Source organism: Phragmites australis, chromosome 3 (genome assembly GCF_958298935.1).
Source record: "Phragmites australis chromosome 3, lpPhrAust1.1, whole genome shotgun sequence".
Lineage (NCBI taxonomy): Eukaryota > Viridiplantae > Streptophyta > Magnoliopsida > Poales > Poaceae > Phragmites > Phragmites australis.
The window spans coordinates 12,360,261-12,429,551 of NC_084923.1; the positions used below are offsets into that span (position 1 = coordinate 12,360,261).

Genomic DNA, 69,291 nt, shown 5'->3' on the forward strand with positions numbered 1-69,291 from the left:
GGATTTTATATTTTTGGGAGATGCGTGTGGAGAACGCGGGTTGAGGCGGTGGGGCCGCACGAAGCGTGGCGTTGACTGCGACTTAGGATATTTCAGCAGATTATGGTTACAATTGGATTATAGAAGTTAAATTTAAAAACTTTTACAATATAACTTTCATAATCTAGCTTTTTTTCAATTTAAAATCTACGAATTCTTTTTCAAAATTTGTAACTGAAATAAATAAACTCTTAGTAATTTTTATTTCTACTTATAGAGTGGTATATGTATGAAATGTTGTTGGACATGTTCTTATATTTATGTTTGGTTAGATAAATGATATCAACTCGTCTAGCACTAGTTGATACAGATTCTACAATTATTCTATCAAAATGTGAACAACCACATACGAAAAATTTGGCCGTATGATTTCGTACTAGTTCTGTCAACTTCTGTAATTACATGTGCTTAGTGATGATTAGTTGTAGCAAATATGACTCTCTTAAGGAATATATGTGATTTTAATGATTAATAACAACATAGCTGTCGGAGGGTGAACTCCTCAAGTGGGGATCCGGAGGCACCCCTTTGAGATTCCGTCGAGGGATGATTCTAAATCCGCTTCGTAGGTGAAATAAATGGGAGTAAATGAGATGCAGGTGGAGGTGGAATGATCGGATGCAGGAAGTAGTAAATGCTCAGGGGATTTTTAGACAGGTTCGGGTCATACTGAGCGTAACACCCTACTCTTGTGTGTATGCTATAAATGCTCTAAGAATGTCTATCTGAGGATCTGCTGGATTACAAGAATATTTGTCTAGTCTAAAGCTTCGTGCTCCTTGTTCTTCGGCTGATCTATGCTTCGGTGTTTGTCCTCTGTTGTCTTGATCTACGATCGGTCGAACTGAACTCAACTTGAATTGAACTTTAACTTCTCCGGGAAGCCCGCTCGGCTTATATACCCACCGGGGCGGTAGCGTGTCCAGAAAGGATGGCACGAGTTCCAAGGCGCCATAAATGGAAAGCAGCTATCATGGGCTGCTGCGTGAGGTGACGGGGAGGGTTGAAAACGCGCCCCTGTCCAGTCTTGTTCGTCATCATGTTGCTTTTTAACGGGCGCCGCAGGGAGGGCCCACCGGGCAGCCTCCGAGCAACCTGGCGTGCCCACCCAATCAGAGCAAGCCTGACACAGCAGGGCGGCAGGCGGGGCACCTCGAGCTCTGCGAAGTTATCCCGAGGCACGCCGGATGATGCGCGATGGGACCTGTGCATTAAATGTCCCCACGTCTCCCTGTCAGGCTGTGGCAGGGACTGACAGTAAGCGTGGGGGGAGCAGTTGGAAGTGACAGACCACGCGCCCTCTTAAATGCAGCATCGGGCCTCTCACCAGTTGACACCTCACCGCTGGGCCTCTGTGGGGATCACCAGCGAAGGACTTCTCAGGTCCTCGGGGAACCAAGTGCTCGGGGGCCACTGTTCGCAGCCCCGAGCACTCTCTCCCGGATATGCCATTTCTCCCGGATATTTCCCTCGGGGAACCGAGTGCTCGGGGGCCACTGTTCACAGCCCCGAGCACTCTCTCCCGGAACTGACTGTTTGGGTCCTCGGAGAATCGAGTGCTCGGGGGCCATTGTTCATGGCCCCGAGCACTCTCTCCCGAAACTGACTGTTTGGATCCTCGGGGAACCAAGTGCTCGGGGGCCACTGTTCATGGCCCTGAGCACTTTCTCCCAAAACTTGGCTTTTCTTATCATCGGGGAACTTGGGTGCTCGGGGGCCACCGTTCGCAGCCCCGAGCACTCTCTTCCCGGCACTTGGTCTTCTCGGGCCATCGGGGAACTCGGGTACTCGGGGACCACTGTTCGTGGCCCCGAGCACCCTCTTCCGGAACTTGATCTTCTCGTACCTCGGGGAGATAACCCCCGAGAGAGGGCGCCATGTGGCACTCTGCTGTTCTGGCCTCGGGACTCGGGGACCCCCGGTTCCCATGTCACCAATAATAGTCAATGAGACTAACATGTTTAGCGAGTATATATTTTAGCATATCTTATAGATGTAATACATGAAGAAGCCACAAAGTCGAACTCAAGAAATTTTGAATTGGATGAGTTCAGAAAAAGTTATTAACGTCGAATAATCTGATGCTTTGAAAGTTATACACACTGGAGTATTTTTCAAAGATGAGAAAAAAAAGACTATACCGGATAGTCCAATACTAAGCAAGATGTTCACACCAGAGTATTTCCCGGGAGGAATATTCTGATGCAAAAGATTTGTACACACCGAATGGTCCGGTTCTCATAGATGATATACACACTGAAATATTTTTCAAGAGGGATATTTTGATGCATAAAAGATTGGAATGTTGGATGATCCAACGATGAATAGGAGTGTACACTACAGGTTTCAACAGAGTATTTTTCAGAAGGTTTTCAGTGAAGAGATGAGTTATACATACTGGATGGTTTGGTGATTAGAAGATTATATACACCAGACAAATGAACAGTGAGAAGTGGCTCGGTTGGCTCAAGTCTGCACACCAGATAGTCTGGTGATAGAGTTCAAGGTTATACCGGAACAGCCGTGTTCGCAATGGGTTTAAGTGGGGTACCAACGGCTAGTTTCTAGTGCTGTACACATTGGATGGTTCGGTGTTTGTACTTTTATTGATATCAGATCACCTGGTGTTCACAGTCATTTGTGACCGTTGGAACAACGGCTAGTGTGCGGATTTGAGGCTATAAATACCCTTTCACTCGGTTATTTGACTGTGCTAGAGTATAGAGAAACACATATACACCTGAGAAGATATTCAAGTCACCAAATTGGTCAAAGTAATCATCCAAGGCAATTAAGCGCATAATTAGGAAGTGATTAGTGCTAATAGATCTAGAGAGAGTTATTGCTAGATGTTGTTGGCTAGAGATGGAATCTGAGAGAAATCATCCAAATAGTATTTTAATTAATCATTAAGTTGATTATTTACATAATCATGACTGCAGTGATTAACAAAAATACCATCCCGGTAGTCCCGACACATATTTTGTGGCTAAGATCAGAATACATGTCTTTCCAACATAAACATCACAACAAAGCTTAAGAAAGAGCGAGTAATTAAATTATATTACAAGCTCTGGGTTATTAAACATTTAAAACAATTTACATCAAAAGAAAGTTAGGAGGACTAAAGAAAAGCTCACATCCTAACCAAAGGTATAAACTACATAGTGAAAGATTAACATGTATGAACCAACAAGAGCTAGGTAAAACCATATGCCCTTAGGTTCCACCTAAAAGCCTTACCACACGAGTAGTTTGTACTACTCATTCCCGTCACCTACATCGATGGGTGTGAAGTAGCCAAACACGAGCTCTTATTCATCGGTAAAACCTGAAAGAGTAGTGTGAGTACGAAGTTACTCTCAAGGCTTAATCCATAATGAGCACATATAATAACCCGACTCTAAGGATTTTGTATTTAATTCGTTAGCAAGAGTAGACCACAAGGTTAAGTAAATTCATATGCGTAAGAAAACTAGACTTCTATGTGTGAGCATCTATACTTAACTCAAGGCGTAGCTACCCTGCAACATCAACTTGCGCATAAATGTAAAAGGAATCATCTCATGTGATCAATAATGCTTAACAACCAAACCCAACATACCATACCAATCAACCTAAATCCAAAAACTATATGACCGATGCGGATGGACAAAAGCATGCTCATAACCGAGAGCACGATAATTCGAATTGTTCTTACACTCTACAAAGGGTACAACTTTATCCACACGACTCGGGTCCATCCTCTTGGCCCCTGAGACAACAATTATCGTACCCAGAACTACCCACTTGCACATGCCCCTATGACATCGGGTTTACCTTGAACGTGTCCTGGACACCTTCGGCTCCTGGCCACCTTGTTTCTCCTTTATTTTTCTTATGCAAGGCAAGCGTCAGCATGGCGTATGATACTTAGCTCATTCGTCTATTATCCGAATATGTGGTTATACGAAAAGTGCTAAAGCTAATGGTACTGATGGACGATGATTAAACGATGCAAGCGGTTTATGGCATACGGGCACCTCTCTTGACCTATCCCCAGCACTGCTCACATATCATCTCATCCTCACATCTCATACCATCCACATCATTGTCATTATATTTTGCAAACAATAAGTAAGCCCTAAACTCGTGAACAATGGTTGAACCATTGCCCATCTTCTACCGAGGACCTAAGCATTTCAAATAACTCGTAAATTAGACATCAACAATATTACCAAGGCTACAAGGATATAGATAATCAATAACTCAAGATAGAGGTAATACAAGTCAATATAGGTTCTACCCATATAAACCTGATTTCGACATCGTTAAACATGCAAACCTACGTAAGCGATAACTTATCAATTTAGACTCCATTCAATTCAAACTAAAGGGTGTAATATGCTTAGATGCGTGTCTTGTTGCTCTAGCTGTTGTCGGATACTGCTCGCACAGCACTCACAGAACTCAGATAGCTCGGCGACACCTTCACTCGCTTGGACCGTTGGTGTAACGCTCTCTAAATGAAACAAGAATGCATTGCATAAATAATCAAACGATGGAAAAATGTGCATACGATGCATGCTTGAATATTAATAGAGCGTCATGGTTCAAAAATATTTGCAAAAGGCCGCTAAATGATTAGGGTTCCGAAGTTTGAAACCCCAAATAAGATAACTTAAGTACATATATCCTTGAATGGCTGATGGTCAGACCGACATGGAGGTGGAAGTCTGATAGTCGGTCTACAGGAGGTTTTGGCATCTGACGGTCAGACCGATAGTATGTTCACGGTCAGACCGCCGTCTGGTGATCAGATCAGCCCTAGTGGAGGTCAGACTGCGAGACCTTGTTGGTGCCACTTTGCGAGGCCGCCGGCGAAGAGTCCGTTGAAATCTTCGATCACGAAGGGTACCAAAATGCTTTATGAGACTAGTGAAGTGCTTCTAAAGTGATTTGTACAATATTCACCGAGCTAAACTCAAAATACCCCATGGATAAGCCCTAGGCTTGGGTTAAATTTGTGTCTAAATGAAATGAGGATCGATTAGAGCTTGAGAATGATGGGAAAATAGTAGGGGATGTCTCACCTTAGCGTAGGGAGGCCTTCTATTGGAGGGGATCACTCCAAGAAAGCTCTGATTTGGCAATCAGGCTTTGGGGTGGCTTAAGGCTTGAGGTGGAAGAACGCGCATAGGAACTCCCCCGACGAAGAGGATGAAGGGGATGAACTCGAGGAAGCCTTTGCAGAGCTCGAAGAAGTTCCCCTATCGATCTCCAGACGTCGTGGATGTCGAGGTGGTATCTTCCTATCTCTTGGTGTGGGTAAAGGAGTGAGTGAGAATGAGAGTGTGAGAGAGAGTGAGTGTGAGAGAGTTGACCGATTTTCTTAAGTGGAGCCTCTGCACTATGACGTTCAGACTGCGGGAATCTCACATGGCAAGCCTACGTGGCTATCCACCTGGTGGTCAGACCGCGAGGAATTCCGGTCAGATCACGAGAGAGATCCTTTGCTGAATTCTCCTAATTTTCCCCATCTTTTCTTTCTTCTTTCTTTTCTTCTTTTCTCCAAGGTGTTTAGGTCTCCCTATCTCTTCCTAAACCATTTTCACTCTCAAAAATATCGAAAATAATAATTAATCGCATAAAATATAACATCATGATGATGATACATGCTTAATTACATAATTAGCCTTTTGAGATTTGACAGGATCAATAAGTGATCCTACATTGTACCAAGTGGTACACTGGCGTCTTAGTCTTAATGACTCATCGATACCTTGAGCCTCCGAAGTGAAGACGGCGACAAGTGACCGGAAGAGATGCTTGTGGTGAGGTCTTGCCTTGTGACTTAGTGGTTCAACCTACTTGAGACATAGGTGGCTCAAAGGCCGTGACTTCAGGCCTTGGTAGCCTTGGTGGCTACTTCAACGTGGACTAGGAGTTACGGTTATATTATTGATATCACATAATAAAAATCTCTTGTGCCGAGCTTGCTATCTCTACCTTCTTTATTTTTCCGCATTTACATGTTAGCAATCTACATTTACATGTTTACCTTCCTAGAGTAGTTTGCTAGGTTTAGCTATAGGTTGCAAACCTTTTGTTTTCTAGGTTTGGTTATAGGTTGCAAATCTTTTGTACAGTAGAGTAGACATATTAGATAAACCTATATCATATTTAGATAGAAAATTGGAATAGGTTTATCTTATAAAGTGTTTGGAGCTAATTTGTTTTAAATGTCATAATTCACCCCCCTCTTAGGACGTCACTGATTCCTTCATTAGTGAGAATTAAGAATAATTAGCTATGCATTAGTTACAATTAGATGCTATTAGCTATAATTAAGTATTTTTTATGGGTAATTAGCAATGAATAGTGACATGTTAAGTTATAATTAATAAATATTAGTACCAATTAGAATAATTTGTTGATATTATAATTATAAAATTATCATATTATAAATAAATCAAGTTATAAATAGATATAATGCTTATCTTTTTAGCACCTAAACACATTTATATGTGTATCCTATACATTTAACCAAATACTATCATGTATTGTTCTATAATCGAACCAAACATGTTACTTATACCATCATATCCAAGATCATCCCATCCATTCAGAATGATCTTATCACATTCAACTTCATACAACCAACTAAACACTACTTAATATTTGATTGCTCTATGAAAGATAATCATGTATGTGATGGTTCAACTGGATGGGTTGATCCTGGATGGGATGGTATAGGTCTGATGTTTAGTTGGCTGCATATGATGATACACATTTCAGTTTGGTTGGTTGTATGGAATGGAACGATCTCGTACAAGTTTGTGTTTAATTGCCTGAATATGTAGTGATATGATAACCTTCTCTCTATTATGATGAGTTTACCTCCTCTATACAAGTCGTTTGCTCCTAGCTTGATAAATACACAATTTGTTAGTGTAAATAAATACACATCTGTTTATTTTCAACACGGTTTCAGTCATTTGCCATTGATGTCTTCTGGGAGTAAATTCTTTGTGGTGAAATCAACCATCCAATGTTGGGAGTTAGATAATAGAATTACATAGCAAAATTCAATTCCTCACACTTCAATATGAGGAACACTACTCATCGTACAGAAGAGATTTCTCTAGAACATGTCGCACATGAAAAAGATCAGTGGTCTTGTGCAGGAATACACATCATATGAGGAAATCAAGTATGGTGGCATGAACACATAAATATCATTACATGTTATTTATGACTATCATGATCAATGAAACAAAAATTCACTTGCAGAGACCTATATGTATTCATCATACTGGTTACCAACATCATAATAGTAGTTCTGAACAACAAGGAACATGGACATAGTACAACTTGTTCTGAAATAGCAAGGAATATGGACATAGCAAGGAACAACAATCATCCAGAAGTTCTGAACATACACCTACAATAGTTCTAAGCATCCAGTAGTTCTGAAATAACTATAGTACAACTAAACATAGATATAGTACAACTAAACATGGATGACACTTAGCAAAAGATCAGTTCTGACAGATTACCACATAACACACAATACCACCAATCTAAACAATCCAAGCCAGAGTCAATGGGCTAGCTCAACACCACCAGATTTGCAAATTCAAATCTTCTAAACTTGTTGAAGCACAAGCACAGACAACCTTCCAAAAGGCAGGAAGAAATGGTCTGACATGATGCTAAAAATTGCACTGACATGATGCTAAAAAATGCGAACACAGTTTAGAAGAGCATAGCAATTACATAGGCAGGTCAATCATGAATGAGATTTTGTGTTATAGTGCATGAAGAAGGTATAGATTAGAAATGTGCATCCTTCTTCATTGACATTAGTATATTAGTCCTAGCAACAAACCTTGCTGGTGTATCCAGCCTTCTTAATCACAGTCTTTAGGAGCTCAAGTACTCCCTTGTTCTCCTATAAATCAGGAAAGAGAAACAAATTAAAACCTATGTCTTTCCAATAGTGGACATATAGATCAAGAATTGTTCCTAGCTTGTTAATAGCATCTTGCTCCAATAGGAATGATCATGAACTCCTGTGTACATATATAAGGCATAAGTAACATTTTGCACAAAGCAAAACAAGATGAATGTGAAAATCTTGGTTCACGGCATTGCCTACGTAGCAAGCTTGGGAACCACCATTGACCATCCCTACTCATTTTTAGTCCCATCAAGTTGCTGAACCATAAAATTATCAATCTCAGTGTGTGACATAGGGTCATGTATAACAAACAAAATAAGAAATGAGCATTCTATTTAATTTCATAAAACAATGAGCATTTGTATTTAATATAGCAATTTGTGTAGATGAGCGGGGTGTCAGCGAGCTTTTGGTCTGGTGGTAGCATCTTTCTGCTCTAGTGGCGGTGTGGCTCTGACATGGCAGTGGGGACGCGACATCAGTGACAAAGCTCATCGAGAGGAGCGGGCAGGAAGGTGTGGCGACGGTGTGCTGCGAACCACCTGATGGTGTTGCCCCTAGATCCGAGCTGTAACACCCTGTGTTTAGCATATTGTATAATTACAGAATTAGCTCCAAATTAAAACTTTTTGAGGATAATTAAGTAAGCTAGTACATGTACAGGGATGTGTATGTATGCCAGTACATACACCTTCACACGTGTTGGAGGTATGGAGTTGACTAGTTGTTCCAAAGTTTACCAGTGCAAATTCTAGCAACATCACTACATTAGGTTGACTGTCATGCATTATTGGATTTTATGATTCTTTGTGTGGAGGTTTGAAGTGAATGTCTCTCAATTCAAACCTACTCTTAGATTCTGGTCAGCTCAAAAATCAATTTCAGCTTCAAATCCCCTTTAAACCAGATATCCAAAATGAATCAACTTCAACCTAATTGGAGTTGATCTTAATCCAAGTCAGGATTCCAAATTCAAAATTTGCCAAATTGAATTATTTCAAGCTTCATGTTTGTTTCTCTCTTTCTTTTTCTCTTCTCTCTTTACTTCTCTAATTTTCCCCATGGGCCGGTTTCTTTTCCTTTCTTCTCCCTTAGCCCACACCGGCCTCTCTTCTTTTCCTTGGCGCGGCCCATACCGTCTCCCAGCCCATCCGGCCGCCCCGCCCTTCCTATCCCCACGCCTGGGCCGTCTTTCAGCCCAGCCCGCCGCACGTCTCGGCCGCTGGCACGCCCGCGCACGAAGGCGTCCGCGCCCGTGTACGCTTTCCTCTCAGCCGTTCGCCGCGACGCGCGTCATCCAGCCGCCCGACCAAGCGTCTCCTCTCTCCTCTCTCCTTTCTCCCGCCGCCAGTGAGGACGCCGCTCACCACCGTCCTTCACTCCCCTGAGCTACCGCTCTCTCTCTTCTCTCCCCCTCCCTCTCACAGCGCCACTCGCCCATGCCCTGCCGTGGAGACTTCTGCGCCCGCGCCCATACCGAAGCAGCGCGAAGCTGCCACGCCACGCGCCTCGCTGCCCTCCACGCCGCTCGCCGCCGTACTCACCGGGCCAGCACAATGCGCTGCGTGCTCGCGCCATTGCCGCTGCCCCGCTTCCCTCCGGCTATAAATATGAGCCTCCGGCTCCCCTTTTTTTTCCCCCTTTTTCGCCCCCCACCGTACCTCATCCACACCGCCGCCCAAATCACCGCCGCCTCCGTCTCAATCTACGCCACCGTCGTTCGCCGATTAGTCGACACCGCCGACGGGCTGTCAAGGAGTATCGGAGGTCGGACGCCGTTCCCGTGCCGCCTCCCGTTCGTCAGAAGCCGACGCAAGCCGTCCGCGAAGAGGAGCCCGCAAGCGTCGCCACCGCTCTTCGAAACTCGCCGCCGGCCGTCGTCTCGTCCCTGCCGTTCCGGTGAGCCCCTTGCCCCCTAGGATCCCCTTAGGCTAGTTAGTGGGAGTTTCCGAGCCCTTTAGAGGCTATTAGTCGCGCGCCGCCGAGCATTTTTCCTCCGCCGCAGCGTCTGGTCGCCGCCGGCGCGTGCCTGCGTCGTATGTGTGTTCTCTGGCCATCGTGCCAAGGTCTTCGGGATCCAAAGCCCCGTTTTCTTGCAGGAAGAACGCCTCCCCATGCAGGGGAGGTGCTGCCAAATTTTGCCGCGCCGCCGCTTCCCCCTCCGGCACTGATCTGACACCGCCGCCGCCGCTCACCGTCGTCGCCGTGCTGTTAGTTGAGTTCGTCGTGCCGCGTAGTGCCCCGGCGTCTAGCTCTCGCTGCGAAACCCTAGGGGAGACTCGTCGCCGGCGAGCTTCTCTGCGCCACGCCGTCATAGCCCTCGCCGCCGACGCCAAATCCCCTCCATTTCGCCGCACGCTGCGCGCGTGTGCCGTGGGCTGCCCTGCCGCGCACCCCCCGCTTGGCCCACCGGCCGGCCAGTCGACCAGGTCGGCCTGTACCGCAAATGGGCCATGCCCCCTGGGCCGACCCAGGTTCTAGAGGCCATAGGCCGCCGGCCCGATGACTCTGTAGGCCGCACTGTGCGGGCTCATTACTGTAGATCCGAGCCCGACTTAGGCCCAGGCCCGGGTGGAGCCCAAGTGGGCCCCACCTGGTCACTGTTCATGCAGGCCCCTTTCACTGTTCAGTGGGCCCCACCCATGAATAGTGTATTTCCATGTTTTCTAGATTTAAATATTCTCAGAACCGTAACTTCTCCGTTCTGGCTCCGATTTCGGCGATTCTTTCGCTGAAATTCATCAAAAATCAAGATCTACTCATTGATCACCTTGTAGTGTTCATTAGGACTTGTTTGGATTTTCAATTGGTGTTAATCGGTTCTTCCTTAGTTTAGCCGTGTTGATCGTAGTTGTGAATTACAGAGAAGCAAGAGCAGGAACAAGGACATTTGTTTTGCGAGATCTGTGCTGGGATTATTCGGGCTGAAGAGGATCCTAACTTTGACCAAAATCAAGAGGAGAACTCCGGAGAAGGCAAGTCCTATTTTTCTTGATCATATTGAACCTATGTTTTCCAATAATCCACATGCTCAACTAAAACTGGGAATACTACTGCATGTGCTATGTATTATGCTTTTGCAATTATTTGTAGTAGTTAATCCTATCAACACTCGCCATGCCATAACTAACTTCACCCAGAATACATATCACCCTAGGATTACCTATTGTTATCCATATTGACGATGGAAGACGTCTTGATATCTAGCATGCTTAGGATTGAATATGTCTCCTCAGAGGCGTCGCTTTTAAACTGCATCTCCTCGGAGGTGACAAATTACCATTGTCCAGTATTAAAGTCATGCCATGAATCTTGATGGATATGAATTCTGTGATAGATGTGAGATCCTTGATGGTGTGTGGGATATGGTGGGAGATGTGTCAAAACTGGTGAAAACTGTTTTGGCGGGGGCAGGTAGAGTAGTCCTCTGTGGGAGGGGATGCTCTTGGGGGCATGTGGTATTATGGGAATACTCGTGCTAGGAGATGCCCACCCCGGCCGCTTAAGGACCGAGTCATTGCGGCCCGTCTAGCCTAGCCACTACGTACAACCATGCGTCCTGTATGGGCAGGACTTGACTTTCCTTTCACTGGACTGGGTCGGACATCATACCAGGAGGCTGAGAGCAACGAGCAGGCAAGTACTATCCTGTCCCGCATGCTTGGAGGTTTCTAGTACTGGCCAAGGCTTAAAAAGGGATGCTGGCCTTCGGAAGCATGCAGCTCTGGTACTTGGACGTGTCTCGTAGAAAAGCCCGGCAGGAAAGGTGTTATGGAGGGTCTCGCTATGATTCGCTCCCCTGCATGCAACAGTGGGAGGCTGAGCATATCGCGTGGGTAAAGTTGTACAACCTCTGCAGAGTGTAAAACTATTCGAATAGCCGTGTCCACGGTTATGGACATGCGAAAGCAGCAATCGCGTTGACTAGACTCAGGGTGCGTGTGTCTTGATGAGTGAGTGGGTGGACTAGATGTCCGTATGGTGATGTTTCCTGGCTCGATATCGCCAGAGGCTATGTGGTACTAGGTGTGCACCAGATGTGATAAAAAGGGACTGAGGAGTGAGGTATAGCCCCTCCCAGGACCAAAAACTCCCAGATAAAACTTGTTACTGGTTTTGAACTATTAAAACGGTTTTAAAGTTAATCATTGATGATACAACTGAATACCTGCATAAATTGCTTTACGCTAAAACTATTCCGTAAAGCCTTATCCTTGAAATACTTCATTATGCATCTATCAAACCCTTGAAGGTAGTATAGGGCTTGCTGAGTACCTTTTGTACTCACTCTTGTTGTCATTCAGATGAAGAAGATAATGCCAACTTTGCCGGGGGCGAAGCCGGAGACAAAGAGTAGTCTAAGTGTCGTGTTCGCACCCTCGCTGCTTGTGGCTTGGGTCCTTTTCCGCTGTGCTTTTCATGAAGGCCGCTAGGCCATATTTGTAAGGGACAATATGGTTTGTAACTTAAAGTACACTGTACGTTAATGTATTGTACGAAATTTGACTATGATACTATAATTGTTGTACTGTGCGTATCAGCTACGTAATCCAGGGACTGATACAGGAGGCACAGGAGATCCCGGCAACGCGGGTCTTACAGGAGCAGCACGCAAGAGCACAAAAGGGTGGCGGCAAGAGACTTTCAATGGAAGGTGAGTGCAACACGACAACATGGGATGGTTCAGTCCTAGACGAAGTAGTGTGACCGATTTCGTCACACGAGTTCGTTCAACATCTATCGTGAATATTCTAGGAATCTGTACAACTCCATCATGCATAACTAGGTACCATCCATGCAACCAAACACCAAAACTTGGTCATATCCTGAACCACCTCGTGCATGGATGGGCACATACACCCATCCAAACACTATTGATTGGTTGGGTTGGGGTCGGGTTCAAGTTGGACTCTGGCTCATTACGTTAGTCTGGTTGAATTGCTTTCAAGTTCTTGCTCTCCTCTTTTTATGTCCTTCCAATTATGGGAAACCTAGAACAAAAATCTACCCGCAGCGAAACCTGGAACACAAATCAAAACCAGCACCTGGAATGGTTAATGGTGAAAATCTACACCTGTCGAGCGCCCACTGCTGGGCATCATCTCCATCCTCGCTATTCCCCCTCCTCCAAAAAAAACCCCTCCTTTTTGCATCGCACCCTCCCCTTCTCTGACAAGCTAAACATCGACTCGTCCCCATCGACACCAAATTTCGAGAGGATGGGAAAGGAGGCCGCAGGCCAGAGCTCGCCGGTGGAGGGGATCAAGGAGGTCGCCATCGCTGGTGGATCCCACGATGTTGGAGAAGTGGGAGGTGATGTCGTAAAGGGGAACGACGCCAACACGATGGTGTACTTGTGGCTCGCATATGCCTACGCGAGGAGACGGAGAGGTGGAGCAAGGAGGTGGTCGGAACTAGAGAGCGAATGTGGCAATTGGAGCATTGAGAAGGAGAACAGCATTGAAATGGCACAGGGATCCTGTTCTCGCGAGCGACACTCTGGTCTCTATCTGCTTTGCATGGTGATCGAAGGTCTCGAAAGTGTGGGTGTCGTGCGAGTAGCGACAGACGAATGGAGAAGTGGAGATGGGGATGGAGTGTGGTCATGTGGAGGAGTGGTTTTGGGATTAGTTTAATTGGTTGGGTTATGTGGGCTTAACATATGAGTTGTGGGCTGGATATATGAGGAATTGTTGAACATTTTAAGTCCTTACATAATTTCGGGCTCATGATAGGCACCCACGGGCGCATCCTATAACCCACACCTTCTCGAGCCCCAGCCTGACCAAACCCATGGGCATGATTCTGCACCCGCACCCACATGGCATAGAACCTATCGGGGATCCGGACCCACGAGTCCGACTACCATCCCAAACCAAATGTAGTTTTTTCAAAAGAAAAAACATCATACGTGTAAAGCAACTTTACACCAGAGCTTAGTCAGATTAGGATATTATTATTTTGAGATTTACACGCTATTTTCACTAGGCAATCTAAATATCTTTTTTTAGAAAACGAACTTGCCAATCTAAATATTCCATGCAGAAATTGGTAACACTTTATTTTTTAGAAAAAGATTAAACTAGATTTCATAATACTTCTTATCTGTCGGAGAGAGTAATGTACAATACTGCATGCAGTTTCAACGAGCTAGAGAGTAGGTCTTGACTTAACTTTTGCAGGTTTATTATTGCTTTTTCCAAATTTGACCACATAATATCTGTTGCCTTCTCAAAGGAAAAAAGAGAAGCAGTGCCAATCCTTATAGTCTGTATGGTCCACCGAGAGCATATTATGCAGGGGTGCCAATAGGGGAACCTTATGGTACCATTTGATCCTCTTAGTTCATTTGTTTGTGTAAGGAATCTACAAAATGAATGAGAAAATGATTTCTTAGTTCATTTGTAATAAACTAAAGAGGGTAGAGAATCTACCATCTTGCACACCTAATATTATGCATCTGATGAGAAGTGAAGAATTTCAAGAAGTGCTCCACATGGATATATTCGGGATACGAGTTGGCATGCATGTGATCCAATTAAGAGCAACTTTAAAAGATCATCTATAATATATCATCCATATCTCCATATGATTGCTATCTATAGATATTCACACTCCATATTACTCCACCATTCTAACAACACATTCATATTTCATCTTTCATATTCTCTCTCCTATTTTTTTAATAATATTCTATAACTAACAATAATTTTAGAAATTAGTACATTAGTTTATACAATAATTTTCGTGTTTTTTGGAATTAAATTTTGCCCTAAAAATTCAAGAAAAGTACAAAAATACTCAAATTTAGAGAATTTTTATTTAAACTTGTAAGAGATTTTTAGTGGGAACCAATTAAAATGGGTTCTTTATTATTTATTCTATTAATAAAAAAATTGGTGTGATTTTAGGAGCTAAATAAAGTCACTTTTTGAATTTTTGAAAGAGAAGAGATGAAATAAAGTGTTGAAGCAAAAACTTGCTGGCTTGTGGCTTCTCTCTGTCTCTCTACAGAGGACGCGGGGACGGATTTTGCTTTGAGGTTGGTAAGGTTTAGATTAGGCTTCTTCCTTCGAAACTTCTCTTCCGTAGCGGCTCATTCCAAAGGTGGAGTCACACCGTCAGCTTCGACCTGGAATCAACTAACGAAAAGCAAAATCCGGCATCATGTCGCATCGAAGAGCTGGAAAGTAGCCAATATGAAAGAAAGCAGGGACAAAGTGCCTTATCAGTTGATGGAACGGCGCCAAGCAACAGCAATAAGATCAGATAAATACACCTAATTCATAGGGCTGGAACACATTGGCCACCAGAATATCAACTAGGGCAAATTTTGCCACAGCTAGTATATGTAGTACAAAACCAATGAAAGCAATAAAGAATATGCGAGAAAGTTTTGTGTAAATTACAGTTTCAAATCGACATTTCTTAGTAATGGGATGACAGTTTGGAATGAGCCTTGACCACAGCAATATACCACTAGACATAACAGTTGTAGATACCGTACGAAAGCACAAACCCTTTTACTTGAACATCAGTATCCTGAATAATACGAACCACTGTACTATAGAACGAGACCAACTTCAGCGGAAGCCACCTTCCGTCCAAAATGAGCCGCCGGAGGTCCCATTCTGATTGCTCCCTTTGTTGGCGGTGCTGTGATTGTAACTATCAAAACTGTCATCTTTCCCATCATCCCAGCCGGCCCAGGAGTCACTTCCCTGATGTGGTTTCGCAGGCTCATCCTTCTTGCCTTGGTCATCCCAATCATCCCAAGAATTTGAATTATAATTCTTTGACGAAGAATTCTGAGAAGAACTCCACCCGTTGCCGTTGGTCTCATGCTCAAACCTTTGGTAAGCCTCATTGTTCTGCTCTCTGCGTTGCCAATCATCACCCCAACCGCCCACCCCTCCTTCCTTGGCATACTCCTCGACCTTTTGCGAGGCCATCGCCATTACTCCTCTCATAATCCCCCAGGTCCTGCTTCCAATCTCTGCAGTTTTATTGGCAACAACATTGACAGTTTCATTCACCTTCTGGTCATAGCCCCCTTCCCTCATCTGCATTTCCAGAAAAGCACCATTCTTAAAAACAAAGAGTAACACAAAGAAGGATAAAAAATCGGATAAATAATCACAACATAGACATCATTTAGGGTAGACTATCACCCACAAACATTGTTTCTCAGGGAGCACTGGATTATGACAAAAATTTCTCAGTCAAATTATTGCAATGAAACTAATTATAAATGATAAACAACAAATAATGTATCGGTAGATGAGAAGGGTGTAGGTCGCAGCATAAATTATAAGAGAATTTTGCTCGAGTAACACCATTCCTAAAGAGAAAAGGCAGTACAGAACTATTTTGATGATAACTATTGCTACTTGCTTGCGTGCAAAAGATGATCCGGTTCATCAATATTCAGGTGAATTCAGTGTACTATATTATTCTTGAATGCAAGTGTAATATATCATACAACAAGATTCAGCCATGACACCAGATGAGTCCAGTGAACCTCAAAGAGCAGTTCATCTCATATTATCATGAGCAATTAGACTAAGGAATCCACGAATTGGGCAGCAAGCATTAAACACACCTTTGATTGGATTTCTTTTGTGCCAACTTGCACAACACTGGCAGCAGATGCTGCAACTAGTGAAAGGCGTCCGAATCCCTGAAAAGATCAAATGTTGAAGGGACCATTTGACAACGAAGTAGCAACAAGTTACACTGCTGACATGACTGTAAATATGCACATGAACAAAGCATGCTAAGGGTATGCTCCTCTCCAATGAAGAATGCACCAATTACTGTTCAACAACATCATATATCAGGTTGGCACAAAACACATGATATCAATCCCAGAGTCACCAAAGAACTGAAATGCTAAGCATCATCAATTACTCTCTTCAATGTACTCGACTGGAATGCTGTGCAACAAAAATTCATGCAGCTTGTGCATGAAAAAGTCCCAAGCTAGAGTTATACATAATCAGGATCACAATCAAGTGTCAATAGGTGATCCTCAGATCAATGCTAACATGTACAGCTTAATGAAGACCAATATACAAAGGTATCTAATGGGCACCCAAGTTCACAAAATGTACCACACAAAATAGAAGGATGGATGCCTAATGGGCATCAAATGACCCCAGGGAGGAAAACAGCAATTGATTCACATGTAACAAGAATTGGCATATCCCCATACGTTGCTGAACAACATCTCGTAATAAAACGTCATTCCACCGTCTTTGGATCTAAAGAAAGCAACTTTATAACATAGCCATTCTCCTTTTTGGTTGATGTTATCATCGTCCTCACTCCTCGCTATGAAAAATGTTCTTGTCATCCTATTGGGGAATTTTACGTGTATATGTTAATTAGCGACCAGAACGTTTGGCTAAATGTTCTTGTCTCCTATTGGGGAAAGATGACCCATTTTACCTGGGAGACGACCTGCATGACATCGCCCTGGGCACCTCCGGCGTTTCTATTCGCCGGCAACGTTGGGCTGGATCCGAACCCGACGTACTTGCCGCCCTGGGATGGCGGGATCCCCTCAGGCTTGGATTCGTTCTCCGCCATTCTCCTGGCGAAGAAGCCCTCCTTATTGGCCGCCGACGCCTCCATCTGCTGCCTCGTGTACATGTCCTCCGTCGATTTAGACCTCGGCGGCTGCCTCCCCGACTCCGCCCCCGCGGCGCCGAACGATCCCGCCGACTGGTTTCGCCTCATGTCCGGTCGGAAGTCATCGTCCCAGTCGTCCCACCCGCCGCCGCCGCCGCCACTGATGCCGGAGACGGGCAAGGGCGGCTTCCTGGCGGGAGCGGGCGCGCCAGATCCAGGCGTCTCCTTAACGACGGGCGGGTCCGTCCACGGGCGGCCCTCAGCGAGCGCGGCGATGCGGTCGCGGTACGCAGCTGCGGCGTTGGAATTGTACTTGGCAACGTGGGGCGTCTCCTTGGGCACGCCCCGCGCGGAGAGGAAGGCGTTGAGGCGATCGTTGCCGCCGGCCTCCATCTTGCGGAGCTGCGCCTCGGTCCAGGAGTCCATGGTGACGGAGCGCACGAAGCTGATGTGCACGCCAAGGCCGCGGTGCTTGCCCGAGCACTCGAGGCACATGAACACCCCGTAGGAGACGCTCGCCCACTGCGGGTTCCGCTGCGCGCAGTCCACGCAGGTCTTGTTCCCCTGCTGCGCCTGCAGCTCCCGCAGCCGCCTCGCCGCCGTGGACGCCATCGCCGGATCGGATCTGCGCCTCGGATCCGCGGCTGGGTGGGTGGTCCGGGCAGGGGAGGACGCGGAGGGGAAAGGGCGAGGACGAGGCGGAGGAAGAGGAGACGCCGACACGGGACGGGGAGGGGTCAAATACGGTGACGCGGACGCTTCTGCCCTTCACTGCGCGCGGCGGTGCCTGGGGCAGACTGGTAATATCAGTTACAAGTGGAGGGTAGGACGGGGCCTCCGGTCTGGTAGGCGTGGCCGAACGGCCCGAACCGAACACGGGCCCACTCGTGACGCCGACACTCCGGGCCCAGCGCGCAGGGATGGAGGAGGCGGAGGTGTTCGGGTCACCGCGATGGGCGGGCGGCCAGCCAGGCGCGGACGGTTTCCCGTCTGCGAGCGGGGCGCGCCCCCCTCCCGCAGAATAAAAGGAGGCGGCCATCCACCTGAGGCGTCTCTTGGCTCTCGCTCTCGCCCTCGCGAGTTTTTCCGAAACCGTCGCGTGGTGAATCCCCGCCGAGACCCGTCGGTTTCGGCGTGTTGTCCCCATTGCTGCCCTAGCCAGACTCCGGGACTCTTACCTCCGGCCCAGGCCCTATGGCGGCGCCGGATATGGAAGCACCGGCGGCCGCTGATCAGGTAGAGTCGGAGCCCGCTCCCGCAGCGATGACGGCGGCGGGGGCGAACGACGAGGCGCAGCCGGCCACGGCGGCGGTGCCGGCGCTGCATGTGGGCGATCTGCACGAGGACGTGGCGGAGGTTCACCTGTTCGATCGACGCCTTCAGCAAGGTCGGCACCGTCACGTCCGTGCGCGTCTGCCGCGACAACGCCACAAACAGATGTGCTTAAGGCCGGTAAATTCGAGGTCAAGAAACTTAGAGACAAGTAGGAAGGTTTTATGTGTCCCGCATGCACATCCATGCAAAGCTTGCAGCAGTCCATGTGCTTTCTCGCGCTTTCGCAATGCACGTAATGTACGGACTATCATAGCTTGATAGACATGATATACAAACTGGTACAGGCTAAGTAGATTGGCTAACTGGTTTGTTAACATTTATCAGCTGTGTCTGCTCTGGAGAAGTTGAACGGTTGAACCGCAGTGTGGCATTGGAAACATATTTGTTACACACCTCCTAAATTTCAGACTAAAATTTAAGAGACGTGATCAGATAGTAGTGACAGGGTTAGAGTTTCGGGGTTGGTGGCGGTGGCTTTCCGATGGACGAGAGGCTTAGAGGAAGGTTGGAGATGGTAGGCTGGTCCGACGGGCGTGGGGGTGGAGAGATAGGGATGCCGCCGGTCACGAGCAGCGAAGAACAGTTGGTGGACGATGCTGGGTGGGAACAAGCGGAGATGGCAACAGAGTCGGGTTATTACGGTAACGGGTGGGATGCAGGGCATTAGGAGGTTGAAGACAACTGTGAGCCGTCGGTCGTCATCTGAATTTTTTTTCCAAAAACAAATGTCTATTTTTTAGCATCCGCCTATTTGTTAAGGAAAAGTAGCAATATCCTCGCCATACATTAATATTTATCCATGTGCAAGACTATATGTAAGTACTAATTGTTTACATTATAAAAAATTGCAGAACCTTAGTGATTCTGTTGACAATGCGAGCCTTCAAGAACTGTTCTCCAAGTTTGGGGATGTAATATCTTGTAAAGTGGTCAGAACTCAGGATGGAACCAGTGGAGGTTACGGGTTTGTTCAATTTACATCGCAAGAATCAGCAGATGCTGTAATTGAGAACCTCAACAACTTTCTTTTTGGTGATAGGCAACTGTATTTTTATGTCTTTTGCGATACTTATCGCGCTCCTTTTTAATGTGCTATCTGTTTGCACACACAACTTTTCTTAACATTTGTGCATGCATGTTGCTACGTTCATTAAGAAAAGTGAACGAGCTGCCAATAATGATGACAAGTATACTAATCTATATACAAAGAATTTAGATGATGACATAACAGAGGAACTTATTAAGTTGAAGCTCCCAGTTTGGTTCGATAGTTAGTGTGAAGATTATGAGGAGAGATGATGGGTCATCTCAAGGTTTTGGGTTCGTCAGTTTCCAAAACCCAGAGAGTGTAAAGAAAGCAACAGAGGCTATGAATGGGATACCACTTGGTATGTTCATTAGTCTAATATGAAATAACATAATGATGGGAAATATTTCCGTGTACTTTTGTTTTGTCTTATACTTATTTTTTTATTAGGATCAAAAACCATGAGCGGTTATTTGATCACTCGGCTCGTAACACTTAAAACGGCTTCTCGGCAGAGCGTATGATTGGTTCGGTGACGCATCGAGGCATGAGCATCGCCAGCATGTTGGGTCTACAATTCTCCCAGGTGCGATCGTATTGCCGTGAGTGGGCATCACACTGTGCTACAGAAAACCCGAGAATTCAGAGTGTTGTTTCGCCCGTATTCTCGTTTCCAATTTACTCCTCTTCATCAGATAGGAAAGGCGTCAATGTCGCTTCCCTCTTCATCAGAGAAGTAGGAGTACCTCTCAGATCCCCTGATGTTACTCAACTGGGCCTGCTCGTTTCGTGCAATCCGTAAGCAGTGCCAGGACCGACGTTGCGATCTGCAGACAAACTCTAGAACGCACGTTGATCTTGAGCAGCAGCACGAGATCTGGTTGCCTCCCCTCTTTGCAGGAGACACAATATCAAAAGGCTTTTGTGCCTGCGGATTCCTCACCGAGTGGCTGCTCATTGGGTCTTTTAAACTTTTACAGATCATGAGTGTCTGCAGTGATGGTTTTATAATATGTTGGTCTGTCAGGGCCAGCCGATGGAAGGTCATCGTGTCCCCATGGTTGTTGGATGATGCATGATCGCTAGTTTACTTTGTTACGATTATTACTTTGTGCTTTTGCGTTGGAAAGAAATTTCGAAAAGTAATGAATATTCAGTTGCTTAACATGCGCCAGAATGCTCTTGGTTCCTCTTGCTCGTGCTCTTATATGTTACTCTAGTATGTTTCAGTGCTCTTCCATTATCTTACAGCTAACGCATCGTGCTCTAAAATCAGTGGAGCCATCTTCCATTGCTCGAGCGTCGCCGTCCATCAAAATTGGTATATTTGTGTTCAAGAATAATGCACTGGCGACGCAGGGTAAAATTCCAATAAAATATGTGGACGTTATCAGAACCATTTATTTACATTAAGATTTGTTATTAGAGAGGTAGATAAAAAAAATTATATAAAAAAAATTAACACATGAATGATTATTAAATAGGAGGCATAGACATAAAGATAGGATATGGATGGTGCATCCGAGCTGCCTGGCGAGACAGCTCTTCCTTTGGATATGGTGTCAGTAGCTCCGAAAGCATTGGAAAAATGACAACTCTGAACACACGAGTCAAACATTCCCTTAATCTCTTATCTACGCTGTACCCATCTTCCATTTCGTAATCAGAATCTGAAGTGTTCTTGGAAAGATAGCAGAACCAAATTTTCTTTCATGTGCCCGCCGGGATTCATCACTTTTGCACTGCAAAGCATGTAGCTCTGCTAGAGCCGGACCGGATTCGGCAAGCTACTGCCAAGTGCCATCGGTAACACCGTACTAGGCAAAAAAGGAGCATTCGAATCAACGACAATAAGATAAGTAATGTGATCAAATAGAAAATAACGAATCTGTATGTGGGATGCATACTGATCGGGTAACATCGTCATACTTCTTTGTCTCATAGAGAAACCCAGCACATAAGGATGGTCGGCTAGTTCGCACACGCTGAGGTATATTTGGCGGCATTCATACAAGAGGGCCCTAGGGTCATCGGTTGTTACATGTATGAGTGGAGCGGTCAACGGAGAACATGACGGTTTTGCATGCAATTTGGACACGGCTTGGATTATGTTATTCTTCTTGAAGGGATCATTATTCCTTCCATGCACAACCTGCAATGAGACATTTAGTACTATATTGATAGTTGTAGGTGTCCATAGATAGCCTGTACTAGAATATCCTGTCATATATGTATTGATCTTTGACTGCAACGTTCTTGCTCTGCACCAAACACGAATCTCTGATTATTTAATAAACATTAAACAAGTATTAAATATCATAATTAATATGTACATATGTGTCCTAATTATTTGACAAATATTATGTAAATCAAATGTAATTACGTTAACACTACAGTGCATAAGACATAGTACATATGACTACACAATATAGTGAATAACACATGTGTCATTAACAAGTGCAAGTGCACCGAACAACTGCACTGGCTCGTCAACAACGACGATGCCGCACGCAATCCCCAGAGGTGTAAGCATCTGGTGGGTGTGTGGCCCTCATCCCAGCGGCCTGCGCTGGCCCCTGCTGCTTGTACCCTTGCTCATCATCATCATCGTCATATCCTGTTGCACCTCCACCGAGCGTGTATCCAGAACTGCTAACTCGGCCCTACATGTACCATGATGTAGGATCCTCATGCGGAAGTGTGGACGCCTAGAGTACATGTTCCGATGGAGTTCAGTTTGCCGAAGTCTCACCATGCCTGTACCCCTGTGAACCCCTAGGTGCATCGGGATATTGGGGGTATTGGCCACTTAGGAGCTCGGTGAACCTGCCCGCCTGCAATGCAACAGCCCAATCAAAATCTTGTGTGCCGCTCCAGGTTGGCATCTGCTGCGTGCAGTCAATGACGTCCTCATGATGAGTTGAAGGTGTCATCGTAGTCTGAGGAGGTTGTGTCCACTGAGTGGGGCTGTGAACCCAATGTACACTGCTCGAGATCAGGAGCCTCTATGAACTTATTGGCTTCAGTACAAGAATGTGGCACATGATGCTCCACAGACGAAGGTGCATCTCGTGATTGTGCCCCACGGGCACTGGACGAGCGTCTGCTGTGGGAGGCACGGGACGGGTCCATGGCTGGTAGGTTGTACCCCCTCGAACGCGGGGCACAACCACCTATACCACGAAACCCAAACAACAAGCGAGACCCTCTTGTCCTCATGTAGTCCCGGAGAGGGCTCCGATCCCTCAACGTTGATGACCCACTTGCTTCCCCACATGCTTGCTCCGCCTACGTATGCATTTCATACCTGAAAGTGCATCTAGGCCCCCTAAGTGGGTTTTGGCTTATTGATGACAAAACGATTAAAGAACTAACATGCTTTGCGAGTATTGAACATGTATAAGCATTAGTTGTGAAGGTAAATGACGTTTGACGCCCGTCGAAACAATTGAAGAATCAACGAAGGGTACAAGATAGGGTTTACATTCATTTTACTTTTGAAATTGAGTCTAGGATAGATTTTTTCTTAGATGGATGGATTTGATTGCTTGATTAGTGTCTCAATGCTCAAGAGATCCTTTAGAACCACCCAGTTGGGAGACACATTCACTCACGGACACGAAACTCTTTCTGAAAAACTTCAGAGTCCGGAGTCTCCGGTGTTCACCGGATACTCCGGTACTCAGCGTTCAACTAGAGTCTCCGAGATAGACTCCGGCAGAGAGTCTCGGTTACGGTTTAATCTTTTTAAGAAAAAGACCGGAGTCTCCGGTGTTCACCGGATACTCCGGTAAAATGTTTAGCGTGCAGTCGGAGTCTCCGAGGTAGACTCCGGCAGAGGCTCTCGGTTAGCATTTAATCTTTTTGATAGAACACCGGATACTCCGGTACCTGGAGATGCCGGAGGATCCGGCTAGTCTCCGGACTTAGTCTGTTTTGGAAAATCTGTCAGGACCGGAGACTCCGGTGTTCACCGGAGACTCCGGTAATTAAACAGAACTGTAACGGCTAGTTCTGACACGTTCGTGACCGTTCTGACGCCGTTTTTAGAATTTGGACCGGAGACTCTGGTGTACACCGGATACTCCGGTAAGCTCTGACAAAAATAGTAACGGCTAGTCTGTGAGAGAGGGCTATAAATGCCCCCTCTCTCCATAGCATTTAGAGCTTGCTGTGGCTGGTATTCTTGAGACCTCTTGAGCACTTTAAGAGCATTCAAAGCCCCTCCAATCATCTCTAGAGAAAAATTTGCAAAAATTTGAGAGTGTGTGTTTGGAGAGGGTTCAAGCCACTTGGGCATTGATTTCTTCATCGAGCATCTACTGTGATCATCTCCCTTGAAGCTTTGGGCTTCTAGAAGATAAGGAGTCACCCGAAGAGCACCCAAAACTTGTGGTGTGCCTCGGGAAGTTTGTAAGCAACTTCATATTGAGTAAGAATTTCTAGCTTGATCTTTGTGGTCGCTAGAAGAGGATAGGGTTGGAGAAGATCCGGCTCTTTGTGAGCTCCTCAACGGAGACGTAGGCACTTCTTTGTGAGGTGGCCGAACTCCAGGATATATTCTCGTGTTCTTATTTGCGAAACTTACTTTATCGTGTGCATTTGGTAATTTGTCATTTAAATTGCTATAGTGTCAATCTTGCTAGTTTTAAGTGTTATTCTAGCTTTGTAATATCTACTTGACCTAGTGCATCTCTTAGAATCTAGCTGTGGTCTTTAGTTCAAATTTATTCTGAAAATTCCTGTCAGGCCGGAGACTCCGGACTAGACCGGATACTCCGGACCATACCGGAGTATCCGGACTTCACCGGAATATCCGGCAGTTTAATCCGCTGTTTTTAGTTTTATTTTTCAGAAAAGCCTATTCACCCCCCCCCCCCCTCTAGGCACTTTCAATACCCCACTTTGGTTTGTATAAAATGAGGGTTCTGTCTGTAATACGGATGTGTAACTAATGAAAATCATTAGAAATACAGCATCACTTACCACCATATGAAGAAGACAGGCACGATCCTCGAGGAAGGGTCTGGGGGCCGGCGGTACTAGTCCATTGAGTAAGGAGGCACACTCCTGGAATACAACGGAACCAACTGTAAAGGTATCCAATACATGTATTGAGTAAGTACCAAGTTATCAGGGCAATTGAAAATCACGTATTATCGTTGTACCTATTGCCCCGTGAAAATCATCATTCCCTTGTGATTCTCATCGTACCGTAGCTAAAGAAGCTCGGGAAGATGAACGTGATCCATGCCAATAATTTCAAGCCTCATGGTTCAATAAAAAATAACATAAGATAACAACTATTACAAAATAGGTACAACAACTAATACATGAATAACAATTTACAATACAAACCATATCTGCGATTAACTTCATAAAACAAACTAAATTGCAACAGCTGTAATACAATACGGTTCGATCATAGCCTGATAGTTTACCGCCGGGTTGGACAAGTCCTCCTGTCATGGCCAGATTGTTTACATATTTTGCACTTACGTAGGCCATCAACAGCATCTGTTGCATCCATGTCAACTTGGAGCCTCGTGGCTCTAGGCCTTTCAGGATCCGTGCGTTGTGCTCGGGGATAAGGTACCCACTTAGGCCCCTCGATCGCTTTGTAGCTGTTTCGATGTTGAAGGAACGCATCTTTGGAAGCCATGTGCTCCTCAATGCATTGATCATGAAGTAGGGTGATACGTATTGTGATCCGTCGTTGCCGCACATGTCCCTGCAAGCGACAAAGACATTGGAGCACGAGATACGGTGCAGTTTTGGCTTATTGCATTTGCACTTCACCTCGTGAGGACCAATTTGATATTGTTGCACGGTGTCCCCTGCGCTATACCCTGAAGTGTACCTGCGGCGACACATGACCTCGAATTCATTGTTGGCCCGGTCGTAGATCTTAGTCCGATGAAAGTGTGCCTTATTCCTCCTTCTAGACATTATTTCCTCCACCTTAGGTGTAAACCGCGTGATGCACTCCATTCCAGCTATACCACGGTCTCGAAAGTAGTCAGCTGTTCTATAGAATGTGAGCTCAGTGATGGCATACAACGGGAGGCTGCGTACACCCTTTAGGACATTATTGAACGCCTCTGCTATGTTTGTTGTCATGATCGTATACCTAACATGAGAGAAAACAATTTTAGATGAGATATTTGCATAACCAAGAGTAAAATACGATCATTGAAACACTATGTTCTAACCTGGCACTATGAGTGTCATGGATTAGGACCCAACGCTTCGTCGGCTTTCCCGCTATTCACTGGCTAAACGTAGCACGTGAACGGCTAATGATGGTTTGGCCCCTCACCATTTGCGTCCGCAGATAGTCCTCCTGTGCTTCCTGCTCTGCTATCATCTTGCGAGTGGTCTCATTTAACTCTCGTCATATCTCGTTGAACTTCGCCTGCTGGTTCTGAAGACACAACCCTTTGAACCTTTTTACAAGACCCTTGTTATGGTACCTTGAGTACAGGTTCGCACCCAAGTGTCGTATGCACCACCTTCTCTTCACATCAGGCCATGCAATGGAGTAGTTTGTGCTGTCATGCAGCACATCCAATGCATGCAAAAGGCCCTTGTTGCGGTCTGAGATGATGCAAACTAGTTCCCTATTGCCAACGAGACGTGTCATCACCAAGGTGAGGAACCACAGCCAACTATCATTGTTCTCACTCTCAACCATTGCAAATACGAGAGGAATGAACTGATTGTTTACATCCACCGCCATCGTTGTCATAAGGTTACCATGGTACTTGCCGCTAAAAAATATGGCATACACACATACAACTAGCTTGTAATGTCTGAAAGCTTCGATACATTGTGCAAAGGACCAGAAAAACCTAATAATGTATCGGTCAGTGCTGCTGTATGACCCATCCTCCAATTTGATCAGCTCATCCGCCATGGCCCACTGAGTCCCTGGATTTGTCATGGCAATCTTCTGCAGCAGCCTCGGGGCATAGTTGTAAGACTCTTCGAAACTTCCAAACAACATCTTCAACGCCTTCTGCTTCACTCACCACGCGGTGTGGTAATTGATCAGCATACCCGTCTTAGTCTGCACCTCCTACATAATGGATTTTGGCGACAAACATATGTTCGTGCCAACAAGGGTGATGAGTTGGGCTATGAACCTCATATCAATGGTGTGGCTCACATTCCTAACAGCCTCTTCGCTGCATGTATGTAGGGTGTGTCTACCCAGCACAAAATAGTTCTCGTATTTTGGCTTATGTGCTAGTGCAAAGTAAGGATAATTCGGGTGCTTGATACACCTGACCTCATACTTCGTAGGGTTAGACCGGACGCACTTGTGGTCCCTTCTTGTGATTACAGCATAGTTGCTAATAAAGTGGATGACCTCCTCCCTGTTCTGAAACCATTGTCCCACCTGTATGTCCCTATTCTAGTATCCCCAGTTAGATAAAGTGTTATACTCAATGATGATATAATCTAGCAGCCCAACACCATGAAAGTACTGGATCGTCGGTACCGGGTCATCATTATCAGCAGCTTCTTCATCCACGCTTCCACCGGCTTCATCATCCATGCATCCTGTATCTACCTCAGTAGGATCCACTCCAGGTCCCTCTGTACCGGAACTACCCTCCCCGACATGCCGTCCTCCCCATCATGCATCACATGATGGCTTGATTCTTCCACGGTAGTCACCGCTTCACCTTGCACCAGTCGTGATACTATATTTACGTACACCCTCATTTCAAAGTTCTCCTCCAATACCTTGCGTGAGTACAAAGCCCATATGTTGTTCCTTCTCAACTCGAACAACGTATGGACAATGACCGAGCTGTTTGGCACAAGCTGTGGTCACACGTCCTCTAGGACAACATTATAGGACTGCTGATTCACACACAAAAGGTTCATAATATGTGATTTTAGGCCATCTAGATCAATAGATAGCTTAAACATACTCTCTATGTGCTGGCAGTTCTGAATTGATACGAGTCTCCCATGCAAAATAGCGGGACGTTCTCTGCTAAACAAATGTAAATGTAAAAAATAACTATTTAGATGTATGTACAATAAACAACTAATTAGGCCCCATACATTAACCTAAGTGATAAAGCTAATTAATCAAATTAGTTATGTTAATTTGGTCTACAATGTCATATTCGGCACATCATGTTACTCTACTTAACCTAAGAGCATCTCCAACAGAAAAGCTATCTGGTTCGCTATCCTGTAGAGAGACGAGAGAGAAGCCAGCTAGCATTTGTTTCAAAGCTCTATTTTTTCTCTCCTCTTTCATAAATTCATGTCTATGGTGGGATCGTAACTCCGGTTATCATGCCTATGGCAGGATCGTAACTGCTTATGTGGTGGGTTCGTAACTCTGGTTACGATGCCTGTGGCAAAATCGTAACTCCGGTTATCATGCCTATAATGGGATCATAATTGCGGTTACACTATGGTAGATTCTGTTACGAGATCATAATTGTGATTACCACACCAGCACACACATTGTACATTCCTCTACCCTATGTCCACATGCATATGTGGAGTCGGATTTAGCTAGTTTGCTGGAGTGCTCTAAGTGAATAAGCTAATTAATCAGATTAATTTACAACTCTAATAGCTCTGCTTACACTACGTAAATACTCTAATTATGTGCTTTAATTTATCAAAGTCATTACACTGACTAATCAAATTCATTAATAAAATTATATAAATACTTTACATACTCTAATTTATCAACTTAATACCATTTAACCAATGTATTTGAACCAAATAAACAATCGACTTACTCTAATTACATTTACTAATCTAAATATTAAATGCATAATCTAAGTACTTACTATTATGGAAGGCAGTCCTCTCCTCGCGCTGCTGCTCGTCCTGGCTGCTCCTCCTCCTCCTCACTACTCCGCTGCTGCTAATCGCCGAACGCTACTACTCCTCTCCTTGCACTACTCCTACTCGCTGCACTACTGTTGCGCTTGTGCTCTGTTGTTGCTACGCTGCTGCTCGAGCCATTTTATAGCCAGCATGCAAGCCAGGGTCTTGTGGTTTGCTTTTCGCAGCAAACAAGCTGAAAGAAAAAGCAACCTGGCCGAAAGAATAAAGCAAAAGCGACGTAACGTGACGCCAAAGCAAAAGCAGAAATGGACCGTGACGTGATGGCACCGAAAAAGTGATTTTTGACACACCGTGTACCGAATATGACACTGTTGCCCGTTTTTATATTATGATAATTTATTTTTGCTTTTGTTTTTGGACCTATAATATATAATCAGAATAAAAACAAACAAAACTTAAAACATGAGTTGACTTTAACATCACTTCTTCTCTTACTCTACTGCTATTAAATATGTCCTGACAAGTTAGTTCAACACCTACCCTATAACTAACAAAGGCTGATCGCAGGTTTCCAGCAATACTAACACTGCTACCGTCCATTGTTGTTGTGCCTGTTGCAGAAGAAGTCAATGTTGGAGGTGCACCCCTTGGTGATGTTTGAGAACCTAATATTGGTGCAAAAATCGCTTGCTTGAGCATTTCTAATTTATTTTGTTTATACTACTACGAAAATGCAAGTCTGGCCTCGTGCTCCATGGGGGAGAAGTTACCTTTGGAGACAGTCAACTGTACAGTTTCTGTAGCTTAGTCTAGGAGAGCGCAACCTTTGTTGAGAGTCATAAGTTATCTATGTAGTTTCCGTAACTTCTTTTCATTTTCAAGGACTTAGTTTCCGTAAATTATATAGAGCCTAAATGCGTACTCACTTGCTGAGTTTGTAGCGCGTGCGCTGGTTGTCATTTGTCACACATGTTTCCATCTTGTTGTGATGGCAGCAGGTGCTCTTCTTTGTGCTGTATAACGACACTTCAAATCAATGGTTACTCATCTTGTTGCGCTGGTTTTTCGTTCAATAAGAGATTGATAATAGCAGCAGGTGCTCTCGCATCTCATGTTCGAGCGCTCCAAGATGCTTACTTCTGACATGTAAATGCAGTTCAACCCTGAAACTCCCTTTTGCTGTTTAGATAGCCATGGCCCCTGCTGCTTCGGCGGCGCGCTGCTTGTGGCATGTTATACGAGCCCGATAATTCCTGGGCATGCCGCAATGTGCGGATATTGTCCCTATCATGGGCAGTTCTCTTTGTAATGTACAGCGTGCTTGCGTGTTTATTTTTGGAGGATTTGGTCTGAACATTGGTATGTCCTATTCGGCATCACCGCATCAATGCGTAAGCAAGCTCTTAAAACTTTGGATCATTTCAGCGTTATATGTGGCACGTTTACACGTCATATCTAACCCTGGTTGAATTAGCGCTAGTTCAGTGTCAAGGATTCAATTCGATGGTTTCATATAAGCAGCTCATAGCTCTAGACTGTAGGTTCCATCTAGTCTGGATCAATAGAAACAACAACTGGAAGAGCATAGCCAAATGTCTGTGGGTTAGTGTCGATGATAAATTGAAACAATTGGGAAGCTCTAGCATGTAACGGTATGAGCAACCATGTAAAGAAGGTAGAAATAGCATCATCGATTTTGTATTCATAAGTAGCAAATTAGCAATAAACGAAAGTCAAAAGGCTATCAATCAGATCACCACCCGCAAGAACAATGATGACAATCATCTTACAACGCAGAAATGTGACACCAAACAGATGAGAATTGTATCTCCAATTCTCCATGGCCATATCAAATCAAACTCCTACCGGATGTCTCTGATAATACTTATCCATTTTGTGATGTATAACGACAGTTCAGCACAACTAACCACACCATCCTACAGTCTTGTTTGTCGTGAAGCCAGTGTGTGAGGAATGAGTATCCTGCTGAGCAGCAGGCTTCGGTTGCCTCGGTTTAGCAGGGTCAACGAAAATGACCCACCCATCCAGAAACTTGGCATTCATCTCCTGCCGCGCATTTTCAGCCTCTTCTATGGTCGCATATCTCACGAATCCGAAACCCTTTGACCTCCCAGAAATTTTATCTGTCACGACTTTTGCTGTACAAAGCAACAACAGCACCCTACAATTAGCAGTGAGGAAAAGGATGCACAACGATCAGAGCATTACTACTAGAAGCAAGCCTTGTACCTTCAACGAGCCTCCCAAAAGGAGCAAATGCGCCCTTAAGCTTCTCATCTGTTGTTAGCCTTGAAAGGCCTGCATTGAATAGCATTAGGACTGTGCATTTCTGATACCGAACTGAACAAGCTGAACCGGACCGGTCAACTCAGTTTGACCGGTTTCGGTGTACGGTTCGGTTCTGAGAAATGTGGAATTTTTCAAGTTCAGTTTTCTCGGTAAAAACCATTTGTAAACCGAATAAGCCGAAAATGAAGAAAAATAATAGGACGTTTGAGGATTCGAACTCTGGTGGGAAACAACATGTACTTAGCAGACAAGTCGTAACCACTTGGCCAAAGTGTGATTGTGTGCTATTGGAAGAAACTTTAACAATTTTATATAGTCATGTTGGTTCCTCAGCCTCATAAAAAGGCAAAAAAATAAAAGTTCTCTTCTTGGTCAGGACTTTCCTCTATTTAGTGTCAAACACGACCAGATGCCTCTCTCTCATCTTGGGCTGGGCTAACTTCTGAAGAGTCATGTTTACAATTCATGTCAAGTTTGGTAAATATGGTATTAACCGAAACCGCACCGAAATAAATTGGTATTAACCAAAACCGCACCGAAATAATTTGGTATTAACCAAAACCGCACAGTACACTAATGAAACACCGTTTTAACCAAGCAAACAATATCGTATTAACTGATATACCATACTCCCCAAACCAAAAAACCGAAGAAACTGAACGAACAGTCCTAAATAGCATCAAGCAGATATTATGAGCCTAAAAGCGGTTTTTTTTGTAAGGGAAACATAAAGGCAAAATTGAACTGGGAGCTGCTGCTTACTGGGAGTTAGTACTTATTGAGCATAGCAACCACATACAATCTTAATGAAACAAGGCTACTTTTACAATGAACAAAGAAAGCAAGGCAAAGGCACAAGTGCAAGAGGATTTGGCGACGCAGGAGCTGCTGATATGTGGATGCTAACCAAGTGCAACAGTTTTAACAACAGTGATTCATCGATACAGCACATTGGTCATATCTAGATCTGCATCGGATTGCTCGTACAAACATAGCATAAAAGCATCGAAGTATCAGCAACTCTAATTTAACAGGACAGGGTAACATCACAAATTCACAGCACACACAAGCAGGCCAGATCTTTAAAAAAAGACCGTGAAATTGCGTTCTCTGATGCTATCTTCTAATTACAGTGCGGAGGAGAATGAGTTGGGCGGGAGGTGGGGAGGAGGCGGAGGAAGAGACGTTACCGCTGACGAAGAGCTTGGGGGTGGTGAGCGGCGGCACGTTGGCGACCTCGGTGTCGTCGCCGAATATGGAGGACGGAGGTGGCAGGGTGGGCGACGGACCGGAGGAGGAGGAGCAGAAGGTCGCGCGAAGTTTGGAGGAGGAGGATGCTGGGGTGGAGCTGCGGAGTAGACGGCGGAGCAGGGCGGAGGAGGAGGAGAGGGCCATCGCCGGCGGCTAAAACCCTCGCCGCCTCTTGCTGTTAGTTCCAGTTCTCGGTGCGGCCGTCTACAATTCGTGGGTTCGGTTGGGTGCTGGTTCTGGCCCAAGAGAGCCTGCCTGTTTGGGAATGTAGGCTACAGCTAACCAAATGGGCCCTATCTAATGGCCCGTGACCTGTTGCTGTAGATATGTCTCAACCACGACATGGGCTACAGATTAGGCTGTGTAAGAGCCAACACCGCGTCACGCCGGGCTGGCATGGTGTCGACGGTCGACATGCACGGGTTGTTTCGTGCACCATTGCACCTCTTACCGGTAGAGTAGTATCACTATACGTCGATACCAGTATCATGCAAAGTTGCAAACTCCTCCACGAAAACCATCACCAGCCAACATTGTTATGGGCATGGGAGCACTCACAACTCACGAGTCAAGAAACACAAAGACGCCTCCATCTCTCTCAGCCTCTCTCCTATCTCGATTTTTCTAATTTTTTCCCTGAATTTTTTTTTGTTTTTTTAATGGGCTGCATAGGCACACCGACACACCGCTGTTCGCTTGTTCCCAGCCTTGGCCATTGAACGGTGCGCCTCTTCGGCTCTTCTCAAAGCAGCGCGCTAGGGGCCAAGGCCGTCACTGGCTCATTGCCATACTGCCTCACGCGATCACACCATTGGCAGTCAAGGCTTGCAGCCTCTGATGTTGCCAAGGGCCTCCCCTGTCCCCTCCTACTGTCGTGGTGCAGGTCGCCCATCTCATGCCTCAGTCCCTCACTCAGGTACCAAACGGGCTAAACGTGCTTAATAGGCCAAAGTCAGCGCATGATGCCTACCATGTCACGAGCAGCCCATTAGGCACAGTCTTACATGGGTCGTGTTTGGGCCCAATGCTCGGTCGAACCTTGTTGTGCCTAATGGGGCGTGCCATTTCCGGGTCTGGGCTGCCCATTAGGCCTGCTCTATCGTAGGCCTGCCTGTTCAAGATTTTTTAAAATAATGCAAATAGATGTAAGTTTACCGACTTTCGATAATATATCTGAAGTTGATCTTCATATATCTTATAGGGACTAGTTTGTAACAAAATTTCGTATTAGGTGATAGGAGATGCGAAGGTTAAACTTTGTTACAATTACAAACTAGTTTACGTGGGATATATAATCAAAGGATGATCAACTTTGGATATATTATCAAAGTTTGATCAATTTTATAACATATAATCAAATTTTCGTTTTTTAAAAAATACAAATTTAGACGACAGGAATCCATATTTGTAATTTTTCAAAACAAATACATATATTTACAATATTTGATTTTAAAAAATAAAAAAAGTTCCCTGTTCTCTGTAGTCGTGTAGACTCTCTAATGGCCTAATGGGGAACGCGGACCTGATCCCATTTTCCATCTAAAAATTTATGTATTTCAGACGGTGACCGAGGCTTAGGAACTTAATATGAATTTTGGACAGACCTCTAAGAAAAATACTCCGTTTTTGTCGGATTTTTTCTTTTTTGCTTCAGAATTCATGGCATTCATTTCATACAGGATGGCTTTGAGCCTGTGGCTAGGGTAAGAATCCATTGAGACATGATGACAGAGAGTCAGAGATGGCTTGAGAAAAGTAGATTGAATTTGAACTGATTGAGACGAGTTGGATACTTAATAGGTAGTTCTTAATCACTAATTAGTTTTTTATTAAGTTAATTAGGTGAAGGTGAATCATTAGTTCAATTAAATAAGTTTTAGGTCGATGCAATGACAAAAAAAATTCCAAAACTTTCATCCTAGAGCTGAGTGATCGACCTAAAGAAGAGTGGCTTTTCTTTCGCCCAAGACAGGATCACAAGAACCGTGAAAGTGCCAAGCAAATTTCACATTGTTACTCCACTGTAACATCCTAAACATTTGGTAAACAAAGCACCATTCATCAATGATGATTGATGATAGAGAGTCTAATCCACCCAATTTATTCAAAATTATCATTCATTTATACTTGCCACAAAATGTTGATGCAATTACAGTCTTAGAAATAGGGCAGGACCGCCAATGGACGGCAGCCCAGCGGCGTATACACACAGATCAGAAAGCTAAGAAGGCCAAGGGCGCTGGCCGGCCGGCTCGCTGGTTTGGTTTCCTCACGCGGATGGGAGCACCTTCTTGACGATATCGTCGCTGAGCGAGGCGATCTGCGCGTCGAGCGCCTTGACGGCCTCCTCCTTCTGGTCCTCGAGGTTGGCGAGCGCCTCGACGAGCTCGGCCTCCACGCGGCGGCGTCCCTCGTCCAGCTTGGCCTCCAGCTCCGCGGTGGTCTCCTTCTTCATCTTGTTGAGCGCCGCCGCGATCTCGGCGCGCGCCGCCTTCATGACGGCGGCCGCCTGGTCCTCCAGCTGCTTCACCTCCTCGGAGGCGTCCTTGACGCCGCCGAGCTCGGCGCGGATATTGGCGTCCCGCTCGTCCATGAACTTGCCCAGCGGCGTGAAGTAGAGCTTGTCCAGCGCCAGCATCAGCAGCAGAAACTCGGTCGCGATCGCCGGGAGCGTCAGGTTGAAGTCGAACAGCGCCGCCTTCTCCATCTGTTCCGCCAGCGCGGGGAGCGGCGCGGCCGCGGCCGCCGCCGCTGCCGTCGCCAGCAGCCGCGGGAGCTGCTGCGCCAAGGGCCGCCGCGGCGGCGCCGAGCCGGAGGAGGAGGCGACGGGCTTCAGGAGCGTCGCGGCGCGGCGCGGGGAGCAGGAGGTGGTGGCTGCAGCCATCATAGCCGTCGCCATGGGTGGGTAAGCGGAGGCGGAGGCGGCGGCGAATCAGTTGAGGTGTGTGGTGGGGAGCGTGGAGGCGGGGCATCGGCTATCTATCCGAACGGGTTGGGTTGTGGTGTCTCGTCGAACGGAGGCCACACGATGCCGCTGCTCGCTCCGCCACCAGACCACTAACGCCTTCTCGATATTCTGGGTCTCGGCTTTCGAAAAGGCCCTACCATTTTGGGCTTATCTCCCTTGAAGCCACTACGCCACGGGCCCCGTACGGCCGTGCCCACTCGTGGGCTTCGTAAGGCCTTTTTGGCCCATAATCTCGCACAAAACAAGATCCCAATCAAAAAGGCTTGTTGATCATAATTATCATCATAATTCAGCTTATAACAATCTAATCCTTAGATGATAAAAATTCAGCAATCTAGATTGTAGCAGCTTCTATAGATTATACAATTCAGTTTCTGTAGATCCATAATGTACAAAATATTTTTTATAATCTCCTGCGGAAACAAGCATTAGCTTAAGCAATTAGACTTCTTTTGGAAAGTTGGCGCGCTCACACACGCGAGGCCGTTTCTTGGTTTGGCATCAACATGTGGGAAGTCTACGTGTCACCCATGCTCCTGTGTTAGTTTATTTTCTCGCTAATTCACAGATGAAACGCTGGTGTGAAAATCTTTTACCAAAAAGATAGTCAGTAAAGCTTTGGCGAGGCTAACCGGGCGTAATCCAAACGTGCACTTCGTCTAAAAAAAGCAGTTAATCAATGTCCACCGAAATAACGCGCGTACGCGCCCACCTATATCGTCTGCGCCGCTACCGGCGGAAAGCTCAACACCCGAATCTCCACCGTCCACCCTCCCACTCTAGAAATCCAACGTCTCCTTGCCCAGACCACCTCACCGATCCGCGTCCCAACCCTCCCCACCAATCCCCTCACCCCGCGAGCCTCTATATTAATTCCCCTCCCCCTGTTCGCTTCCACTCCACGCCAAGAAAAAGCCTCTCGTCACCAATCGACCTCCATTTCCGTCGAGCCCGAAGCGAAACCGACTCCGAGCCACCGATGGCGCCCAAGGCCGAGAAGAAGCCCGCGGAGAAGAAGCCGGCGGGCGAGGAGAAGGCCGACAAGCCTGAGAAGGCGGAAAAGGCGCCCGCGGGGAAGAAGCCCAAGGCGGAGAAGCGCCTTCCCGCCTCCAAGTCCGCCGGCAAGGAGGGCGGCGACAAGAAGGGAAAGAAGAAGGCGAAGAAGAGCGTGGAGACGTACAAGATCTATATCTTCAAGGTGCTTAAGCAGGTGCACCCGGACATCGGCATCTCCTCCAAGGCCATGTCCATCATGAACTCCTTCATCAACGACATCTTCGAGAAGCTGGCCCAGGAGGCCGCCCGCCTCGCCCGCTACAACAAGAAGCCCACCATCACCTCCCGCGAGATCCAGACCTCGGTGCGCCTCGTCCTCCCTGGGGAGCTCGCCAAGCACGCCGTCTCCGAGGGTACCAAGGCCGTCACCAAGTTCACCAGCAGCTGAGCGAGCGGCGCCATCCACATATTTAGGCCTCTTCTAGGGCTCCCTCGCCGTGTCCCCAGCCTCCCTATCTTGTGCGTGCCCTCAAATTTCGTTTTTTTGCCCCCGTCAAGCGAGAAGATCGTGCTTAGGTAGTAGCTTAGCTGGCCTGCTTTGTAAATCGTGCTGGATTGTAATGAACGGCTTGGATTTCAAGAAACGGATGTGGAGTGTTGTCGCTATCGATGCGTTATATGCTTTGTAGTTTTCCTCCTGCGCTGGTGGTTTGGGGATCTAGGGTTTGACGGGGCCAGCAAAGATCATCAGTACGATGATGATGCGAGGTGGGAGGCTGATGGGTTTGTCTTCTCACCTTCTGGGAATGAGGTGCTTCAGCACCGAGATATTTGTGAGCAGTAAGTAAATCTACTCGTGATTCTTCCAGTCTCTGCTGCCTTGTGAACCACCTTGTAAACGGTTGGACTTGTGCCAGAATTTGTATGTGATTGCATGGTAATAGTCCTTCAATATATTGTGAACTTGTGATTTCTGGGCGGTTTGGGTTGATGAAATCACAGATTGGTGGTCTAGGGCGTTGATGCTTCCTCTTGAGAAAATTGGCTTTGCGTCTGTAGACGTTGGATTTGCAAGCAGTGTCTGGTGCTGTCAGAATATGATTCCTTTGGATTGTGACAAGGGAGCGGAGGAAGATGCTTTCTGGATTGTGTTGTGCCTTCACCATCTTGTATGGACCTCATTGCTGCCTAGTTCCTTGAGAATTAATTGGCAATAACATTATATGCATACATTTGTTTGCTCTCTAGGGGGTACAATTTGTTGTTGCAACTTGCTTTCGTTAAAAGTATTTGGCTGTTTCTATTGTTACCTGCAGCAATTTGGTAGTTCTTGTACTGTTGTTTTCATCTAAGGTACTACCGTACTAGGATGTACTGTGTTTGCGAGATGATGCTGATATTCTGTCGATTGTCATGAATTTCAAGTGCAGTGCAAAAACAGCACATTGTGATACTGTTGGAGTACTTCACTGTAACAATTGCTGTGGATATTTTTATTAATTATCACGCTGATAAAGCTGTTCAGATCCACTGTGATCCTTACTGAGTTTTGGTCTGATGTTGCTTGTTGTTGATGTAATGCAGTAGTACGGCTACAGCTGCAGCATTGGTTCATTGTTGTTGGGTTTTTGCAGGGTTATCATTTTACACAACAGAGGAAGAACTCAAAAATGTCTTTTCACCATTTGGCACCGTGGAAGAAGGTAATCTAACTATGCTATTATAGAGCCTTCTTCATGCTGTTTACCATTGGCAGTTGGGAATCTTCTTGTTTCCTACCAGTACTTTATATTTGGTCTCGTATTTTGTCGGTTCAACTGAAGGGAAATATTGTAGTTCCATTTTAGTTTGATTCGATTTTTCTATCTTATTGATGTAGCTCGACTGATGCGAGACAACCAAACTGGACGGTTGAAGGGATTTGGTTTTGTCAAATATTCATCACAAGCGGAGGCAGAAAAGGCTGTCATGGCAATGGATGGAAGGGTATGTGTTCTTCTCCCTCATTGTTTTGACTGCAAACTTGCTTTGCTGATGCACTTACATAGTGTGAGAAGTTCACAGCTTGCTGGCTGAGAATGGTTAGTTGTCATTTATACAATGGGAACTCTAGAAATTTCATCCTAGAGAAAAGGAGTGCAGCGTTGTCTCTTCTGATATCTCCTCAACTAAACTAGCTCAATTTCAAAACAGTTAGCCGCAACAAAAATATCCTGCTAGGCATGTGCTCACTTTGTCGTGACCTATTTTTGCTGCTAATCTTGATTAACAGAAGTATGAAGCATATCTGTGATTCTTAGAAACCTGAATGTACTGTGCTTGTTTTTAAAAGAATTGGGTAATGGAAACACACAGATAAAACATCTTTGATGTGTCACATTACATAGAGCATTTTCCAGCATAGTCATTTAAAGTCAGCTGATTGATTCTGTCAGCTTATTGATTCCATCATGAGAACACAAATCCTTATTGATTGGATTAAATTAACCTATTTTTTGTCGTTCAGGCCTTTTCACTTATTAAGGTAGTTTAATTCAGTTTAGCATTTGGTCACCACATCTAGCGCACATCATTCTGGCACTTAACCCGAGGGCCAACAGAAAAGATAATTTGACTGTAAAGCTAAACTTTAATTCATTTGCAAAAATCGATTTTTCTTTTGGAGAAATGAATGTCTTCATTTGGATAATTGAGCCATTTTTTAAGGTAATTTAGGGCATGTTTGGTTTATTTGCCTGACCTTTCCCACTAGCCTTGGTAGGAAAGGTTGGACTAGTGGAAGTGAGTCAAATTGGCTGTTCCTCAAAAGCAAGGATCTTGTCCAAATTCAAACCAAGCAAGAGAAATGGATATACTTTCTTGTCCACTAACCTTGCTAGGCAAGGATGGGCTAAAGAAACCAAGCATGCCCTTTGAAAATGGCATAAGTGCACCAGTGCACCCTGCACGTTATTATGGTATGCCAGTTTAATACACTCCATTAAACAGACTACAAATTTTCAACTTCATTTATAGAGTGAAGAGAAACTAAAGCCATGATCTCGGACTCTGGGGTTTTTCTTCTTTTGATGTTGCAAATATTTGTTGCATCTTGCAAGTTGCAACGCTAGCTTGATTTTTTTTTTTCATAAAATCCCTTGTCCGAAGTGACCTGAGAATTGACTAGTTCTGACAAGGTGACATCTGAAACATTGGTTCTGTGTCTTTTAAATGCAATTGTATTTTGATATTTTCTTTGTAAGCATGCACCAAAATTGCCATGGATCTGTTGCCAGTGTTTTAGAACTCCACCACTTCAACAATGAGCAATGCTCTCCTTTTGGGGGGGTCATGCACTTTTGAATCAGATCATTCAAGGATCTGAGCAGCAAAATTCAATATGTTAAAATGAAGACCAAGTGCAGGTTTATATGCCGGAAATGGGACATAGTGCAAGAAAAATCAGTGTCTTTCCCCTCTATCTGTTGTCCATCTTCGGTCAGCAGTCCAGATTGCTGGTCTTCTTTCCTCTTAAGCCAGAATCATATTTTCTTCACAATCCATGTACATGCTTCAGCATTATCCATCTGATTATGTCGCCTGCTCCGATTGCTTTACACTGCCATCCCAACACGCTGCTGCTGGACCAGTCCTTTATTAAGGTATTTGAGGTCATTGTAAAGTCCAGCGTTGCAAAAGCGGGCCTTCACCATCTTGGCTGTTCATGGCTCTTGAGAATTAGTCATCAACTCCGCAATAGTATACGAGGAGTGGAGCTACGGTGGCAAAGCTGTAGCTACTCATCAGGACTTGGCAAAAAGTCTTGAAAGGAAATTGCATGAGAAGTATTTTATTTCTTTTCTTTTCTTTTCTTTTTGGAAAAGAGAGAAGTTAACCTTTGATTTGAGATGGGTGGGGCCGACGGAGCAACAAAAGGCAAGCTGTGACTTGACCTTCTAGGCTTGAGCTAGATGTGTACTGATATCAGCTTTTCACTTAACCTTACCAACATTTTTTTTTGTAATCTTAAACTTTATCTTATTAACTCTCTTTGTAGATTCTACGCGGAAGATTAATATTTGTGGAGATTGCAAAAGGACGCAAAAGCGAGTAGGGCACCCTCCATGGCTGAAGTAGGTTGATTTGTTGCCTCGCACTTTTAGGCTTGATATCTGGCTTTCGCCGACAAGACCGATTTGCCGAAGCTTACATTCCCAAGTTTACTGGTTTCTGGTTTCGTTGGAACATGTTTTGGTTCATGAGCAAGCACATTTGATACAGCTGGTGCAGTTCAACTTATTTGTTCGTTTCCATACCTGGAAGGCTGGAACACGTGTAGCGTAGTCTGCTTATGTCAGATGCTGGATTCTCCGATTACTGTTGTAACACGTAAAAGATTAGTACTTTGCAAAATATTCCTATGCGGAAGCTGATTTTAGCTCCTAGTTTTCTGAGCTCTGCTACCATGTCATTCTGAAAGTTCCGGTGCATTCTGTTCAGTGAAAAAAATTCAGCTACGGTAAGAGATTTGATCGGTCAGTAACATTTGAATTTGGATATTTGGTCAAAATTTGAGATTTGGTTGGATTTTTGTCAGATCTGGTCAAATTTCGCACAAACAAAAACCTGTTTGGAAATTCGGCCTGTAATGGGCCTCACTGGGGGTCTCGGTAATTACCGGTACATTAACAATAATTCTGTTGGCGTGGGTAAGAAATGTTAGGCATTTTCGTGTCTAGGACAAGCCTGAGTCTGCTGCAAGTAATTCCTATTTGAAGATTGCGACGAGAAGATTGTTAAAATATGCTGAAGATTTTAGCTTTCATTTAGAATAGAAGGCTATCGCCCTGTCCCATTTTTGTTGAAAATGAGACTGTTCGCTAAAGCTACGATTGCACGGGGTAACCCACTCAGATGTTCGCATCGAAATGGGTCCATGAATATGTATCCCGAGATCACCACAAGGCAATTGTGGCGTTGGTGTGCCAAGGGTCCAATGGCATTGGACACTTTGAGAGACTTTAATCTCCCGCCCGAGCACCACCGTGAAATTCAAATAGAGCGGGCAAATTTCGTCCCAGATCGTATATTTCCAAGTTATGCGGCGCCCAAGCAAAGCGAGGAAGGAACCGTGACCTCGTTTGACTGAAATGCGAGCAGAAACGAAACATCAGGCACAGAACGTTGTGAGCTGCTCGGTCATTTCCGGATTTGTTCTTCCATTGAAAAGCATAGGTTTCTAATGTAGTAACGTTATGTCACAAGCTGGATCCCCCAATTGCTGTTGTAAGCACTGCTCTGTAAAAAATTCCTATGCAGAAGCAGATTTTTAGCAACGTTGATTCGGTTTAACAAAACCAAATTCTAATGTAGTAACGTTATGTCACAAGCTTCTGAAGGGAAGGCTAAGCACACGCTGACAAAGATTTTCAGTCCGCTCAACGTTGATTCGCTATAAAACGAACAGAAATGGAATCTCTATAGCTGCAGATAAAACAGATCAGAATCAAGGACAACTGCAACTTCCAAGAAACAAGTCGTTTCAGACATTTCTTCTTCCATTGAAAAGCAAAGATCACATGCTACCATAGGACCAGTTCATCTCTAGGCACGTCCATCCCATCTACAACCGACGCATCACAGGTAAAGGAACACGACACAGCACTTAAACAACGAAGCATCTGGCTCGACTCTCTAGGCCTTCTTGGGGGCCTTGCCAGCTGTCTTCTTGGGCGACTTGGCCTCCTTGCTGCCGCCGGCGGACGCCTTCTCCGCCGTCTTCTTGGGCAGCAGCACCGGGTTGATGTTGGGCAGCACCCCGCCGTGCGCGATTGTGACGCCGGACAGCAGCCTCCCGAGCTCCTCGTCATTGCGGATCGCCAGCAGCACGTGGCGCGGGACGATGCGCGTCTTCTTGTTGTCCCTGGCCGCGTTCCCTGCGAGCTCCAGGACCTGGTCGCAAAGCAAAGCACCGCGAATCAGCACCACACCACGAGGACGCCATTTCCAGATTAGAACGACACGTGGCATTATTTGGGCGGGATGGAAATTAATTACCTCAGCTGCGAGGTACTCGAGGACGGCAGCGAGGTAGACGGGGGCGCCGCTGCCGACGCGCTGCGCGTAGCGGCCCTTCTTGAGGTAGCGCCCGATGCGGCCGACGGGGAACTGGAGCCCGGCCTTGACGGAGCGCGGCACCGACTTCTTCCTGGGCCCGCCCACCTTGCGCCCTGCCGCGCCCTTCTTCACCTTCCCTCCCGCTCCGGCGCCGGTGCCGTCCATGGCCGCTGCTGCGCTTCGAGAGGCTTCTCGGGACGAAGAGGAATCGCTCGGAGAGAGGAAGCTTGTGGGATGCGAGATTGCGAGGTGCTCTGCAATGGCAGGCGACGTGGCTTATTTAAATGGCAGGGAGGGGAGCGGTGGTGGGCCCGTCGATCCGCGTGCGAGGGCGTTGGGCAGTCGGATCGGGAGGAAAATGGACGGCTGGGATGGAGTTTTGGGGGGTGCGATCCGTGGGAGGGATGGTTGGGCCAATCAGGTGCGAGGGAAGTTCGGGAGCCCCGAAAAACTGCGCGTCCGTTTTCCCGCCCACGGGAACAGGGTTTTCGGCAACAAGCGCCAGCGAGCAGGTGAATTTTGGTAGCGAAAAATTGGAAGCGGTAAAGAGCCAGCTATACTACGTTGTTTGCTCGCATTGGTGAAAATTGGAACAGATTAATTTGCTGCTAGAGATGATTTTGTTAAATTAGAATCTATGTTGAACAGTAGTTCAAAGAAATATATGTTGAACAATTGAAGAAAAGAAATTTGCAAGTGTCTCTTTTCTTTTTTATTGAACGATGCATTGGAGTATAGGGATGAAGGTATATAGGCCCGCTATGATAGATTTTTTTCTATCTTTTCTCTGAAAAAACTAGAAACTATGTAAAGGGTTGGTTTTTGTCTCGGATTCTGTTGTTTTTTGGCTAGTTGAGAATCGGCTATGGTTAAAATAAACTAAAAGCTGAGAAGTATGCTAAGAGTAGAATTTTTAGATTTGATGTGATGAGAAGCTAAAAATTAATGTAAATCAGCAACTAAAATTTAACAGTCAAACTGCTTACTTAGTCAATCAAAAGCTCTAAAGTCACAACCTATCTAAACAGGGTCATAATAGGCTAACGGTGTACAATCATAGGTACTTTGTCGCTCAACCTTAGCAAGGGTCATCAACAATACTTCCATGGGAATGAGTAGATATGGGAGGACACCCGAGAGAAATTAAATTTTATTGGTAAGATCTACAATGAAGGGTTGTGGGTGAAGAAAAAATTGTCAGGACTTAGAACCTAAAGTTCTATGATGACTATTTAGAAGGGATATTGTATAGATATGTGGTTGTTGAATCATGACAGTAGGTGGTGAAGGTGTGATAGCTCTAGTAAGGTGCTGCGGCACAAAAGAGTCGTGGTACTAAGGTATGGCGTAGGACACATGTAAAAACGATGTGTGGGATCGAGGCTGTTTGGTTTTGATCTCACCAAGCCAAGCTAAAATTTGTTCATAACCAAAAGCAGGCCATGGCTAAAGGTTTGTTATAGTTGGAGTGTTTGGATTACAATCATGCCAACAAAACCAAAATTCATGCTTCTGCTAATTCGCGCACACACCCAACTCTCCATAAAAGGTACTAGTAACTCCCTCATCGTTCCTTTTTGAAACTTTTTTATAATTCTTTCAGAAAACTTCCAAAACATTTTGGAAAAGCTTTTCCCCAAAACTTTCTTCAAAACATTTCAAAAAGTTTTTTCCCAATTTCTTTTGGAAAACTTTTGGGGGAAATTCATCCAAAAAAGTTTCAAAAATTGCTAAAAAATATGAAGAAATTGGGAATAAAAAACTAGGGTTTGGCGAACACACCAGTGGTGACGCATGGCTCCTTTGGCTGCGACGGTTGATCCAATGACGGTTCAACCACACTGGTTATGGCGCTGGTGAAGTTGGTGGTGGGTCAAAGACAGAGATAGAAGGGGAATTGGAAGGAGGTGAGAGAGAAGTACGGCGGTGACTGGCCATCAAAGTGTGCTCGTTGTTTGGCCCTACTTCACGCAATGGGATCTAGGGCTGGTAATCCAACCCGTGGATTCGGGTACACGCAGGTTTTGGACCTGATAGGTCCTGGTTTGGGTCGCAATTTTTGCCCATGGGTATGGTGGTCAGGTGACCGAATTGGATGGGGTCGGGTTCGGATTTTGTATTTCGCTCGCAGGTGCCCACGGATCACCCGGTAGATGCATATGCATGTAACCCAACCCAATGCATTGCAACCCAGTCCAACAGAAAAGCCTATTTAGCTCCCAGCGCCCGTTGTCTGACCTACTTAGCGCTCGTTGCTCACGTTGTCCGGCCTTCCCATCACCCCGCGCCCCATCACTCCCGTCACTCGGTTGGAGCCCCGCGCCACCACGCTGCTCCCGCGCATCGCCCCGCTGCTCCCAGCTACTCTGCTCTCTCTCTCTCTCTCTCTCTCTCTCTCTCTCTCTCTCTCTCTCTCTCTCTCTCTCTCTCCCCCCCCCCCCCTCATTTCCTCCATCTACTTAGTGTCACACCATCGAGCTCCACAGATAGTCACAACCGAGCTAGAATCCGATGAGCTGAGACCAAATCCGGTGAGCTCAAGCTGAGGAAAGCGACATAGGAGGTTGAACAAAGCTTCTTCAATAAGATATATCCTGGATCCCATCGTCTCCTCGCCGGGTTATGAGCTTCACCACCGTTCTTCCCTAGCTCCAGTCGTGTCTCCACCAGCTCACCATCGAGCCATTGCATCAGCGCATCCCCTGGTTGTTTGAGCTCACGGTGAGACTCCCCTGCTATCATAGTCGAGCCTCATGCCACCAAGCTCGAGCTCCCTGTCCTTTGTGCACGCTCGACGGGGATGGTAGATCCAGGTTGGTGACAGCATGGATCAAGATTGCAGGGATGGATCAAGGTTGTGGCTGCATCAGTGGCGCGATTTGAGGCCGAGAGAGAGAGAGAGAGAGAGAGAGAGAGAGAGAGATGATGCAAGCAAGAAGGCAGTATGCACTCAACAGCCCAAACTCGACGGGCGCCCAACGGGTTTAGGTTTGGGTCTAATTTTTTGCTTGTTTAGGACTTCGGGTATGGGTTGGGTTGGAGCTATTGGGTTTCAGGTCAGGTATAGTTTTGCTCCACTTGGACCTGACTCGACCCATTGCCAGCCCTAATGGGATCTATACCCATTTCTCTGTGACAAAGAAAGAACAAGAACGAGAGGTATGAGGTGATGGAAACAAAGTGATTCAAGGATATACCGTCCGCTCCATACTCATATGGGCCCCATCAGCTTTGTTCGCGTGTATGACAAAAAAGGAAGACGAGTTACGACAACATCACCCAAACCAATTTTTATCGTGCAATGCCAGATCTTTTGGCTCCAAACCAAATGGAGGCCAAAATTGATGAGCAGGGCCAAATTTTGGCTTGGCAGGATGTCGCCTAGAACCCAAACAAACCCTAAAAGCAAGGGGCAAAGCTATAGTGATTCAAGGGTATTTTGTTGAATACCCTTTTTTGGGAGGGGGATCGTATATAGTATGTATATCAGCCGATTGGCTACTCAGTTACAGTTTGGGCCGACAGATCAACCAGCAAAACAGGTCAACAACTAAACCACAGTATGGGCGAAACATTTCCACTTGGGCTTTGTCTAGTGGGTCACTAGCCTTAACAGCAGGGAATTAATCAAGAAAGATGCACTGCCAGTCCACTGCCCTACTCCAATTTGACTCCATGACTTAACATTTCGGCTTTGCAGTGTCCAGCGGTGCTCACAGCGACGCATCCTCACCTACTTCGGAGAATTGGAGCAACCGGCAATGACAAGTCAGCACTCGGCAAGATGACAACCACATGAGTGAGTGCGGTTGCATGCTACAGTCATGAGCCCATGCCCCATGCCCCATGCAAGACCCAGTAGCCAACAGGGAGGACCTCAGGAACTCAATTACACAGCTTCGGTGAGTTTCATTATTTCAAGATTATTTTGGTACTTTGGCTATGTTTGCTAATTAGTGAATAAATAGAATAGATTAGTTACTAGTTAGTGCTTTTGAAAGTGATTAGGTCATGACATGTTGCAGTTTTAACCGTCTCACCCCAAAGAAACTTAGGTATGTTCATAGTGAACATAATAGAACGAGCAACCTCTAGCAAATGTCTATTTTATGTTCTACGACACCATTTTGTTATGGAGTGTTAACACAGGTTGTTTGATGTTCAATGCCATTCAAGGAATGAAATTGTTCAAACCCCTGGTTAACATATTTTGTACCAATGTCAGAACGTAAAATCTTAATAGTTTCTCTAAACTTATTTTCAATCATGGCACACAAGTCTTTGAAAACCATAAATGCATCACTTTTGTGTTTCAACAGATAAAGCCAAATATAGCAACTAAAACCATATATAAAGGTTACAAACCACCTATGTCCAGAAATAGAGTAAACCTCATAGGGTCCCCAAACATCAGAATGGATAATGTCAAATGGTTTGTTGCTTCTTAAACCCAAACTAGGATAAGGACCCCTCGTATGTTTAGCCATCTCACAAGCATCACATAAAAGGGATTCTCTAGAACATGAATAAAAAAAGAAAGGGATAAATACAAGATAAAGCACCAAAAGAGGGGTGTCCAAGCCTACGATGGTGTAAAAATAATTCTTGACATGGGATACTAGAGTCCAAGAGCAACTTCGCCACTTCATCTAGATAATAGAGTCCATTATGTAGAGTCCCAATCCCAAGAATTCTCCCTATCCCTAGCTCATGGAAAGCACAATGAGAAGGATCAAACCAACCTCTACAATCGATGGATGTTATAATTGAGCTAACTAACAAAAGGTTAACTAGGTATTTCGGAACATGTTAAACTAGTGATGGAGGTAAGGATCTGGTGCACCTGACTGATCCACGTCCTATAACAGGGACAATGGATCCATCAGCTACATGCACCTTATCCTTACCCGAACAAGGTGTGTAGGAAGTGAATACGTTAGATGTTCCTATCACGTGGTTAGTGGTTCCATAGTCAATAGCCCAAGGTTTAGGGTCTGTTTAGCAGAGCTTCCAGAGTAGCTTCCTGGATGGAATCAGTGGGAGCTCTGCCTAACAGTAGATTTTAACTTTTAGCTCCCCGAGTGGAATCCGTATAAATGATTATCTGAAATTAACTAGAAGCTGTGGAGCTAAAAAAAGCAGCTCCCCCTGATTCACTTCATGTATAGAATCACTTCCTCCATATATTTTATTCTAGAGAATCACTTTTAGCCACATAATTACTTCTCCTAGAGAATTACTTTTCACAGAGAATTTGAATCAGTGAAAGCTCTACCAAACATGCCCTTAGAATGGGTTGCGTATGCATGAACTTGATGTGCCTTCATACCTTGAGTTGTGGCATAGAAACTAGAAGCAACGCTAGAGGAACCTTGTGTGGAAGATGAGCCTTATGAGAGTTTGAGCTTAGATTTGAAGATGAGCCTTTTGAGAGTTTGAGCTTGGATTTGCAGTCCTTAATAGCTTGTACATCTACCTCTGGAAACTCCCCTTCAGGTTTAGTATGATTTGCTTGATTTCACTTACCACCTTGGACTCTCCTTGACTGAGATCTTCCCTTTTTCAACCCAGGTGGATAGCTATGCAACTTAAAGCACTTCTCAATGGTGTGCCCATCACGCTTGCAATGATCACAAAACACTTTCTTTTGGTCTTCATCTCTTTGTAATTTAGTTGTACGACCAGTTTGCATAGAAAAACTTCAACAGGGTTTTATTTACCAGTAGCAAAAAATTATCGGGGTCACCGATAAATAGGATTTTCGGATTTATTTTATAGGCGATAGATAAATTTTTTGGTCAAATTTAAAAAAATTACTCAATTTCTCTAGAAAATAACATCGATTGTCTCCAAACCATTTAACATAAAAAAAAACTACACATAATAATATAGAAATAAGAAATATCACTAATTCAAAGGTACAACCGTAGTGGTGTACTAGTGTGCTGCTAGACAAAAAAAATTTTAAAAAATGAAAATTTCAGGCGATAAAAGAAATTTACCGAGCCCAACCGATAAAACAGAAATATCAGAATTCTATCGCACCCTCTGAATTCGTCGCTTATCCTTTGGAGCACTTAGGAGCCCCCAAATCCCTTTTATTTTTTGGCATGGAAGAAAAAGAAGAAAAGAAAAATAGGAGGAAGAAGAAGAGAAGAGAAGAATGGCGAAGAAGATGAGAAAGTTACTACTTTATAGCTTTGAATCTATCACTGGCCGGGATGGGTGGGCTTTGTTTGGATAGACTTCCCAATGTAGTCGATATCGGCACCATCTGACCATCTCGAGACTTATATGAGAAGTTTATATGCAATTTTTGTGTAAGATGTTTGTCATGCCTAATATTTTGACAGAAAAAGAATCTGTTTGATTTGAGTATAGCTTCAACGTAGTATTATAAAATTGGTTTTTGATCTGAAGGACATGATGCACGAAACATATCACATAAGAAAAAAAACAAATGAAGGGTATTGAAAAAGAAGAAGAAGAAGAAGACGACGACACCACAGTAATGAAGCAGACACAAAATGGTATCAACACGAGCAAAATCCCCAAACAAACAGAAAGAAAGGAAAGGCTACCGGCCACTGACACGTGCTAATCTCTATCCATGGTTCGAAGTCAGCACTCTATTTATATTGGTTTATACTGTTGATGATGCACAACAAACAAAAGACAAAGACAAGACTGCATCTACACTTGCCTTAGTTTATTGGACTGTACCTGGATGCTGACTGATTACCGGGTATCATCACGTATTAGCATTTGTTTCCGTGGAAGGTGACACTTGTTTATTTGCCTCACAATTCAAACCTTGCATTCAGCATCCCAACATTTTTTTATTATCACGAGTTTTGCATGGCAACGATGTAATAATGTCTAGCGATCAGATGGCTGAAATCGCTTTGATAGTGACTCACTTGTAGATCTAGCACGTGAAATTAATTTGTACTACGGAGACGTTACGTGAAAGCGGCACCTAAAGTATTTTTTGCCTGCATTATAACCGCGTGGAAGTGCGTGAGTGCTAATTAAGCTAGTACATAACTCCAGTAAAATTAAGTTCTATCGCAGTAATTGATGGGCCTGATGATAGCAAGTAAGCTTGTTCTCCGGCCGGCTACAGCGTGCCGAGCAAGCGCCACCGATCCTCCGCGTCGGCCGTGTCGCGGTGGCTGTGCGCGGCCTCGGAAGCCACAAACCGCACGACGGCCGGGGACAATGGCGCGAGGCACAGGCCTCGCCGGTGCAGACCTGTCGCGCCTTCCTCTTCTCCGGTGTCCTGCCAGTCAGAGAAGCCAAGCTTTTCAGAGAGCACCACAAGCACGTAGAAAAGTCAAATCAACCCCTTCTATGTTGTCATTGCATCATGCATTCCCAGAGTTGGATACCTGCTGTGACGCTGGAGAACCGATTTCAGGGTAGGAGGCAGTAAGAATCTGCAGGAAAAATCGGAAAAAGGGAGATGAAAAGAAGCAGTGAGATACTGCAACCTGCTACTGGTCATGTTCAAAGTGACGCATCCTTCGGCGCTCACCTGGATCAGCTCGTGGAGGCGCTTGATGCAGGTGGCTGTCTCGTGGAGTACCGATGCGGTATCCGTCTGCCGGCAGACCAGATTCAGAGATAGAAACACTTTCAAATCGGTGTGCAAGTTAGGGGAAGAAAATTTCCACATGTGTATACGAACGCATGGCTTATCATCATTGTTTGTTGTATTGAGATTCACACGAGAAGGATAGATAAAAAAAAATGAGGTAAGTAAGAGAATCAATTGATGAATGAATATTAGGTGGGAGTCATGGATGGTCGAGATTATGCATATGTGCACAAGTGGATGTGGAGTTGCATTTCTCATGTCACATTGTTGCATGAACATGTATGAGCAAAATTTAAACAAAAGTAGTCCGTGAAGGTGGTCTGAACCTTGCCGTAAGGAGAGACTAGCTGCTGAAGTGCTGTGATCTTGTCCCCGAGCTTCTGGCTCCTCTTACATGGTGCCTGCATGCAGTGCAGCACGGTGGTGCAAAAGAGAAATCAATCGAGACTTAGCACTTGCAGTTACGCTAATGCTCGGTGAAGATCCTCACAAAGGAAACAACAAACACATCCTTGTTTACCTTCACAGGCTGATTCCTCGGCTTCGCATTGCACTGCAGGCCGTGCTGTGGACCTTGTGCTGTCGCTGTGGCCGTTGTCTTGAGCCTCTTCGAGCCCCTGAGACGGCTGCTATCACCGGTCGTTGCCGTCCCCGCTGCCGTCCATTTCACCGAGTGCTGACAGAAACAGGCATCTCGACGACGTAAGTATCAGAATTCAGAGTATCATTAGCATGATATTACTATGGTTTCAGCTTGAACAAGGTGAAGGGAGAATTACAGCAGCAGTTGTTGTCTGGGTGCAACTGAACTGCGCAAATGCCGGCCTGGCCTCGCCGCTGTAGATCGGATTCGCCCCTATTCCTATTTCATGATCAATTATTTATAACAATTGAATATAATGTGATTTATCTCCCATATTTAACGAGGTTGACAGAACAAAGAAGGTTACCTAGATAGCAGCCCTCTGAACCGTGCATCGCAAAAATCGTCGGTGTCTGAAGGCTCTGAAGCGACGGTGACAAGTTCAGAGTATGGCACAGATCATACTCCGCTGCTAGTCTGCTCAAGAGGGAATGAATTCAGTTGCTTGAAATAACAAGATCAGAAAACTCTGGGAGTACTAACTCTTTAAACATGTACTAGTTCATTTACATGGAACTTACATCTTGTCCAGACCTACAGCACCTGCCGGTGAGCTAGAGTTTTCGCACTTCACTGCATTAACAAAAACCGCGATCACATTCCAGAGAACATTGTTTGCAAGGAAGAAGAGGATGGTAGGATGCAGAACGTACAGTAGTCGTCGCCGGACGGCAGCAAGAGCGAGGACGGCGCAGAGCAGTTCCACATTGTGTATGACCAAACTATGATCGTCACCACCTAGAAGCAAAACGGCAGACTACGTCAGAGAAAGGGATCCAAGTGAAGAGGTCAAGAACAAGATGAAGACATGATTCAAGCCTAAATTTCTTGGTGATCTGGTTCCTCTCAAAGACATGAGAAACCCAGTTACAAAAGAGTGTAAAAGACCGAACAATTCAAGGAAGCACCAATCTTTTAAGCAGCCACAAAAACCCTCTAGCATCTGAGCAATGCAGACGGCCAAGAGAAAAAATGGGAAAAAAGACTAGAGCGCGAGATTCGTCAGTGTTCGGCAACCTTCTTACATGGAGGCAGGCGGTCGCAAGCTCAATGCAGTAGACGAGGGAAGAACTGAAGGAAGCCCGGAGCAGTGGTTAAATACTAGCACTAGCAGAGGATTACTACGTGCGTGATGAGCAGCAATGAATGCGTCGTTTGCTTGGCCCTCCTCTCCTCTCCTCTCCGGCCGTTTTCACTCGGAGGCCGCTGCTAATTATAGCGCCGAGTTGCTAATTATAAGCAGATGAGGGCATGAGATGGGCAGAGGAGCACGCCAAGAAATCGAAAGGAGCCCACGGGAATGCTGGATCGATGGTTGGAGAAGGCAGGGAGATCAGATGGCCCCCATAAATAGCCGTGCCCCTATTCTCATAAACAAACAAATAAATAAATACTAGATAAAGTACAAAAAAATATAGATGTGTTATGAGAGTACTGCCGAATGAATACACCGAGATAACATAGTTTGATTTCAAATAGACTTAAAAATGAAAGAGAAGATTATCTACTAATTTATCTTTTATTTTTTTTATTTTCATTAATAAAATGCATCTTATATCCGCGGCTGTTAAGGCCATATAACGGAATGGGGGCAAATTCACACCGTTAAGTGGTCTTAAAGAGAATGGGGCAAATGAAAGTTTTAGTTTGAAAAATAGGGGTAAAATCAAAAAGTCGAAATGAGGGTAAAATCACAATTACACTTCAAAACAGGGGTATAAACACAATTGCTCTGTTCTTCATTTATTTTCATTAATAATATGTGTCCATATTCATGACCGGTAATGAGACGGAGAATCTAGAGGATGAAGTAGATAACAAAAGTGAGTAAATTATTTGAATTTTAGAGTTTTTATTAGATATGATGAGAGTAAGAAAAGAAATAACATGGGAATCAATTTGTGTTTTATATACTAGATAATTCTAGATCCAGTCGTTTATGGCCGTTTCAGCCCTTCTCATCTCCCTGTCTAACTCTAACCCCTTTGACTCCCTACATGATGATTAGATGACGACATGCCCATCACTAATCACTGTTGCAATGCGTTATCACCTGTTATTATCCTACCGGACGGCCGATTGACCGGCGTTGCTAATCATCTCGTGTCCTGCTAGAAAAGATCAAGATAGATTATGCCCCTGGCTCTTGTCTGTCTCTGCCTCTTCCTCCCGTGCTGACGAGTGCCACGACATGGGGTTTGAAACTCTGGATCCGGATGACCATTGTCCGAGCGCCCAAGAGTTTGCTATCCTCTCATCGAAGATCCGTTCAAGCGCAATGGCTAATAAACAAGGCCTGGTGTTTAACAAGTTGATGAACCCGACACACCTATGACTGAACATCCCGTTGAGGCCGGCCGATTGTTTAAGAGCCGCATCGGATCAACGCTGTTTCTGTTTGGGATCGAGCTCGACCGTCCGCGCCTTTTGTTTCCTCAAAACATCGTAACTCATGGCGAGCGGCCAAAACAGCGGCAGGTCGCGATTCATAGCCGCTGCGTACCACTTTGCATGCGACAAGATACCCAATCTTTTTGTTTCTCGTTTCAGCAGCTGAAGTCGTTAGACAGTAGAGTCCTGTTTGTTTTCTTGATTGAAATAAGAGGAATTATATTAAACAGTAGCTTTCAACTTTTAACTTATTTTTTAAAATAAATTAGAAATCAAAAAGCTTTAAAAAAACAGCTTCTCTTGATTTACTTCTCGTATTAAATCACTTCCTCCATATAATCTATTCTAGAAAATCACTTTTAACCACAGAATCACTATCCACAAAAAATTTAAATTAAAAAAAACTCTACCAAAACAGACCCTATTGTAGACACGGCTCACCAAAGTTTATTATAATACTGTTGTCCATCCAGTGAGGAGAATATCGATTCTGCATGGCCATATACCCACAGCTTATCTCAACCGTACATTTGGCCTATGTGATATTCATCCATGTCAGGCTGGACATCCAAACATGCCTTCAATCACCTTACAAACCATAACTCTAAAAATAAGAAGGTTGCTACCTTCCGGAGGGGGGATAAGAGAATCTTTTATGCGTGTTAGGCGAGAAAACTGTCCCATCGCTCATGTCAGCCAGAAATGTGTGTCAATTCTCTTCCTCCCAACAGATCCACAGCCGTCGAGATCGTCAAATACAGAGTTCACTTTCTTGCACAGATCCTCAATTCAGAATTTCCGGAGCGTGAATTTGTCAAACATAGGGCGTCATTTCTCGTACAGATTCTCAATCCAGCATTTCCAGCGCACAATAGCGGGTCCAAAGCCATCACGCTGTTCTGAACAAACACCAGCAGAAAGATTCTTCGTGACATGTAAGCTCCAGAAACAAATGAAAGGAGCCCCAAAGGAACATGATGCCTTCCATTTCAACACAAGTACTAAATACGGCAAAAATAGGCTACTGGAACGAAGGACTCTAGCCCTCCAATACGGCAAGATATTTGTTTCATGTGACTATCAACTTCTGATTTATTAGATGCTTCATGTGGCCAGCTTTACGCAGCAACGCTTGTCTTCAGCCGTGCCGTCTTTGTTATCTAGAATAGTAGTTCCTACTGCGCAGCCAGAACCTGCCTCTGCTTGCAAGTTGCAGCCTTCTTTACCTGCAGACCAGGAAGCAACTGTTTAACAAAGTCATGAGAGTACTGGTACGAGATAAAGAATGCAAATACTACTCTGACTCGGTTTGTGGTCATCACAACGGCCGATTCATTCCAGGACAAGAGAACTGATGGTACAGCCTCAATTGTTTTTAGAACCAGCAACAAGGTTGAGCTTGCAAGTGATCAGATAGAAGCTACATGACAGAAGATACATGCCCCACATTCACTATTGTATCAGCCACTTCAGGCTTAACCTACTGAAAAATGCACATAAGGTGCAAGCAGAAAAGGGCAAATGAACTCCATGACAGGATACGAATCACTAATCTTATCCCAGAAAGCTTACATTTGGCTGCTACTAGAAGAATAAAAAATCATCTATGTGGCAGGTAACACAATACTCAATTCGACTCGAAAATATGGCACACTTTCATGTTTTGATGCAATAAGGACTCCATCTTGCCTACCACTAGTCTAACACATGCTTATGAAAGCAGCTAACAACCAAGGCCAACAAAGTACATGGAAACGGAATACCAATTTATGTGGTAAATAGACTTTCCCATAGCTGATTATTTCGCCAAAGTACAAGTGCCTAGATAATGCACGCAATGATTAAGTAGGGCAACATCTACGCATAACTCGCCTGCTTACTAGGTGGCACAGGAAAAATCAAACGCTAGCAGGCATATGACACAGCATAAAGAGATGCAAAACAAAAGACAACAATGCTCTATAGCAAGGATATAGCGTGCAAGCTAACTCATTTAACCTCACTTGGAAAGTTGAAAATGCAGCCCAGTGTGCCCAAGTCTCACAAGTATAAATACAAGACCAAAAGTCCAAAAGTCACCGTGGACGATTGTCAGTTGTGTGTTTCTAAACAAATTGTACAGGTGGCATGTATTTAAAGAAAATCACCTAACTTATTTCAAAAGGAACCACAAATCAACACATATAAACAGACTCAAAGCCACAATCTAAGCAATAAGGTAGCAAAACCAGTTCCGGAAGATAGAAGATAGCAAACTAAATTTAGAAAAAAAGGTAAAAGATGATATAAAAGATAACATATTTCATTTGTCGAGCTTTTGGTTTTTAATGTCACATTGCTATTCCTAAGAAAATCTTACTCAATGCAAGGAGATCCTCGTTTGAGACTTTTAGTGAGCGAACAAACTGAGTGCTCAAATAAAAAGCAGTTCAGATGTCTCAGTCAAGGATAGACTAAGCATGTTATGACCAGTAATAATGATTACCAGAAATATCAGTCCCTCAGTAACCAGCGTGGACTTACGAGCACTTCAATAAAGGGCCAAAGGGGTGGTGGAAAAATATAGTTTTGTATAATCCTTTGCTGGAATTTGATAGCATTTCAAAAGCAATTTTTAGCATGCTAGTATTCAAATTATAATATATCATTTGAGACACATCACACTGACAGCATATCGTTTTAGGTGCTAATACCATGCAAGAGTAAGACACCTCTGAAAGATTTTAAAAACAAACTGTGAACTGTATCAAATGCACTTTGATTGGAAATTTTATTGAACAGTTCACTGCAATGCAAACACTATAGCAGCTGTACTTAATACTCCCTCTGATCATAAATGCTTGACACTTTGACCAAGATCCGGTCAAACTTTTAAAACTTTGACCGTCAATAGCTTTCAAAATATTTAGTTTGGAAACATAAAAATCATACGTGTAGATATGTCTTGAAAAACACTTTCATAATATTATATTTTTATTAGATATTATAATTATATTCTAACAGAAAATAGTGGTCAACATTACACGTCGAAGACCATGAAAAGTAAAAAACGTCATGTATTTTTGACCGGAGGGAGTAGAACGCACTTTAGTCATTCATATACAATATAGACTGAAAACATATGTACATAACTATTGAAAATCTATGGAAAAAACCAGTTTTATAGTTACCAAGTGAATATGAGTTCTAATGGTTATAAAAGTTACACAAACGGGTGCATATCATGTGGGCCTTTAGAAAGCAGCTTTAGAAATTGTTCTGGATAACCTATAGACTACAAGAATAGGGCCTCATTACCAACCTTTCCACAACAAAATGATTCATCAAATACACAAGTTTGAGATGGCCTGTAAATTCATTCAGACTATACATTGTGGTAATTTTGTGGTTTTCACTCATGAGCCTGAAAATTCTAGAAGTTTATATGGTCAATCAACAATGACAACTCTGTTAAATCTCATTGATAGAAGAACAAAAGATTAGCCAGTTAATGGCATGCAACCAATACATGTTTTCAGATTTTCAAAGCATACATCTATCCTACTGTGGTTCCTGCGGGAATCACCATTCACCAGTGCAATTACATGCAGTTGGTTCATCCAGAGACTAAACAGTAGCAGCAATAAGCGTCGAGAAATACTCCTTGTCCATGTCGATGGCATATGTTAAAGGTTGGCATTAGTGGCTTAGTGCTGGTCACAGAACAGGAAGTTTCATCTAATGTGATGCTTGATCATTTTGCCTTTTCTTCTCCACAAATTAAATGTTACAACCAAGGAAAAGCATTTTAGAAGTATCACTTACCTTAGGCATAATTGGGGAGGTACTAAACCACAAAATGCACAAACCTGTAGTGAAAGCAAATGTAAAGTACCTAACATATGATGCCTGATATCTACACTTTGTATCGAAACAGGTGTAAGTTCACACGAGCAGCAAAAATCGAGCCCCATTTAACTCAACAAACAGCATATAGTGTATTGAGCAAATATGCCACCTCAGAACCTGGTGGGTACACTGTATGTATCATAACAGAAGCAAAGTATTAGATGGCTTCTCATCAGAATACAAGAAACGGCTTAAACAGCCATTAGTGAGAAAAGGATCATCAAATCTTTATTTGCTTCTGTCACTCGGATTGATGCATTGCTTCCACCAAGCCCACAGCAAGCTCTACTGCTCTAGAAATGCATTACCTTGCAGACGCGGCAGGGGAATTGACAACGTTCCTGCGCACTACCCTGGGCCCTCCGCTGCTGCTATTGGCACTATCGTCGGCACCCACGACCAAATCCCGAAGCCCCATGCTCAGGTCCTCCTGCCTCTTCTCCTTCTCCTTCTTCTTGGCCCTGGCTGTGGCCGCGGCGAGCGGCTCGAAGTGGTTGCCGTATATGTACTCTGCGGAGTATCCGTCCTCGTCGTCGAAGAGCATGACGTGGCCGTGCCACTCCCACACACGGTACTCCCCGCCGGCCTCATCGTGGAAGCCAACGCATAGGTGATGGTCGCCGATAGCCACGGACTGACCCGAGTTGGGCTTCAGCTTCTCCTCTGCCTCACCGGCGAGCACAATCCGCACGATCTCCTTCTCCAGCTTCGCCTCCTCCCTCGCCAGCATCCGGCGCCGCCTCGCCTCCTCGGAGCCCTCCCCGCCGGAGAGCCCACCGTCCTCATCCTCCTCGTCATCGTCATCATCGGACGCTCCGGTGGCGGCGGAGAGCGCGGCGAATTCGTTGAGGAGGAAGTCGTCGAGGTCCTGGGTGAGGAAGGAGTTGGTATCGAGGAAGGGCGGGCGGAGCTGGACACGGCTCATCAGGTTCTGGAGGAAGAGCGCGTCCACCGGCGAAGCGGAGGTGGCACGGCCGTTGTTCGCCGCCGCGGGGGCGGCGGCGGCGGCGGGGCGCGAGGCAGGCGGCGGCGGCGAGGCCATTGGCGGCGTGGTAGGGTTTTGGGTTTGGGGGCGTGCTCTTGCGTTGGGTGGACTCGTCTGGACGCGGGACGGCCGGCAGATGGATGACTACGCGGACTCGGGTGGATAATTTTTTTATATATTTTATTTCTTTAATATTTTCAAGAATACACTATCGTTTTAAAAAATCACAGTCCGTCGAACAGACAAATCTTGTGAGTTCTGACGGTCGATGATTTAAATTATCGGAGAAAGGAAGAACTCGTTTATTCAGCGGGCTGGGCTGATCTCCGTAAGTTGGGCCGACATCGGCTGACCTTTCCGGGAGTTGGCCTTACGTTTCAGCGGGCTGGGCTGATCTCCGTAAGTTGGGCCGACATCGGCTCCCTCACGTGCCGATTCTAATTTGGGCCCTGTGGGTTGTCCGACGCTGATTATAATTTCGGCCGATCTACAGATAGGTGGTCCCGGAACGGACACAACAGGCAGCACCCTAGTCTCTTAATTACTCCGTTCTATATCTATATATAAAAAACAATCCCTTAATTGTTGCCGTCGCTAAGTGGCATTTCAAAAGCGTTTTTTTAGTTTTCTAATTTGTATGTAGCTACAACACCAAAATACTACTATAACTTGTAAAGAGATTCAGCTAACAAACTAAATTCGACATAGCACAGGCAAGACAACCACATACTGGCAGGCTTGAACTATTTCTTTTCATTTCTCCAGACTCACACATACCCTTCTATGTTTGGCCCTTAGAATTTAGGGGGCACTTAACAGTCACCTCAAGAGGAAAAGATACTGTGAGGTTTGCACGGAGTGACGGAGGTGATTTGATCAATTACAGAAGTAACCTTTAATGTCGTCTTTACGCTTTGTGGGTCTAGTGATAACCTAAGAGACAACACCATTTGCAATCAAGTTATTAGGTTAATAGCCGATTACCACAATCCTTTTATAATAAAACTGATTAGCAGGTGAGTTGGCCATTTATACAGACGAGTAAGCGTACACGTGTAATTAATAATAATACGACGAGAGCACATACATAAAATCAGTAACATTGTAACAACAGTTAAAATTTTAAGCAAACTACAATGTAGAAGTTTACGGTCACTTATTACAATGCTTAGATAACTGGTATAATTATGCATTAACCGATATAATTATGCATTTTTTTAGCTAACATATGCTTAGATGATTTTAAAATTTGTAAAAGAGAAAAATAAATGGTACAATAGTCATGACAAAAATAATAGCACAACTAAACTCTCATTTTGAATCATGCACTATCTGATGTGTTTAACAAATTCTCGTACAACTATAGAATATTGTTGTTAGATTTATTCGCATTGTATTTTAGTAAATCAATCAAAAACTTTTTTTCTTAGTTCATGTCTATCCTGTAAGTATTGTGCATAACCAAATGGGTAATTGATTAATATAAACCACAATGTCATCGAGAACACTCACAGTGAAAATCGGTGGTTGTAGTTGTTGATCGTTCAACATCCGCATGAAGTTAATAGAAAAAATCCATCGGAAATCTATAGAAGAACAAATTATTACATCTATGTAAATAATCTAATTGATTGAACCGATCCACGTCGACAATTTGACAACAGAATCAAAGGGATTTACATAGATATCCACAAACTCCTGTAGTTCAAACTGGGCCTTTCCAAGCATCATCAACACTTGACCTGTGCAGGTAAGACCACAAGAATAATGCGAAGAAGAACAAATGCTTCATGAACAAGGGAAGTGGATTTACTAAATGTAAGGCTCCGTTTGATTTGCGGAATTGGACTGGATGAATTGAATTGGAGCTTAAATCCAAATCCATGTGGAAATAGAAAATGAGGTTCCAATCAATTATTTTGTTTGATCAGCAAAGGAATTGTTGAAATGGAAATCGGATAAAACTAATCCCAATTGATGTTTCGTTGCACAATTGAGAAATCCATTGGTTGCACAATCTGAGAAACTAGCATTTGCGTCATAAGCAGAACTGAAGTGCATATTCTCTCTCTCCACCACTCTGAGCAAAACCCAAGAAAGACATGCCTGAGATCACCAAGAACCTCATAACCAAAAGAGAGGAGGAAAAATGTTGTCTTTTCCCCACTGCTGCCTGAGCTGTTGAAGATCAGCTGGAGTTCAGGCGAAAGGGAGGCGGGGGAGCACGGAGTAGCATGAGGCTAGCACAACCTCTATGGCCTTGTTGCTGCTAGCCTAGTGTTCGTCGTCGGTCAATGGGAGGGCCGCTCATTCTTCTCCGGGCCCATGGCGGAGTGAGCTACGACAGCGCGGTGGAGCGACTGGAGCGAGCTACGGCTGGACGCGCCTGGATCTGCAACCAAATCGAAGGGAGAAGGGGAAGTACCTGCAGCGGCGCTTGGATCTAGAACAAGGTTAAAGGAACAATTGCGGATCTGCGGTGATTTTTGGAGGGGGTAGAGCGCGGAAACGACGCGGGAGAGCACGGGTGGAAGGCACGGAGCGAAATCACTTTGGGTGTGTTTGGTATAGAGCTGGGACTTGGGCTGGGTCGGGCTAGCCCGGCCCGGCCCCCTTTGGTATTGGGCCATTTGGGCCGTGCTAGGACAGCTCGAGGTGTTGTTCGTGCCGGGTTGGGTTGGCCCGAGTCACCTCCAGCTTGGCCTAGGCTCAGCCCAAAGGCACGACGGGCCTCATCGGGTCGAGTTGGTACGGGCCCGGTACCGTTTTGACACATAAGATTTCTTGGTCGCTGTTGAGTCCATGTCTATTTGCCAGCTGTTGGATGGTATAACTACTAGGCTCGAGGATAGGGGAGTGGAGTATTGTATCTTTGACTAATATAAATGCTGCTATACCTATAAACCATCACAAATTTATCAACTGGTTCTTTCAACGTCACCGTTTTGATAAGGGTTGGACCATGTCCACACATATGTGGGCTTGAACATTGAGGTGACAAAGGTTGGACCACCATGTTTACACACATACGATCACCATGTCTGCACACATATGATCACTATTGTGCATCGGGCTATTTTTGTGCCGGGCCGGCTCAAGCACGTCCCATATTTCGTGCTGGGTCGGGCCGCTCGTCGTGCCTCATATCAAGGCCCGACCTGGCCCGTGAATCGTGCTGGGTCGGCTCGACCCATCTATACTCGTGTCGGGTCGTGCTTGGACTGGACCGTGTCGTGCCATGCTTGGATCGGCCAAAAAACACGGCCCAAAGTCCCAGCTCTAGTTTGGTAGGATGGATAAAACGGTCTCCGTTTTTAGGGAGAGGATGATTCTCTTTTTTATTTGATTGGATATATGAGATGTGTCTTTTTTTTAGTTAGAGAGATAAGGACGGATGAGAATGAGAATCATCAACTAATTATATCTTTTAATTTAAAATAATAATTATTAATAATACACTAATCAACATGCACCAACGTGTATTAATGTTATTCATGCCATAGTCATTACTAATTAATAATAAAATATATTAATTAACCCTAATCATACTCTAATTAGCTCATTAATTATCACTAATTAGTACATTAACACTTACAAATTCTAATATCATGGTAATATATACTAATAAGTAATATAAATATACTAATATCATTAATTATTTTACTAATAAGCATGATTAGCAAAGGTGGATGGCTTCGTCCCACCGATTTTGAGGGATAGCTTCATCTAGCATATTGAGAGAATATTCCTTAGGAGGGATGATCTTATCCATACTGCTCCTAAACCAAACACAAAAAACAAGAATCACTCCATCCCACCCTATCCCATCCCCTGAACCAAACACACCCTAATCAGAGGGGCGAGGAGCTGAATGGATCGTGGGGGGTTCCCAGTTACCATGGATTCCGCCGAATTAGACTCCAATTCAATTTTGCAGCTTGGAAGCAACCAAATGCCTGAATTAGCTGCAACCCAATTCTAGTTCCCAAATTCGGGGCCTAATTCTGTGATCCTAACGGGGTGTAAGGGTTTTGCTTTCCATGTTCATTGGAAAATTTGAATACCATCCTACTTTGAGACTAAACCATAAAGAAAATTATAATCAATTAACGAAAGGTTTCAATCTGACAATTTTTTAAGTAAAGAGAAAGTTAAAAAAAATAGATGTTTGCTCGACGTCAAGAAATATACTCTCTCCGATTGCAAATGTAGGTCGTTTTAGACTTATGTACAAGAATTAAGAAAGTAAATAACCTTATTACCCTTTATTTATTCTGCATTGGAAAAGATAATGCATTCAATTGTGACAGTGATAGTATTTATTAAATAAAAGGTAAGATGAGAACAAAAGAGAAAGAAATACATAGAAATTTGAGAACGACTTATATTTAGAGAATAATTAAGGAGGCTAAAATAATTTATATTTGTAACCAGAAGGAGTAATTTGCTAGAAGCACTCCTAAGAATAATTGCTGCCCTACAAGTTTCCACGTCATATGTGCTTATAGATCCAGACAATCACTCACCACGTTCATTATCATCGTAATTTAATGCAGTTTTTTCAGGTAAGCAAGTTCCCATTTCCTCCATAGCTTCTGCAAACTCTGTATATAATGGATTACATGCCATTATGAAAGTTATAGGAGAACTTCTAACGGTAATAACTGGGGTAGTATAGTTTCATTTGAAATTTAAAGCATCAGGTACCATATATACACTATTTGTTGTTGCAGCTGCAGCTGAAAGCAAGCTATCATAACAATTCCTCATTTCTTCAATTTTCTGCAGAGTAAGAACAGTATTCAAGTCACAATTATAGTAAGATAAGTAATAAAATTCTTATTTTCAGTAAAGGGCAGTTGTAGAAGGCTTTATGCCTTTTTATTTAGAGAAGGTAATTGTAGCAATAAGAGGTTGTTTGGCAGAGCTTTTAAAGAAGTTTTCTATGTGAAATCAGGGGGAGTTCTGTCAAACAAAAGTTTTTAATTTTTAACTCTCGAATGAAATATGTGAGAATGATTTTCTGAAATGAACTAGATACTGGGAGGTGAAAAAATATATTCCCTTGATTCACGTTACATATAAAATCATCTCCTCCATAGAGTTTATACTAAAAAATCAATTTCAGCTACATAATCATTTTACTCAGAGAATCACTCCTTCTGAAGAATTTAGATCAGTAAAAGAAACAAACCTAAGAATTGGTACAGAAAACAAAATCTCCATACAATAAGATAATACTTAAATCATTCTCTCTCTTTTTTACCATCCTCCACTTGAGAAAAAGCGACCAACTTATGATTCCACGTCCAGAATTTCGAACAACCAAATGAACTGGAAGACTTCCTAGTGATACATAAGAGATTCACATGCACTTTCATCCAACAGATTGGTGTACAACTGTAGCTACGTACAATATACTCAGCTGGTAGTTCTTTCAACCTGCTATCATATATAATCCGGAAAACTTCGACCACTTCCATCAAAATCAGCCTAACGTGTCCTTTGACCACAATTGCTTCACGAAGATTGAAATAGCATCAGATAGCAACTGTACATCGTTTCTGAGATAGAATATGCTGGAATGGCCGATTCCTCCCAAATTTCAAAAACAAACTTTATTCTAAGGCTGACGTGAATATAAGAACCCAACAGCCAACGCTAGCTAACATAAAGCATCAATTACCAGATGGAAAGAAGTGTCAATTATAACAGGAGTGATTGATATTATTTTTTGAATGAAAATAGGTCTAATTTTGCACATGAGCAGTTAGATCAAGTCGGTGGATGATGGAAATTGTCCTGATCAATCACAACTAGTAAATTATATAGTAATATAGATATGGAAGTATATATTCAATTATGTGCTTGATGTTGTTGAAAACGCGTGAAATCATGAAAAACAAACACATTGCATATAAAAGACACATTTGGAGGTTACCGGAGAAGATAGACTCTGGGTTGCTTCTGGACTGTCGTGTTACCGTCAGGCCATCATTGCTACCCTGCCCACCATTTCCCTTCTGACGTGTTTTCTGCAGCATAATTGGCCTAATCGAATCAAATTTGTGCCTTTATGGTAGGTATGATAATAGATACAGATTATTGACATGCTCGTGAGTAAAAACTTTAGTAGATGTTGATCTGTGTAGCATTCTTTGTCTATAGATTTAGTATAGATTTGACTATAAATATAAAAGACTCACTTGTATTCGTTTCACTTATGTATCTATCTTAAATATATGACATGTGAAACTAATAAATTAGTATATAGATCATCGGCTGAATCTCTATGATTTTTTTTCCCTTAGACCACTTCTAATACTAGTTTCTTAGATACTAATTAGATATCATAAAAAAATGATACAACAAATAATTTAAAGATAAGAAGGGAAGTTTGTTTCTTACAAAGTAAACTAACTCTTTAAGTAATTCTAGATTATTACGAGATAATAAGTTATATTTGTAGATCTCAAAAATTAACAACACATACATATATTATAAATTTATTTCTTAACATTATTCTATTCTCTCTTCCTTTTTAAGACATCCCAGCCGCTACAAACAGGCAGCACGCAGACCGCAGACAGACTCCACTCTCCTCGGCTCCTCGATGTTCCGCCTTCCGCCAAGCGCGACGCAGGGACGTGGGCACCCCTCTACATCGAGCGCGGCGCGAGGACGCGTGCGGCCCTCCACCCTCCTCCGCCTTTCTCACCTCCGCCGAGCGTGAGTGCGCGACGCGACCGGCCCAACTTGCTGTCAAGCTCCGCGAGACCCCAACCCTGAAGCAACACCAATACGCCACCATCAGCCCTCACCTTGTAGGCAAGCTCCATTGCACCACTCCGACGGGGAGCACCGGATCTGTGACCCTTTCCTCCTTGCTTCACCTCAAATTTCCATCTTGGACTCCAAATAGTAGCTAGTAGTAGTGAGCCAGTAGCAAGAACTCGTGATTTATGAGTTGCGGGCAGCGGAAAGAAGTACTATTTCTCCATTTTTGTGATGGTCGGCGGCTAGAGTAGCGATGATTTGTGATGGTGGCCAGCTGCTATCGCTTTGTTTTATCCAATTTTTTGACTGACAACAGCTAACTTGTTCAATTTTTTGTTGACCTACGGTTTGTGATGGCAACCCCTGCTAAGTAGCACCCAACCTAGTTGGGGTTATACAGGGGTGTCTACATGTATGTGGTATCCGTGGGTGATAGGTGTAGGTACGGTTTCTTATTCACGATGGGTTGTGAGTGCGGTCGTAAATTTGTAAATCATCTCGTAAATATGGGTTTGTATAGTATCTATTCACAGGTTTTATATCTGTTATCATTCCTATTTTATGATGAAAAATTAAAATAGATTGAGTACTCCTTATGGATATTATTTTTCAAAATATGTTAGCCTTTTGTGTGTTATAAAATATGATATTATTATTTCTTCTTTATGTCGTCATTGACCTAATTAATTATCCTTATTCATCGAAAATTCAAAGTTTGTGTGCACTTTCAAACAGGGGTGCAAAAGTTATTAGCATAATGTGTTTTGACATTCAATTTGTCTGGACTCCGATTAACGCATCGCTACTGAGAACTGAACTTCGTATGCTAGTATTATCATCATTTAAAGAGTTACATTAATTTATACCGGATAGAAAAAGTATATAGTCCCCTTACTCTTGAAACGGTTTATTTTTCATCCCTCGTCACAAATATCGTATACAACTCGCGCCCCCATCTACCTGGCATTTGAATTGAGGGACGACAATTAAAGTTCAGTTGAGGGACCTCAATTAAGTCTATATTGGATAAGCTGCCAAACTCAGGAGCGTCACCAGTAAAACAGAACTACATGCGGGGTAAACAAAACAAGAGACTCAATCCGATCAGAAAAATCTGGTGAAAATGAGGAGAGAAAAGAGAGATGTGTATGTTGAACCTTGAAATATATGAAAAATAATAATATACTACAAGTTGCTATTGAAAATCAAACTGTATTGTATATATAGATCATTTCTTTGTACATATAGAGCCCCCGGAATATTAGAGTATCCCGAAACCATATCTTAGTGTGGTGGTGGAGTCGTGAGTGTACACTCTATCTATTAGGATTTAAATCTCAATGCCCACGATTTATATACATGTGAGTGTTTTTAACGGTATTATCTTTAGGTGTGCGATATACGTATACTCGTAAGGTGTATGAGTATGGTGTGTGTCACCTTATAATGGCAAAATAAAACATGTATGGTGGAATTTCTAATGTTTCAAGGGCTGACTTTTGGGGTAGTTGAATGTAAATAGTACAATCCAAAAATGGTATCGAAAAGGTCAATCAATCTCTTCCACGTTCTCAACGTAAGAAGTCAACTACTGCCATGGGGAATTCGACGGCGAGCCCCAGCTTGGAGTGATCCGGCTCCTCCTCCAGCGCTGGCACGGCGTTCAGGTCCAGCACCAGCTCGGGCGCTGGCGCCGCCTTCTTGCCGTCGTCTTTCGGTCCGAGCCCGCTGCCGAGGCTGAGAGCAAGCCCGAGGACGGGGGCGCCGTCTGCCTGATCGGCGGCGCGGTGGCGGCGCATGTGCCCGCCGAGCGCCTGCCCGATGGCGAACTCGAGCCCGCAGATGGAACAACCGTGCACCTTGGGCTTGGGCGGCTCGGCCGCGGCGCCGTCGCCGCCGTCCGCGAGGCGGGGCTTCTTGTGGCTGGCCCGGTGCCCGCCGAGCGCCTGGAAGGACGGGAACTGCCGGTTGCAGGTCTTGCACTCGAACACCCTCTCCGGCGCCGAGGTCGCCATGTCCGTCGACACCACGCCGCCGCCGTGGTGGTGGCCGGAGAAGAGCAGCAGGAATCGCGCCACGTCGGTGCCGTCGGGCAGCCAGACCATCTCCTCGGCCTGCTGCCTCGACCTCTTGCCGTACGCCATTGGTTCACCAAGAACCAACAAGCAACAGATCAACAAGCTAGCAAAAAGAATAACTTGCAGAAGGAGAGACACGAGAATGAGTCCGATTGGGAGTTCTTGGAAGCGTTTGAATTTAATGGGGAGAGGGAGACCAAAGCTGAGAGGAAGCTGCCTTGCAGGCTTGAGCGTGAGAGCGTCTGGTGTCTATTTATAGGGTAGGTAGCTGCCGAGCTAGTCACAGAGAAGTCTACATGCCCAAATGGCAACATTTTTAATCTCTTGACTAGTGGAAAATAGTTGAATATGCAAGTCAGATTTGCCTTTGCCTTGCTCTGCTAGCTCTGGTTGGTTGGTTGGTTGGTCATGTCGTCGTGGTGACGGCATGCACGGCGGGACGAAAGAGCCACGCGGCGAAGCCGTTCTTGGGCGCATTATCAAATGCCGTTCGAGGAACTTGTCTTGTCCGGGCCGTGTGCATAGCCACAGAGTGTTACTTGATCCTAGCTCGTTACCAGTGTGTGTACAAGTGCTACAACTACAAATTGTGATGTCGTTTCTTTCGGGTTCCAGTAGCCTTTGTTTATCGGATGGAGATGTATTACAACCGGTCGTTGGCAACCTTGGCAAGTAACCGGCGGGCCCGGGCTTTTGAAGCTCTGAAGAGTGAGGGCTCTGAACTCCCATCGTTTTCAGATTAGTCTGACGTTGCCTGGCTTTCGGTGCAGAGATTAGCGGGCCGGCTCGTCGTGTCCCAGCGTTCCATGTCATGCACCTGTCATCGTTATCAGACTATGGGAAGCAGTAGCTAGCCCTTCGCATCATCGTAAGTGATCGCTGGTTGTGACAAGGATCTCCTTTGATGAATCCGCAAGCTGGAACTGTTCAGTCTTTCGGCGTTGTAAGGATCTGAACTCTGAAGTATCTCTAACAATGGAATGATATCCTTCGCTCTTACGGGCGACTCAGGCGGCTCCATGCCACTTGGCGCCATCGCCCCCTCTCACCTCTCCACATCTCGCAGCCACCTGAGCCAGTTGCTGAAAGCCCGCACAACTATGGGGACGGCGGCGACAGAGCTTCCCTCGATGGGGTTCTCCTCGTTCCGCGATGGTGGGCCTTGAGGTCATCGGCTCAAGCTCTGGTGGAGCTCGTAGCGGTGAGTAGAACAGGGCAGCTTTATGGTCCTATTTGATCCGAGGCTCAATGAGCGATGACAAGCGACGACGTCTCTACAACACACAATGTGGATGCTCGCCGCCACCAGATCTACAGCGGGGGTAACATGGGCGCGATGTGGGCACGACTAGGCGGTGGGCGTGGCTACACTGCGATGGCCACGACGCGGATGCTGGTGTGGCTAGGAGGCAGATGCGGAGCAACGTTTCCCGTGTGAAAAGATCGGTGACGTTCTAAGAGAGGCATGAATTAGAACAACTAAAACTAATCGACTCGAAAAACTTCATAAGATAAACTTATAATAATTTTTATCTAAATATACTTTATGTTCATATAGTGTGTCTACTCTAACGTTTAAAAAGTTTGCAATCTATAGCTAATCCTAACAAACTACTCTATGAAGGTAAACATGCAATGATAAATTATAAGAAGTAACGCGGAAACGTAAATAAGGTAAAGATTTTTATAGCCTCAAACCTGCGTATTAGTCATTGTTCTAACGGTCAAAAAAACTGTAAACACCGGATGATCTGGCGTTAACAATAGTACAAACACCGGACCATCCGGTGTGTATAGTAGTAGAAAACTAGTTGTTGCTAACCCACTCACAACCATTGTGAACATTGGATATTCGGGTATAACTTTGAACTCCATCACCAGACTATTCAATGTATATACTTGACCCGATCGAGCCACTTCTTCTACATTATTTACTATCTGGTGTGTATAACTTTCTGATCATCGAATAATCTGGTATGTACAACTTCTTCTTCACTAAAAACCTTTTGGAAAATGCTTCGATGAAGTTTCCAGTGTACACTCCTCTTCATCGCTAGACTATTCGATGTGTACAACTCCTCTGCTATATCTACTGAAAAATGCTCCGGTATGACATCACCTCAACACCAGACCATCCGGTGTGTTCTTCAACTTTTTCTTCCGCATAAAAAATACTCTGATGTATACACTTCTCTTTAACACATAACCATCTGGTGTGTTGAACTATAGAACCACTTTAGATATAAAATTTTCTGATGTGTGCACTATACTGACACACCGGACCATCTGGTGAGGTTATTTTTCCTAGAACTTCTCCAATTCAATCAATCTTTGTCCTAACTATGGTATCTTCTTCATGTATTGTATCTACGAGACATACTAAAGTATGTACTTGATAAATATGTTAGTTCTATGGACTATGCTATCATTAACCACTAAAATCATATACATGTCCTAAGAGGATCATGTTCGCTACACCATGGTGGCCACGACCATGAGGTCG

At 44.6% G+C, this 69,291-nt stretch overlaps 9 protein-coding genes across 9 annotated transcripts; 2 read left to right on the forward strand and 7 right to left on the reverse strand.

Moving 5' to 3' along the window:
• Window positions 1-15,219: 15,219 nt before the first annotated feature.
• On the reverse strand, window positions 15,220-18,330 carry LOC133912187 (ADP-ribosylation factor GTPase-activating protein AGD7-like). The gene is made up of 3 exons (XM_062354796.1): window positions 17,432-18,330; window positions 16,584-16,661; window positions 15,220-16,044 (listed from the first exon to the last, which is right to left on the reverse strand). The coding sequence occupies exons 1-3, from the start codon at window positions 18,224-18,226 to the stop codon at window positions 15,565-15,567; spliced, it is 1,353 nt and encodes a 450-aa protein (XP_062210780.1). The 5' UTR covers window positions 18,227-18,330; the 3' UTR covers window positions 15,220-15,564.
• Window positions 18,331-30,528: 12,198 nt separating this feature from the next.
• On the reverse strand, window positions 30,529-32,623 carry LOC133912188 (organelle RRM domain-containing protein 2, mitochondrial-like). The gene is made up of 3 exons (XM_062354797.1): window positions 32,306-32,623; window positions 31,056-31,124; window positions 30,529-30,964 (listed from the first exon to the last, which is right to left on the reverse strand). The coding sequence occupies exons 1-3, from the start codon at window positions 32,508-32,510 to the stop codon at window positions 30,729-30,731; spliced, it is 510 nt and encodes a 169-aa protein (XP_062210781.1). The 5' UTR covers window positions 32,511-32,623; the 3' UTR covers window positions 30,529-30,728.
• A 1,821-nt stretch (window positions 32,624-34,444) lies between these two features.
• LOC133912189 (ATP synthase subunit b', chloroplastic-like) lies at window positions 34,445-35,342 on the reverse strand. The gene has a single exon (XM_062354799.1). It carries the CDS (start codon window positions 35,263-35,265, stop codon window positions 34,636-34,638), a length of 630 nt encoding a protein of 209 aa, XP_062210783.1. The 5' UTR covers window positions 35,266-35,342; the 3' UTR covers window positions 34,445-34,635.
• Window positions 35,343-36,219: 877 nt separating this feature from the next.
• Window positions 36,220-36,996, forward strand: LOC133912190 (histone H2B.1-like). The gene has a single exon (XM_062354800.1). The coding sequence runs from the start codon at window positions 36,314-36,316 to the stop codon at window positions 36,776-36,778; it is 465 nt and encodes a 154-aa protein (XP_062210784.1). The 5' UTR covers window positions 36,220-36,313; the 3' UTR covers window positions 36,779-36,996.
• A 33-nt stretch (window positions 36,997-37,029) lies between these two features.
• Window positions 37,030-40,754, forward strand: LOC133912191 (small RNA-binding protein 11, chloroplastic-like). Its single transcript, XM_062354801.1, has 4 exons — window positions 37,030-37,170; window positions 37,965-38,033; window positions 38,210-38,316; window positions 40,367-40,754. Exons 1-4 carry the CDS (start codon window positions 37,086-37,088, stop codon window positions 40,421-40,423), a joined length of 318 nt encoding a protein of 105 aa, XP_062210785.1. The 5' UTR covers window positions 37,030-37,085; the 3' UTR covers window positions 40,424-40,754.
• A 1,078-nt stretch (window positions 40,755-41,832) lies between these two features.
• On the reverse strand, window positions 41,833-42,674 carry LOC133912193 (histone H2A). Its single transcript, XM_062354802.1, has 2 exons — window positions 42,367-42,674; window positions 41,833-42,261 (listed from the first exon to the last, which is right to left on the reverse strand). The coding sequence occupies exons 1-2, from the start codon at window positions 42,589-42,591 to the stop codon at window positions 42,004-42,006; spliced, it is 483 nt and encodes a 160-aa protein (XP_062210786.1). The 5' UTR covers window positions 42,592-42,674; the 3' UTR covers window positions 41,833-42,003.
• A 6,872-nt stretch (window positions 42,675-49,546) lies between these two features.
• On the reverse strand, window positions 49,547-51,706 carry LOC133910499 (transcription factor bHLH111-like). Its single transcript, XM_062352876.1, has 10 exons — window positions 51,695-51,706; window positions 51,323-51,407; window positions 51,191-51,242; window positions 50,977-51,086; window positions 50,806-50,888; window positions 50,547-50,702; window positions 50,353-50,427; window positions 49,964-50,029; window positions 49,818-49,865; window positions 49,547-49,708 (listed from the first exon to the last, which is right to left on the reverse strand). The coding sequence occupies exons 2-10, from the start codon at window positions 51,375-51,377 to the stop codon at window positions 49,547-49,549; spliced, it is 807 nt and encodes a 268-aa protein (XP_062208860.1). The 5' UTR covers window positions 51,378-51,407; window positions 51,695-51,706.
• A 2,226-nt stretch (window positions 51,707-53,932) lies between these two features.
• On the reverse strand, window positions 53,933-58,072 carry LOC133912194 (uncharacterized). Its single transcript, XM_062354803.1, has 2 exons — window positions 57,257-58,072; window positions 53,933-54,286 (listed from the first exon to the last, which is right to left on the reverse strand). The coding sequence occupies exons 1-2, from the start codon at window positions 57,988-57,990 to the stop codon at window positions 54,283-54,285; spliced, it is 738 nt and encodes a 245-aa protein (XP_062210787.1). The 5' UTR covers window positions 57,991-58,072; the 3' UTR covers window positions 53,933-54,282.
• Window positions 58,073-65,902: 7,830 nt separating this feature from the next.
• LOC133912195 (zinc finger protein ZAT7-like) lies at window positions 65,903-67,002 on the reverse strand. Its single transcript, XM_062354804.1, has one exon. It carries the CDS (start codon window positions 66,852-66,854, stop codon window positions 66,282-66,284), a length of 573 nt encoding a protein of 190 aa, XP_062210788.1. The 5' UTR covers window positions 66,855-67,002; the 3' UTR covers window positions 65,903-66,281.
• Window positions 67,003-69,291: the final 2,289 nt, after the last annotated feature.

What these genes read in the sequence shown, in the direction of transcription:
- LOC133912187 (XM_062354796.1), bottom strand. Translation starts at nt 18,226, where the DNA reads ATGGCGTCCACGGCGGCGAGGCGGCTGCGGGAGCTGCAGGCGCAGCAG. An exon ending in TCATGCAGGTCGTCTCCCAG is followed by an intron (nt 16,662 to 17,431) that starts GTAAAATGGGTC and finishes TGATCTTTTCAG; the next exon opens with GGATTCGGACGCCTTTCACT. An exon ending in CAAAAGAAATCCAATCAAAG is followed by an intron (nt 16,045 to 16,583) that starts GTGTGTTTAATG and finishes CTGGAAATGCAG; the next exon opens with ATGAGGGAAGGGGGCTATGA.
- LOC133912188 (XM_062354797.1), bottom strand. Translation starts at nt 32,510, where the DNA reads ATGGCCCTCTCCTCCTCCTCCGCCCTGCTCCGCCGTCTACTCCGCAGC. An exon ending in CCCCAAGCTCTTCGTCAGCG is followed by an intron (nt 31,125 to 32,305) that starts GTAACGTCTCTT and finishes TATTCAATGCAG; the next exon opens with GCCTTTCAAGGCTAACAACA. An exon ending in TTTTGGGAGGCTCGTTGAAG is followed by an intron (nt 30,965 to 31,055) that starts GTACAAGGCTTG and finishes TGCTTTGTACAG; the next exon opens with CAAAAGTCGTGACAGATAAA.
- LOC133912189 (XM_062354799.1), bottom strand. Translation starts at nt 35,265, where the DNA reads ATGGCGACGGCTATGATGGCTGCAGCCACCACCTCCTGCTCCCCGCGC.
- LOC133912190 (XM_062354800.1), top strand. Translation starts at nt 36,314, where the DNA reads ATGGCGCCCAAGGCCGAGAAGAAGCCCGCGGAGAAGAAGCCGGCGGGC.
- LOC133912191 (XM_062354801.1), top strand. Translation starts at nt 37,086, where the DNA reads ATGATGATGCGAGGTGGGAGGCTGATGGGTTTGTCTTCTCACCTTCTG. An exon ending in CACCGAGATATTTGTGAGCA is followed by an intron (nt 37,171 to 37,964) that starts GTAAGTAAATCT and finishes GGGTTTTTGCAG; the next exon opens with GGTTATCATTTTACACAACA. An exon ending in ATTTGGCACCGTGGAAGAAG is followed by an intron (nt 38,034 to 38,209) that starts GTAATCTAACTA and finishes TTATTGATGTAG; the next exon opens with CTCGACTGATGCGAGACAAC.
- LOC133912193 (XM_062354802.1), bottom strand. Translation starts at nt 42,591, where the DNA reads ATGGACGGCACCGGCGCCGGAGCGGGAGGGAAGGTGAAGAAGGGCGCG. An exon ending in TCGAGTACCTCGCAGCTGAG is followed by an intron (nt 42,262 to 42,366) that starts GTAATTAATTTC and finishes CTTTGCGACCAG; the next exon opens with GTCCTGGAGCTCGCAGGGAA.
- LOC133910499 (XM_062352876.1), bottom strand. Translation starts at nt 51,377, where the DNA reads ATGTGGAACTGCTCTGCGCCGTCCTCGCTCTTGCTGCCGTCCGGCGAC. An exon ending in GCTGTAGGTCTGGACAAGAT is followed by an intron (nt 51,087 to 51,190) that starts GTAAGTTCCATG and finishes CCTCTTGAGCAG; the next exon opens with ACTAGCAGCGGAGTATGATC. An exon ending in TAGTCTCTCCTTACGGCAAG is followed by an intron (nt 50,030 to 50,352) that starts GTTCAGACCACC and finishes GTCTGCCGGCAG; the next exon opens with ACGGATACCGCATCGGTACT.
- LOC133912194 (XM_062354803.1), bottom strand. Translation starts at nt 57,990, where the DNA reads ATGGCCTCGCCGCCGCCGCCTGCCTCGCGCCCCGCCGCCGCCGCCGCC.
- LOC133912195 (XM_062354804.1), bottom strand. Translation starts at nt 66,854, where the DNA reads ATGGCGTACGGCAAGAGGTCGAGGCAGCAGGCCGAGGAGATGGTCTGG.